Source organism: Triticum urartu, chromosome 5A (assembly GCF_056163025.1).
Source record: "Triticum urartu cultivar PI428250 chromosome 5A, HENAU_Tu73, whole genome shotgun sequence".
Classification (NCBI taxonomy): domain Eukaryota; kingdom Viridiplantae; phylum Streptophyta; class Magnoliopsida; order Poales; family Poaceae; genus Triticum; species Triticum urartu.
In genome coordinates, this window is record NC_141877.1 from 64,709,725 (window position 1) to 64,781,813 (window position 72,089).

Below are 72,089 nucleotides of genomic sequence, written 5' to 3' on the forward strand. Positions count from 1 at the left end.
CATTTGTTTTTAGCCTTTATCTTTAGGAGTTGGAGCGAAACTCAAGTGGGTCAGCTCAGGATTGCAACCATCATACAATGGAGTGTTCGAGTCTACCACCAGTTGCTCCAGCTTAGCCTCCTCTCTAGAAGCAGCTATCTCAGTACTCGTCTCCTTGCGAAGCAGTGCTTGAACATGAGGGTCCCGCACGATTGAACTTAGTACCGACGAACTCTGCTACGTGGAGTCCACGTTCTCTCCGCCGCCATGTCCGACCCCTTCTACTCCGCCATGTCCGGCCCATTCTCCGCCGCCATGTCCGGCCCCTTCTCCACCACCATGCCCGGCCTCTTCCCCGCCACCATTATCGATCATCTCTTCGTCTTGCCCCATGTCGTCATCGCCTGCCCCATCGGCGTCCTCAACATTGTCATCCTCATCTTCAATTATCCACCGAGTATAGCCATCCATGAAACTAGTCATGAGCAGGTGCGCTTCGACACGACCATCGTCATAGGGGTCGAGCCAAACTATTCCTTTGCATTTTCGACACGAACATAAAACCTCTATCCGGTTATTTTCTTTCATGTCCTGCACCGCCGACCGCAACCACCTGTCCACCATCGTTCCACTGACCATCATGAACGTCTACACAGTAATAATAAACAAATTGATTATAAAAATGTGTGCATGCATCAAAGTCATACAAAAATTCGGCATGACCTTCCCTAAAAATAGGACATATATAGATCTAGAGTTTGCTCGGAATTCGCCGAAACGGAAATAAATCGACATTTCGGCAAAACATAGGAAACTCAAAAGCACAATTTGGCGTCAACACATGCCACACACACAATTTCCATCATATTGCCCAATTATCATATCACACACACATACACATGTTTCCATTTTGCAAAAGCATGAAATTTTAATCACCTCTATCTTGAGATCGAGCACACGGTGGAGATGATGATGTAGGGAGATCAAAAGTGCACAAAGCTCTTCTTGACAAAGATAGATCTAGTTAGGGGGCAAATAGGTCACTTAACTAAATGCTACATCTACCTAGCTAGCTAATTTGGGAGGAGACAACTTCAACTAGTGGAGGGGGAAGGAAAAAGAGAAAGAAGATGCATTAATGGAGGTGGTGTAGTTAGCTAGGAGTAATGAAGAGAGAGAAAGGTAGGTATAAGAGGGAGAGTAATGGGGGGAGAAGTATTGAGGAAGAAGAAGAGTCAGAGAGGGAGGATGTGGGAGGTAGGGGAAAGGGAGGAGAGGAGATGGGGGAGGGGAGGACTGGTGGAAAAAAGGTGGTGGGGCTGCGTCTTAGCACTAGCGTGGGAGGAAAAACGCGCTACTGCTAAGAGCATAGCACCAACGCGCTTTCCTCACATGCACCATTGCTAAACGGGCCAACCGTGTGGACAATTTCAAAATTAGCAGCAACGACGTGACTAAAAAGCGCTCTACTACTATTGCATTAGCAGTAGCGCGCTTCGTGACGCCGCGCTGCTGGTAAACTTAGGTTGGTGTGTACTGTCGGTCGATTTTTGTAGCAGCGCAGTTTAGACATCACGCGCTACTGCTAAATTTACATCAGTAGCGCGGTTTTCCTAAGCTCGCTACGGCTAATTAGTAGTAGCGCCTCTTTTTGTGCCGCGCTGCTGCTAAGATTCTGTGTATAAGGTTTTCCCTAGTAGTGCAAGTGTAGTATGGATAGTAGATATAGGTTTTTGTAATCTGAAAGAATAAAAACATCAAGGTAATAAGTAGCAAACAACGAGCAAACTGGTATAGCAATGGTTAGAAACAATGTCTAGGGTTCATACTTTCACTAGTGCAATCTCTCAACATTGTGAACATAATTGAATCATATAACAATTCCGTGCGACAAAGAATCACTCCAAAGTTCTTATCAATAGCGGAGAACGTAAGATGAAAGTATTGCAGGTAGCGAACCACCTCAAAGATATCTTTCTGATCAATCTATTGAGCCATACCTATAAGTGTCACAAACAGCCCTAAAGTTCGTAATACTATAATAACAACATATGATACACATCAATCAACTCTAATTTCACCTAGATACTCCAATGTCACCACAAGTATCCATGAGCCAATTATTCAATACGCATCAAACAATTTCAGATTCATAATATTCAATCCAACACAAAGAACTTCAAAGATTACCCCAAAGTTTCTATCGAAGAAAGTAGGATGAAAACGTGCATCAATCTCTATGCCTAGATTACCCCAATGTCACCGCGGGAATTACCAAGTTGATTACCAAAACATACATCAAGTGACTCTAGAATACCCCATTGTCACCATGGGTATCCACATGCAAGACATAAATTAAGTGATCTCAAATCCAAATATTCAATCCGATAATATTGAAACCTCAAAGGACAAGACTCAATTCATCACGACAACGATAGAGATGGAAGAACACCATGTGATCCAACTATATTAACAAAGCTCATGGTACATCAAGATCGTGCCAAATCAAGAACACGAGAGAGAGATCAAACACATAGGTACTAGTATATACCCTCAACCCCGAGGGTGAACCACTCCCTCCTCGCCATGGAGATCGCCCGAATGATGAATATGGCCTCCGATGATGATTTCCTCTCTGGCAGGGTGTCGGAAAAGGTCACCAGATGAGATCACTTCGGTACAGAGGCTTACGACCGTGGTGTGAGATTTCTAGGTTTCTTTCTAGGATTTTCTATATTTATAGGAATTTTTAGAGTCGGTTTCACGTCAAGGGGGCCCACAAGGGACCAACGAGCTCATACGACACCCCTACCCCCAGGGTGCACCCCCTGAGCTCGTCACTCCCCTAGACTTTGTCTGGTCCACCTCTCAGGCTTCAGGGGTCTCCTCTTGTCCATAAAAAATCACCGAAAGTTTCAGCCCAATCCAAGAACTTCTATTTCTGCACAAATACAACACCGCGACAGTTCTGCTGAAAACATAGTCAGTCCAGGTTAGTTTCATTCAAATCATATAATAGTGCACCAAAACCATATAAAATTGTTGTAAACATGGCATGAATATTTTATAAATTATAGATACGTTGGAGACGTATCAGTATCCTCTTGAGTCATATACATGCTCACTATACCGGTCCCCTCGCTACCGCTTTTGTTCTTCTTTCTTATTGACATGTTCTAACATCCCTGTGACATAGTCAGCTATGTTTGGCCAGACAATAATAGATGCCATCACACTGAGAGGGCCCTAAGAATATATTTCCATCGTCATAGGAGCAAATTCCACTCGTGAGCTATCTAGTCCCTAACCGGTACAGTGAGGTGCTATACAAACGGTTTTAACCCCTTTCCGCGATGGCATTTTGAACCATCGCCAAGTGAGTGACTGCGATAGGAGGGTCCTTCCCACACGACCCAGAAACTGTCAGGGATAGGGAGCCTTGATGAATATAGTTGTCCCTATAAAACTGTTTCTGATATCTCGAATATCCAAAATGCTTCATCCTTGCAACTCGTTTGTGCTCCGCATTGCGATCGTAGTCGATATTCTGTGGTGCTACATTTACGATGCGTGACCCATCACTAACAGTTCATGATTATAGAATGTGTACGATAAACAGACAATCACACACATTTACTTTTCCTTGACTGTGTGCGATTCGATGTAAGAGCACATACAGTTGTCCCTATAAAACTGTATGCGAAGCTTGAATACATCCCACAAGATTCATCTGTCGTACCCGTGTCAGATGAAGACCTATCGCACGCGTTCTTGAATGACCAAACGTTTGCGATGCGCACAACATCATAAATAGTCCATAATTGCCAAGCATGTGTGATAAGGTGACTTTCGCAAACATTTAATAAGAAGGAATTGTGTGCGATGCTGTTGTTAATCGCACACATTTTTTCTTGGATGATCGTGTGTGTAGTATAGATTGATCGCACACTTAGTGGATCCGAGAAACGTGTCTGATCTCCACGTCTATCGCAGACGTTTCGCTTTCGCAAACCGTCTGCTGTGTAATCCCTACATTTAAAAATCATAGATTTTGAATTTGAAAGTAGGCAATCACTTATTTCATATCGAACCATGTTTATTACAAATATAGGTTCAACAACGAATGCATAATTCGATGCACATGTACATATACTGAAGAACTACAGAACCACCAAGTAAAGAATGATGAACCACAGTTGTACTAAAGACTGTAAAGAGAGAGGCGAAAGACATTCTAGTTGCTAGAGAAGGTAAAGCGGAATGCCCATATTGTGCCCTCCTCCATGCGTAATGCGCACACGACTCTAGGCCAACCCCTTGTGATGGTGCCCATCCATCCTTCATTGTCTTCATTAGGACTCCTCGATGGTCATTGTAGTCTAGATGAAATACTTTCACCTTCATTGTGTGTCCACCAATCATGTACTTTGCGAGGTAATCTTGAGTAAACTGCTTCGGGAACCACTACGAATGAAAAAGATTCAGACATTGTTGTCTAACAACTCATTATGGGAAGTAAAAAGAGAAGGCTGTAGAGTTTGTAGTTACCATCCTACAGCTCACTGTTGTGTTGGATAGAGTGTAAACAAATAATTTACTTGCCACCGTTCGTATCTTTTTGCTAATAATCATCAGTTTCCTCACTTGATGCTTGTTCATGAATATCTCATTGCCCCATACGCAAAAAGGGTCGATGCGTGGATCCTTGCCAAGGGCATATGTACCTACAAGCAATAAGTTAATATTGGAAGCTAACAGGTGTCCAGGCCTGGATCTATATGCACTACATTGTGAAACAATGGGGGAGTATAAGCCAAGGGATGAAACTAACCTCGACGGGAAATGGTGGCCACTCCCGTTGTTGTCCTGCATAACTAGTGGAAAGGTATGATAAGTACAGCAACCTTAACATCAAACAAATATAGCAAAGGTAGACAACATCATCTCCAAATGATAGCTTGAATGTGTTAGTTTCAGCATGTTGTTAAAGCAGATATAAAATGGAAGAGAATGTTACCTACACAGGCTTAACAACCATCAAATGTTGCAATTCAAACTGGTATTGTTGAAAATGAATAGAACGTAGGTCATGCTTAAACATCACACTGGATAAATGTGTAAAACTGAAAGGAAGGGCATGTGTTAACTACACCAGGCATAATTGGAACAAAATATAGCCGTTCAAACTGGTATTGATGCAATCGAGCGGTACAGTTATGACTTGCACAACATCACATTGTGAATGACTGAAGTAAACAAGGCATAAATGATCAATATAACAACCAAATATAGCCATTGAAAACTGGACAGAGTCTAACTGCAACCAACCTAACAAGCAAATACAGATAAATAGGGCATATGCTTGAAAACTGGACAAATGCTCACTGCAACCAACCTAACAAGCAAATACAGATAAACAAGGCATCTGCTTGAAAACTAGACAAATGCTCACTGCAACCAACCTAACAACCAAATACAGATAAACAAGGCATCTGCTTCATAACTGGACAAATGCTCACTGCAACCAACCTGACAACCAAATACAGATGAACAAGGCATCTGCTCGATAACTGGACAAATGCTCACTCCGACCAACCTAACAACCAAATACAGATAAACAAGGCATCTACTCACTATAAACAACCAAATATAGCCATTCGTGAAACTGGAGTGGACAATTCATACTTAAACATCACATAGCCCTATTGAACATTACATTTTTGCATAACTGAAATAATTAAACACGGCATAGTTAAAACATCACATGGAAAAAGCTACTACAACAAAGGGTACGGGTTGTCAAGCTAGAAAAGGTAAGATTTGCTGATAGGATGTTGCCTCACATGTCATGGATGGGATCCTTCCAATTGGAAGAGCACAGACCCATGGTGCGCTCTCTGATGTCACAGATGGGCTATTTAACCTTGGAAGAACCTTTGTGGCTGCCCTCCTCGTGGTCATGGTTGACGAGATCTGACTTGGCAATTGAGGATCCCAAGCCACCGCCGTAGAACATGTCCTTCATAAATGACAAAATGGGCTTGATGGGGTACAAGGATCGTAGATCCTTGATCGCGTGGCGGAGAAGATCAGCGGCAGGGCCGTCGAAGAGATTGATGATGGTTGAACCAGAGGGGTTGGGGATGGACCACTTAACCTGCGACATGGCCCGCGTGAAGCCATCGCTGTCGACGAGCTTGATGTCGTAGCTAGCTTTCTTGGGATACGGTAATATGCTAGCCCGCTGATGTGAAGCCTTTGGCATGGCAACATAGTCAACGTCTTTGCCGGCTTCCGCCGTGAGGTGTTGCTCCGGGATCGACAGGTCGGGGCGAACGGCGGCCACCTTGCTAACTTCCACTGGAGAGGCCATGATAAACCTCTTCTTTGCGGAACACTCCTCGTGCTCCCTAGGATACGCGGTCGGGCTGTCGGATTACTGGTTCCGGAAAACCCTTCAGGTTCGAACACTGGGGTGCGCACGAAGATCTCTCTCCCCCTAGCTCACACTCTCACCACGATCACAAAGCCTAGCTCGCCGAACCCGAGGAACAAGGGACACAAGAGTTTATACTGGTTCGGGCCACCGATGTGGTGAATACCCTACTCTAGTGTTGTGTGGTGGATTGCCTTGTAGGTCGGGGATGAACAAGTACAAGGGAAGAACAACCTCCTGAGGAGAGGTGTTCTTAAGCTCGATGAGCTTGTGTGGTTGCCTTGGTGGAATGGATCCAGCCCAAGATGATATGATCTCTCTCTCCTATGGTAATGGCTAGTCCTATTTATAGAGGCTCGGGTCCTCTTCCCAAATATTAGGCGGGAAGGGATCCCACAACGGACAATTTGAAGGGGGACAACTAGTACAAGTTATCCAGACAAAATGTGGTCTTCGCCTGCCAAAGGCTCTGGTGGTGACGCCGCCGTGGGCTCCGTGATGACCTCCGTCCTGCTGTCCTGCTGGTCTTAGTCTCGTTGCACCCATATGGAAACATTTGCCTGATGCCTCGGGACTCCTCGCTTGCACCTGCCTATTTAGCACCAAAGAGGCAACTGTTACTCTGCGCCCGCTGGCGCCCGCCTGGCCTTGGTTATCATGGCTCACGTCATGCGCACCTCGCGAGGTGCCCCTCGCCTTGATCTCCCCGCTCCTCGCAAGCCAGCCTAGTGAGGCTGCCCCTGAGGAGGTCTTGTGTCGTCCGCCTCGCGTGGCTTGGCCCCTCGCGAGGGTCTTGAACGGTTGCTAGTGGAGATGGGCCGTACCAGGACACTGGTGGAGCCACGCCCTGGGCTGCAGGCAGGCGTGTCTGGGTACCCCCGTTCCTAGGACGCCAACAGTAGCCCCCGGGCCCAAGGCGCGCTTGTACTTGGCTTCGCGGCGAAGCCAAGGGTCAAGTGCGGAGCACCGTGGGACCCAATAGCCTGCGGCCTCGATCGACATGTGGCTACTGACGGGACGTGGGCGCCTCCACTTCCCCACGCAATCTCGATTTCCGCCTGGCTAGGCAACTACTGTCGTCTTCATAGCTCCACCTCCTTTACAGGCAGCACTCTCCGCCGCTCCCTCATCTTCCGGAAGGCAGCGGATCTCTTGCCCAAGTCCAATCTGACACCAACTCCCCCCACGGCCATGGCACTAAGCCGAAAAAAGAAGGGAAAGAAGGAGTCCCGTACCTTGGCCCCTGCGATGCCGATCTTCGAGCACTCCATCGAACAGTCGGTGGTTCTCAACCAAGAGGCGATTGACAAGGTGTGCCCAATGCTTGCCACCGATTTCAATGAGTGGGGGCGAAGGTGGCCTAGCCTTCTTCCCATGGCGAAGTTGACAGGATGGCCACCGAGGTCCCCATCCATCTTCACGCCGTCTGCGCAGGCTAGATTCCCCCCTTCTCCAATTTCTTCAATGCGGTGCTCTAGCATTACCAGATCAACGCGTTGCATCTCGATCCCCAATCCATCATCTTCCTTGTTGTCTTTGCCTTCGTTTGAGAAGCCATGGTGGGCATTGCCCCTTCCGTGGCCCTGCTTCACCACTTCTTCTCACTGCACCTGACAGATCCTCTCTAGCGCTCTGGGTGTGTATCCCTTCAGGCCGGCGCAGCGACGGCCGGCTCAGGCATCGACTTTGAGCTCTCGCCGGTCGTCAGAGGCTTCAGGAAGAGGTGGGTGTTTGTGGACGTTGGCATGCGCAGCCCCTGCTCCTGCTCCCCTGGATTCCAGCTGCTCCGAGCTCCGGTTGGGGGCACGCGAAGCTCACCAATCGGCGGCTCGCCCATGTCTGGCTCCGGCTTGCCAGGCTGAAGGACCTCGGAGTGACAGCTCCCATGGTGGTGAAGGAGTTCATCCGGTGTCGCATTGCTCCGCTTCAGCACCACTCCCGGCAGATGTGGACCTTCTCCGTCTACGGGGACCGCATGAGGCTTTAGGCGCGTGACCTTCCTCCTGAGGCGCGGCACACGATGCTTGAGTTCCTAACTGGCGACCCGACACCAGCTGACCTGCTGAAGGAGGGCTTCCTCCTGTAATGCTGCTCAAACAAGGTGGAGTTTCTGGAGAAGATGCCCCTCTTCGATGAATGGGGGCTGCGCCCAGCTGGCCTTGAGGGGTCTCGCAAGAGCCTCGTCTTCGTGGCCCCCTTGCCTGCCGCTGGCGCGGTGAACTCCTCGGAAGTGGGCACAGGGGGGCGACCACCATCGGTCGCTGGCGGCGCGGCTGCTGAGGAACCGGCATCGCTCGGGGCTCCTGAAGGGTCATTCCACGGGCCCCTGAAGAGCCGTCTTGAGGAACCGGCCGAAGGGACAATGCAGCTCGATGCTCCTGAGGCTGAAGCCCCCGAGGCCCCAGCGAGCCACTGCGAGGCGGGGTCCAAGGCCTTCGCGCAGTCCAGCACCCCTGAGCTCGCCTCCTCAGGAGTCGCACCAGCCGTGCCCGGCGCTGGTGACCACACCCAGGGCCTCGGCCGGCTCCGACCGAACTTCGACGCGCTCCAGAAGAGGAAGGGATCTCCAAGCTGCAACGACGATGCCTTCCGACCATTGAAACAGAGGAAGTACATTGCCATAGACAAGTGAGTACCTTATCTCTGTAATTTATTGAGTACCGCTTCCCCTACTGACTGTGGATCCTCAGGGTTCCTTCTGCCAAGGTGATGAAGTCTCCTGAGAAGCAACCTCCTCCTGCCTCGAGTCCTCTGCTGACCTTGAGCGCCCCAAGCCAGCTTGCCGCTCGTCCTTCTTGGCCTTGCTTGGGATGCGGGAAGTGCGCCAAGGGCTCCTCCTCTGGTTATTGACCGCGACTGGGCGGCCTCGGCTCTATGCTCTCCTTCGGGTAACGAGCCTCTGCCCCTCCGCCCCCCCGATGGGGCCCGAAGGGCGACTAGAAAGGCGCCGGCCTCCAGCCCCCTTCTGGGAGGAGGCGAGCCACCTCGAACCTCTTCAACGACTCCCGGTATGGAGGACTGATACGTCTCCGTCATATCTATAATTTTTTATTGGTCCATGCCAATATTCTACAAATTTCATTTACTTTTGGCAACTTTTTATACTAGTTTTGGGACTAACATATTGATCTAGTGCCCAGTGCCAGTTCCTGTTTGTTGCATGTTTTTTGTTTCGCAGAAAATCCATATCAAATGGAGTCCAAATGGGATAAAAACTAATGGAGTTTTTTTGGAATATATGTGATTTTTGGGAAGAAGAATCAACGCGAGACGATGCCCGAGGGGACCACGAGGCAGGGGGCGCCCCCCGGGGGGTCAGGCGCTCCCTGGGCCCTCGTGGCCACCCCTTAAGGTGGTTGGTGCCCTTCTTTCTCCGCAAGAAATCTAATATCCGGATAAAAATCGTGTCCAAATTTCAGCCCAATCGGATTTACGGATCTCCAGGAATATAAGAAGCGGTGAAAGGGCAGAATCTGGAGCGCAGAAACAGAGAGACAGATCCAATCTCAGAGGGGCTCTCGCCCCTCCCATGCCATGGAGATCAAGGACCATATGGTAAACCCTTCTCCCATCTAGGGAGAAGGTCAAGGAAGAAGAAGAAGAAGGGAGGCTCTCTCCCCTCTCTCCCGGTGGCGCAGGAACGCCACCGGGGCCATCATCGCGACAACGATCTACACCAACAACTTCACCGCCGTCATCACCAACTCTTCCCCCCTCTATGCAGCGGTCTAACTCCTCTTTTACCCGCTGTAATCTCTACTTAAACATGGTGCTCAATGCTATATATTATTTCCCAATGATGTATGGCTATCCTATGATGTTTGAGTAGATCCGTTTTGTCTTATGGGTTAATTGATGATCGTGATTGGTTTGAGTTGCATGTTTTATTATTGGTGCTGTCCTATGGTGCTCTCCATATCGATCGGGTCAGGGTTCAGATCCAATTCCACCCACCCACCCAGACATAAGTGCTCTCATGAGCACAAAACAACAGTCTCGAGAAACAGTCCACCACTTCTGGGACAGTCTTTGGGACATTCACTTCAAACAATAGGCACAAAAGGGCACTCCGCGAACTCGCCGAAGTCTGCCAGATCGCAACAATAAACCCCTAGAATGACACAGCAATAACCTTTAATGCTGGCGACGAACCAAAACATAGGACAGTCCGAGCACCAGCCGCCTTGGTCCTCAGCCCAATTGTGGATGGCTTTCGGCTCACCAAGGTTCTCATGGACGGTGGCAGCGGACTAAACCTCATCTATGAGGATACAGTACGAAAGATGGAAATAGACAGGAGCCGCATTGAGCAAAGCAGCACGACCTTCCAAGGAATCATTCCCAGTCGGGAGGCACGGTGTGCAGGAAGAATCACACTCGACGTGGTATTCGGCACGCCGGAGAACTATCGGTCCGAAGAAATAACTTTCCAGGTGGCCCCCTTCAATAGCGGATATCACGCCCTCTTGAGGCGAGATGCATTCATGCGCTTTCATGCAATACCCCATTATGGGTACATGAAGCTTAAGATGTCCGGGCCCAATGGCATAATCACTCTAGTTAGTGATCCGGACATAGCACTCTGCGCTGAGAATAAAACCGCGTCCCTGGCCCTTGACGCATTATCTGAAGCCCTCGCGGCCGAAGAATTAACCACGTTGCGCTCCGTGGTGGACAGAGATGATGTGGTCCTAGATAAATGACCCAAATCCACCTCATTCAAGCCAGCAGAAGAAATAGTCAACTTCCAAGTCCACCCAACGGACCCAAAGAAGACAACATCCATAGGAGAACAACTAGACCCAACGGTTGGCGCCGCTCTACGAGAGTTCCTACGCGAGAATTGGGATATATTCTCCTGGCACCCTTCTGACATGCCAGGAATCCCACGCGAGTTAGCCGAACACAGCCTCAATATATTGAAGGGACACAAACCGGTCAAGCAAACACTACGGTGCTTCTCCGAACCCAAACGCCAAGCTATGGGGGAAGATCTTGCCAAGCTAATCGAGGCCAGATTCATTAGAGAAATAAAACATCCGGACTGGCTGGCAAATTTTGTGATGGTACCAAAGAAGTATAAATCCTGGCGCCTGTGTGTCGATTTTAAAGACCTCAACAAGGCATGCCCCAAGGATCCCTTCCCCCTCCCTCGCATCGATCAAATCATTGACGTCACTGCAGGACACGACTCACTATGTTTTCTTGATGCATATTCCGGATACCTTCAAATCAAAATGAAGGAATCCGATCAAGCTGCAATGGCATTCATCACCCCATACGGGCCATTCTGCTTCAACACTATGCCCTTCGGGCTCAAGAACGCCGGCGCCACATACCAACGCATGATTCAAACATGCCTGGAGAAACAGATCGGCAAGACAGTTGAAGCTTACGTGGACGACGTTGTCATCAAAACTAGGCATGTTGAAATACTAATAGATGATTTATGTCTCACATTCGACAACCTCCGCGTGTATGACATTAAGCTCAATCCGGAGAAGTGCATTTTCGGCGTCCCTGCCGGAAAACTGCTGGGCTTCATCGTTTCCAATAGAGGAATTGAAGCAAACCCAGCCAAAATCCGGGCTTTGTCACAATTGGCTAAGCCAACAGACCTTAAATAAGTTCAAAAGCCCGCGGGTTGCGTAGCAGCTCTAAGCCGCTTTATGTCCAGATTGGGAGAAAAGGCACTACCACTCTATCGCCTTATACGGTGAACCGACCACTTCAGGTGGACGGACGCGGCAATAGCCGGACTGGAGGAAATAAAAACCCTTCTTGCGAGCAATCCAATCCTGGCCGCACCAAACGCTGGCAAACCGATGTTATTATACATATCGGCAATACATCAGGTGGTGAGCACCGTACTCATTGTTGAACGAGAATAGGACGGACATAAATTCCCGCTTCAGAAGCCAGTATACTACGTATCTACTGTCCTTACACCATGCAAATCCCGGTACCCTCATTATCAAAAGATAGCATACGCGGTCTTCATGGCATCCCAAAAGCTCCGTCACTACTTCCAGGAGTGTTCGATCACGGTGGCCTCCTAAGTACCACTCAATGACATTATAAACAATCGGGATGCCACGGGCCGGATTGCCAAATGGGCCATCAAGCTCCTCCCATTTGACATTACATATAAGCCACGTCGAGCTATCAAATCCCAAGTATTGGCCGACTTCGTCGCCGAATGGACAGTGGCCGAACTCCCTAAAGAGTACGGCACATACTCCAATTGGGTCATGTATTTCGACGGCTCCAAAATGCTAGCAGGGTTAGGAGCGGGCGTCGTTTTAACATCCCCTACTGGAGACTCGTCCAGTACGTTCTCCAAATACTATACACAGACTCCAATAATGCAGCCGAATACGAGGCCTTATTGCATGGTCTTCGGATGGCCGTCTCCATGGGCATACAACGCCTAGAACTACGCGGGGACTCAAACCTTGCAATATCTCAAATAAATGGAGATTTCGACGCCAAAGATCCGAAGATGGCAGCGTACCGTAACGCAGTCATAAAAATGTCGGCCCGATTCAAAGGGCTCGAGTTCCATCATGTGGCTCGAGAAAGTAATAAAGCGGCGGATGTTCTTGCTCGTATCACCGCTAAGCGCGACCCCATCCCACCTAATATTTTCCTGGAAAGGCTCTTTAAGCCATCCGCGGTGTGGCAGGGGGAAAACGAAAATACTAGTCCGGATCCAAACATAACCCCAGATCCTGGAAACACCGACGTCGTCGGGGGCTCAGCCACCGAAATAACACCGCCGGCGCATCTCATCATGGCAGTCATTGCCCCATGGACCGAACCCTTCCTGGCCTACCTTAATAGGAAAGAGCTTCCTGAGGACCAGAATGAGGCCCGCTGCATTGTCCGGCGTTCAAAGGCGTACACGGTTGATGATGGAGAGCTCTATAAGAAAAGCGCCACCGGAGTCCTTCAACGATGTATATCCGAGGAAGAGGGGCGGCAACTCTTGGCTGAAATTCATGCCGGACTCGGCGGTCACCACGTCGCAGCTCGGGCCCTTGTCAGCAAGGCCTCCCGTACATGGTTTTATTGGCCGGCGGCTCGAGCAGATGCACAGGACCTTGTCCAACGCTGCGTCGGATGCCAACTCTTTGCTAATCAAAGCCATATGCCCCCCACTGCCTTACAAACAATCCCCATCACTTGGGCTTTTGCGGTTTGGGGACTCGATATGGTCGGACCCCTTAAAGGAGGAAGCCATAAGAGAAAGTATCTGCTGGTCATGGTGGATAAATTCACTAAGTGGATAGAGGCCAAACAAGTTAAAACGGCCGAAGCGGGGCCAGTAATAGATTTCATATCCGGCGTGGTACACCATTACAGTGTCCCGCACAGTATAATCACCGATAATGGCTCCAATTTTACAGTCGATGAGGTGAAAACCTGGTGCACTAATCTAGGCATTAAGCTCGATTACGCCTCTGTCTATCACCCGCAAACAAACGGTCAAGTCAAACTGGCTAATGGTCTTATTATGAGCGACATCAAACCCATACTAGTGCGGTCTTTGAAGAAATCAGATAAGCACTGGGTGGAGGAACTTGACTCCGTTCTCTGGGGGCCGTGGACCACGCCCAACCGCTCTACTGGATATACACCCTTCTTGATGGTGTACGGTGCAGAAGCAGTGTTACCCTGCGATACTATTCATGACTCACCTCGAGTGCGTATGTACGAAGAGAGAGAAGTCGAGCTTGATCGGCAGGACCACTTAGATGCCTTGGAGGAGGAGCGCGATGTCGCCAAAGCCCGTTCCGCATTTTATCAACAGTGGGCTCGCAGGTATCAAAGCAGAGAAGCGCGGGCCAAGACGTATAACGTTGGTGAACTCGTTCTACGCTTGTCGGAGAAGAAAAAGGACAAACTCAAGCCCAAGTGGGAGGGTCCCTTCATCATTGACGAAGTTCTCACCGAAGGAGTGTACCACCCACGTGATGCGTCAGATAATCACCTGGAGCCAAACCCCTGGAATGCGGCCAAACTACGACGATTTTATGACTAACACCGAACTCTGTGTTCGTTTCCTCCCTCCTGTTGTTACCATTATTTAATTTTTTTTCTCTCTTTTCGTATTTTACCTTTTTTCATTTTCTCTTTATCCTTACGGCTTTAGTGCGGTTAGACCATCCCTACCTGACGCGTACATCTCTAAATATGTACGTTCATTATACCTGGGGGCTTCTCGTACAGAAGCTTGCGACTATTCTTTGAGCATCAAGCTCAGCACATATGCGTTCCTTTTTTCCATATGTACCTTTTCTTCGCCACTATATGCATCGATATGACTTAAGTTTTGGCCAAGCTGGGTTGCTGGCTCCTGTGCTTATGCCCTACGTTCCCGTTAGGTCGGCTAGGGCATAAAGGGAGCACCTCGATGATTGTTACTGCCGGGTCATCCGGATGTGTACCTCAGACTGGGTGAAGCCGAAAGCTAGCGTTCTTAAGGGAATATTCGGTTGGCGAATTAAAGGTGTTTCCGCATTCACTCCATTGTGAACCCCAGATGTTAGTTACTCTACAATTTTATCAATCACAGTTCGGACATGCACATTAACATGCATGCAAACCTAGGGAAAGGAACCCTTAACGGAACTATTCTCTCTGGAAGATGTTTCTTGCATAATGTAATATAACATAACTAGCCGGATACACATTGTCTGTTTGAGAAATTATGACCCCTACGCCTGGTTTCCACGCATACCCCGGTATTTTCTACCGCTATGGTATTCAAAAACACTCCGAACCTTCGGGTCAAGAGGTTGAAGCGAAAAGGTCGGCGATGACAATTGTCTTTATTATCTAGCTAGAAGGAAAGTACATAGTCGCTTACGACTCAAACACTTCCTCCTCTATACCGTCCAAAAGGCGGTCTAATTTACAATCCTGTTGGGAATATTTGGCGGCCACCTCTACTTGGTCATATACTAAACTAATGGGAATTTCTTCCCCATTCGGCCCTAGCGGTCCAACACGAGCCATGTGATTAGGATCCAGCTTTGTATATCGCGTCTTCACCATGGCCCAGGCCTCTCGCGCACCCTCTTGGCAGGCTAATATATTCCACAGCCGGACACGCCGCCGCGCTCCCTTGAACAGCTCTACCAGCTTCTCCATGCTTCCTGGAGGGGAGTCAGATGGCCATAAGGCCTTGGCTACACTCCGTGTCACCTGCCGAGCTTGCTCGTGCAACTGCGACAGCCCTTGCAGAAGATCACTTGATGATCCGGACACCTCCTCTTCGGGGCGGTTTGTCAATACACCTGCAATTACAGCTATATCAGCTACCTTTACCTCCAAACAGTTATAAGATAAAAGCGGCCACATATTGAATATGTCGCCTCTGAGCTTCTTGTTCTTCTTCACAGAATCCGCTAGTCGCAGTCGGGCGTCTGAGCGACACCACATAAAGGGCTTTAAAAGAAATGCCACAGTCGGGCGTCTGAGCGACACCACATAAAGGGCTTTAAAAGAAAGGCCACAGTCGGGCGTCTGAGCGACACCACATAAAGGGCTTTAAAAGAAATGCCACAGTCGGGCGTCTGAGCGACACCACATAAAGGGCTTTAAAAGAAATGCCACAGTCGGGCGTTTGAGCGACACCACATAAAGGGCTTATAAGAGAAATTCCACAGTCGGGCGTCTGAGCGACACCACATAAAGGGCTTATAAAATAAATAATCACAATGAATATCCAGGAGGTAGAACCGTCCCAGGGATACTTGATAATAAAAATAATGCAATGGGTTAGTCCATCACAAAATAATAATCATGGGCCTCACAAGTAACCAGTCGGTATCCAAGTTTGGTTTAACAATTTCACCTCCGAAGACCGACACTAAGACCAACACTTGACCCATCCCAGACTGTAATCCTTAACCATGGACACGGCTATTCGAATAGGTTTAATCTCTACAGAGGGTGTACTCTTTACCCACGAGTAACGGATTCCTTTAGTCCATCGGGACTAATTCCGTCTACGGCCTTTTTGTTGAAAACACGCCTAACTTGCACACACCAGCTTAACTCACCGGTGTCTGGAATCACCCATGACACATGTCAAGCAAACTCTAAGTGGGGAGGCTACAACCTTGCGTAGCATGGGATCAAATTTATATCGCGCGCTCTAAGGGGTGGCCTCCCCTCTCGGTCCCAACCGGAAACACCCATGCCCCCGGACCAGGTGGCCTGCCTACCGGCTACAACCGGTATCTTCCACCATGGCCTCTCTGTACGGTGTGTGCTTGAAAGGGGTTGACGACTTACTAAACCGTACCCTACCTGCGGCAGGGACGAGTGGTAGTACGAGGAAAGTATGGGGGTTACTGGAACAAGACTCGGTCTACAGTCGACTCAGGAGGTTTATAAATTCCCTGCATGCCATGTATATCAAATATATTTCAACCGACGAAATCACCACCCATTATACCTTACTATGCCATACCGGACATAACCGTCCCGACGGGGACCGGCGACAAGCTCAGTCCTACCCAAGGCAGAGGCTTTCCCGGATTCCTTTCCGGCATGCATGCAAGGCACATGAGGATGATTACCATCACAAGTATATTCATTTCCAACAGCAAGGAAAACACTAATATGCCTTCATGCAAATGATCACATCGCCACATAAAATAACGAGTTCTCCGAAATGAGGTGGTGTTATAAACGAGTCAACTAACACACTAAAAATATTATGCCGGGGTTCAGAATGCTTGCTTTCAAGTTGTGGAGGGGTGAAGTGCTCTCCAAAACTTTTGAAAGTTTTCTTCTCTTCCAAAATCCTATTTTCAAAAATATGCAAATAACACATATTTCAAAAACAGTACAAAAAAGTTGTTTGGAAAATTTTCAAATAAATCTTAAAATAAACTAGACAGAATTTGAGAGATGTAGGAAAAAGAATCAATTCATTTGGAGTTATATTCAAAAAGTTATAGACAGTCAAAGCTGTGGTCAAAATCTGTTTTTAATAAAATCAGGAAAAAGAAAACGTTTCAGAGGGGAATACGCTTTCGGAGCGGGGGAAACATACTGGGGTGGATTACGCCTTCACTTAACCCACGTGGATAGGTACAGGGTCACTGACAGTGGGTCCAGGGGGCCCACTGGTCAGGTTTGACCAGTCGCCGCGCCTCCTTCTTCCTCCTTTGTCCGAGCGGGGCGAGGTTCCGGCGTTGCACGCGGGAGAACGGCGGCACCGTTCGAGAAACCGAAGCCATCCACGGGCTCAGGGGGTCGAGGCGGTCCCGTTGGTGGTTGCTACGGTCTCGGGGGTGGACGGAGTCGTCGGCGGTGAGCTTCGCGACGGAGGGAGCTTCGGGAGCAGAGTGATTTTGGGGCTGCGGTGGTTCCCGATCAAAATCGAGTAGGGGGATGGTTTCACGGGAGGAAGAGAGAGTTGCTGGTGAAGAGAACGGAGAGTGGGAGGCCCTGGTGGTGCCGAAATGGCCGGGGCAGTGGCGGCGGCTGCGGTTGCCGGAGGTGGGGAAGGAGACCTCCCCGGATCGATTGGCTGCCAATGGGGGTCCTCGGTAGATGGCTTGGGACTGCCTGCGTGCGGAGATGAGCTCGGGGCTCCTTAAATGGGCGAGCCAAGGCGGTTCCGCGGCGGCCGTGGATAAGGTCGCCGGTGACCGCCATTCTGTAGCTTGCAGGCAACATGGCATGGCTGGGGATGACGGCAGGAGCTAGCGGATGAGTGGGCACTGCTCCAGGGCGAGCTGGCGAGCGGGAGTGGCTCGGGCGGCGCCGACCAGTGCAGAGGCTGTCGGGCGGCTGCGGCGGCTAGCTCCTGGCCTGCCGGGGCGTGGCGAGGGGCGGCTTGGCGTGAAGCGGTGAGGAGGGACGTGCGTGGCGTGGTTCTGCAGTGGGGGCAAGCTAGGGGCGCGACGCGTTGGCTCGGGCGCGGCACGTGCAAAACGCGTGCTCTGCTCGCGCTCCGGGCGTGCACGGGACGTGCTCGACGTAATGCCAGAGGATGCTACAGAGCTTGGGTGAGGCTGGCACTTAACAGACCCAGGTTAGGAGTAACTTGAAGCCTAGCGGACAAGTTGGTTTGATCAAAGGTGCAAGCTCACAGTGCAATGTCAAAATTCATGTCAAAACAGATCATGCCCGTAAGGTGTTTGACAAAATGCTAAGGGCACTTAGGCAGGTCTTGGAGTGGCCAAAAACTCCAGATGGTGGTCTCTTTAGATAAATAAGAGGGTGGTGAGGTTAGTTTGTGAAAAGCACAAACTTGTTAGTGCAGGTTTTGCAAAACTACAATTCTGGACAGGAAATAAATGACATTATTTCATGAACCAAAAATGTTCAAATGGGTGCATGCTCCTGGACTTAGGGGTTTGGTAGGGAGGACTATAAGCAGGAGAAAGCACAAGGTCATTGGAGCAAAAATAAGTAGGGTTGCAGTAGAAATCACAAGGCTGGACCAGAATGGAAAAGAGGTTGATTCACTCAAAATTTTCAAAGAACAGCACTAGGTTTTTGCATAATGTTGAATCATATGCTACTACCAACATCCCAAAATTTTGGTGGAGGCCAGAAAGAAATATTTAAATGGGTTGTAGTGCAAAATTGCACTCTGGACTAGAGAAGGAAAATGGATGCAGAGCTCAAAATATTACATGAATAAAAGATATTTTTGTATAAAAGTGATTTAAAAACATCACATGACATCTCCAAATTTTGGTTGGAATTTTAAGTGAATTTATCAAATGGTTATAGTTCAAATATGGCCATATAACCTTGAAAAACCATTTTTCAAGAAAATAAAGATCAAGCAAATTAATTATGTAATTAGTCATACTGGTAAAAGAAAAGTTTTTCTTAAGAGGTTAAACAAGTCCAATAACATATTTGAAAGGTTTTCGCTTTAGGGAACAACTCCATGATAATAAGAAAGGAAATGTTTCAAAACAATCAAAAGGGAGTCCAAAAAAAATCAAAGTTTTAATTCCTGGCAAAGATTTTAATTTAATAAAACAAGGCCAAAATTTTGGGGTGTCACAACACTACCCCCCTTAAGAAAAATCTCGTCCTCGAGATTTGTTAAAAGCTGTTTTGAGAAAAATTATATGCAATAAAATGTGGCTACAGTGAGAGGGCAATAAGTGGTGAGAAACCACAGTGTGAATACTGGTGCTGCATGGAAAAATCTACGGTTCAGGACAAAGCGTGAGATTTCTACGCTGGATATAAATTTAGAATAACTTCTAAATTTAAATATACGCTGGTCGTACCCGAGGGTACAGTGCTCTCTCTGGCCGACAGGTGGACCCGGGGCCCACTGTCAGCCTCTTCTTCTTCCTCTGGCTCTCTCTTCTCCCTCTCTCCCACGCGCTTTTCCCGCGCTTTCTCCACCGGCGATGTCTAGCGTGTAGGGCATCTAGGCCGTACCGCGGTAGTGCGCGGCGTGCTAGCTGCCGGTGCAGCATGCACTATCCTCGCGGGCCAGCGCGCTGTCGGCACTGCTCGCGGATTCGTCTCCAAACACCGGCGATCAGCGATAAGCGGCGTTGGTGGACTTCGCCCACCGTACACCGAGCTCGAGCTATAAAACGGCCGGGGTGCCCCTTTCTTCTTCCTCGCACCTGGCCTCACTTCTCCTCCTCCTTCTTCCTCCATTACTGCTTACAAAAGCTCGGGTTAGGCTATAATGGCGGAGGCGATGCCGGACTGGTTTGCAATCCTGATATGCGGAGGGCTGGCGACACTGCTGGGGCTCTCCGTGCTCCTGTGCGCGATGATCCTCGATGATCGTCGCGACGCTGCTGCTCGGGTGTTGGCTCTCCGCGGTGGTGGTGATCACGAGGAGTAGATGGGGTGTGTCGGGTGCTAACCATTGTTAGGGGGTGATTAGCTGGATGTAACACCGTTGCAAAGTTTTGCAAACAGCGTATGAGTCCGAATGATTATGGTTGTGAGTCTGCTGCCGTGGTGCTGTGTGAAATTAATTGATCCACGTCGTGAGAAGGTGCAGATGTAGCAACTCAGGGAAAAGAAATCTCACTCCAGGATTTTGCGAGGGAAAAACAGTTAATTTAAAGGAGCATAAACCACAACAAAAACTACACACATTAGTAGAAGCCAAATAATCGACTCGTCGTACAAACTCAGGGTATCACGCATAAGTCACACACATAAGTAAATGTTGCAATAATGAACACCACAGCGACGTCTAAAATGGAAACGGTAACTGGACGGGGTCCCTAGAAAACGTCTCTGGTACTGGGATACACTCCTCTTCTATCGGGGGAAGTGGATTGACCAGTCGATGCACGTGTCTCTCCTGGTCGGGCCTTAGTGCTCTGCCGATGGCGATCTGAGGATTTAAATCTGCGAGGCTCTGGAGATAACCCATCACATGTTGGGTTAAACGCTCTTGAGCGATGACGTACTGGACAAGGTTGGCCAGGACTGGGTCTCTCTCAATGTGTCCACCGGGAAAAGATGTCACCCCTCCGGGTGCTGCACGGCTCGGGAAGTAATAATACCCTCGTTCGCTGGCATAGGGTACCGCGAATCGGAGGCGAGCAAGCGCTTCGTATGCAACAGCTTCTATGGCCATATGTGGGGTTGGCATAGATTTCCCCACGAAGGAGACCTCCGTTGGATCTTGGTTTGAGTTTACGGGAGGGATGTGTACTTCTGCCCAATATCTCGAGGTGGAAGGGGTAATTCTCGATTTGAACAGCTCGTACTGGGGTGGCTGGGTAGCGCCCATGGTACTGTAGGTAAAATCCCGCAATATCTTGACAAAACTACCCGGGGTTGCATCTGGGGTTCTCAGATAAATGCTAGGGCTCGGCATGGCTAGGAAATGGTTGTGAGGGTGGTGCACAAGGTGAGAGGTGCTTGGCAAGGTCACGCGGTGGCCTTTTTATAGCACCGGAGCTGGGTCATTTTTACCGTGGTGAATGGTAAAGAAAATTTTCAGCTCTGTCCCAAGGGTCGGGGCCAAGCCACAGATTCACACATTTCACTATAGTGATGTGTTACTGTGGGGTTGACGGGGTGATTTTTTGGTAACTGTGTCCGGGATAGAAATCTTATACTGCATACTGGCGTATCCAGGGAAGGCTACTATTAAAACAGAGGCACGACAACAGGCGGCATTTAATTACAAGGCCACACGATTACAAAGCGAGGGTACACTGGGACTCGATACGACTTGGGTGACTTAGTCTACCTCGTTTACATCCAAGCGGGCGTGCCTTGAGGATGTTGAGTCTTCTCCACGGGTCTCGCCGTCGGAATTAGCTGGAGTGGGTTGAGGGGCTGCAGGCTCGGGGTAGCGATGAGGACCATCTCGGGGATTGTGGGCCACAACCCCGTTGGAGTGTGCTCCCAATATGCGACGAAGAACTTCTGGGGTTATCGCAGCACCTTGGCCGATGGCTGGGGCAGGCCTCAGGGACTCGATCGGGTGTCCAAACAGCATGACTGGGTTGTCGGCGTTGGGCTCGTTCTCTTCTCTCGCCGGGGCTCGACGAACCAGCTCTCCACGAGCTGCGATTAGATTAATAGTGATTTGATCGCACAGTTCCTCTAGTGCACTTACATAGTGCACTAGGTGCAACAATGCAGGATCTGTCTCGTGATCTCCGTTGGCAACTTGGGGTGGTCTACCATACCCTTCACGTCTGGGGTAGTAGTGGAACGAGCGACAGTTAACTCTGGGCGACAAGTGCCGGAGATGAACTATAGCCTCTCGAGCCGCTAGTTGGATGGCTTGTGGCTCAAAGGAAGTCGTTCTTCCGGTGAACCTGTAGGGGCGTTCGGGAGCTAGACCCCTACCGTAGATGTGTACAGTGGCCCAGAATTGACGGTTCTCACCGCTCATGGGTCCTTGGTACACAACATATTCTGGGGGCTCTTCTAACGCATAGGCACGACGGGTGAGGTTTGCGAGTATGGTCACAAAGCCTCCAAGGTTGGTTGCTGTGGTCTCATTGTGCACGACAGGGCCAGGCATTGCAGCTTGGTTTGGGGTAGAGGCTGTGCTGTGCTGTGTTGGGGCTAGCGTGCCCCTTTTTATAGGAAAAAGGGAACGGAGTCTTCCTTTGCACGCTTGCGAGAAAGGACTATTTAAGATTCGATCACTGGCGCATGAGCGACAGGTTAGGTTGATAGGTTGGGCACCGACTGCCAAAAGGTGTTGGGTTACTGTGTGGCTATCTTGCACGAGAAGCTTGGCTGGGGTTTGGTTATGGTTTGGTGGGTTGGTTTGCCTAAGTTTATAGACCCGGCTAAGATAGGATTAGCCAATGGTCAGCCTGGCTCTGATACCAAGTCTGTCACGACCGGTTTTTCTGGGTATAAATTTCCAGAAAAAGACCGTCGTGCTCATCAGCCCCAGGATTACTGTTAGCTGATGAGGCTCCAACTTGATACAGAAATTCCAAGCAAAAATACAAAATATGTAGTACAAGACCATTCTGGCCTGTGAGTACAACAATTGGGTTTCTAGTGGTCGATGGCGGAAGCGGTTTGTGAGTCATCAGTGTCTATGGGACTCCATTTCCCACAGGAACAGCTGACCAGGTTAACTCCTATCTTCGCGAGGCTGCTATCTCCGTTGCTTAGTTTCCGGGGCTGTCACCGCAACGCTCCTATCCAAGCAGAAAATCTGGCCAAGACAATAGCCAGGGACAAGCCAGTGAGTACTTTGAATGTACTCGCAAACATTATGAACACTGGGATAATATAATTGATAATCATGCACTAAAAAATTCTATGATCACATCGTCAGTCATAAATAAAATCTTGATGCATGCAAGCAGGTTATTTTCATGCAACATGAATAAGCAGTAATAGAGTGGGAATAAAATGCCGCAGTCGGGCGTCTGAGCGACACCACATAAAGGGCATTAAAAGAAATGCCGCATTCGGGCGTCTGAGCGACACCACATAAAGGGCTTTAAAAGAAATGCCACAGTCGGGCGTCTGAGCGACACCACATAAAGGGCTTTAAAAGAAATGCCACAGTCGGGCGTCTGAGCGACACCACATAAAGGGCTTTAAAAGAAATGCCACAGTTGGGCGTCTGAGCGACACCACATAAAGGGCTTTAAAAGAAATGCCACAGTCGGGCGTCTGAGCGACACCACATAAAGGGCTTATAAGAGAAATGCCACAGTCGGGCGTCTGAGCGACACCACATAAAGGGCTTATAAAATAAATAATCACAATGAATATCCAGGAGGTAGAACTGTCCCAGGGATACTTGATAATACAAATAATGCAACGGGTTAGTCCATCACAAAATAATAATCATGGGCCTCACAAGTAACCAGTCGGTATCCAAGTTTGGTTTAACAATTTCACCTCCGAAGACCGACATTAAGACCAACACTTGACCCATCCCAGACTATAATCCTTAACCATGGACACGGCTATTCGAATAGGTTTAATCTCTACAGAGGGTGTACTCTTTACCCACGAGTAACGGATTCCTTTAGTCCATCGGGACTAATTCCGTCTATGTCCTTTTTGTTGAAAACACGCCTAACTTGCACACACCAGCTTAACTCACCGGTGTCTGGAATCACCCACGACACCTGTCAAGCAAACTCTAAGTGGGGAGGCTACAACCTCGCGTAGCATGGGATCAAATTTATATCGCGCGCTCTAAGGGGTGGCCTCCCCTCTCGGTCCCAACCGGAAACACCCATGCCCCCGGACCAGGTGGCCTGCCTACCGGCTACAACCGGTATCTTCCACCATGGCCTCTCTGTACGGCGTGTGCTTGAAAGGGGTTGACGACTTACTGAACCGTACCCTACCTGCGGCAGGGACGAGTGGTAGTACGAGGCAAGTATGGGGGTTACTGGAACAAGACTCGGTCTACAGTCGACTCAGGAGGTTTATAAATTCCCTGCATGCCATGTATATCAAATATATTTCAACCGACGAAATCACCACCCATTATACCTTACTATGCCATACCGGACATAACCGTCCCGACGGGGACCGGCGACAAGCTCACTCCTACCCAAGGCAGAGGCTTTCCCGGATTCCTTTCTGGCATGCATGCAAGGCACATGAGGATGATTACCATCACAAGTATATTCATTTCCAACAGCAAGGAAAACACTAATATGCCTTCATGCAAATGATCACATCGCCACATAAAATAACGAGTTCTCCGAAATGAGGTGGTGTTATAAACGAGTCAACTAACACACCAAAAATATTATGCCGGGGTTCAGAATGCTTGCTTTCAAGTTGTGGAGGGGTGAGGTGCTCTCCAAAACTTTTGAAAGTTTTCTTCTCTTCCAAAATCCTATTTTCAAAAATATGCAAATAACACATATTTCAAAAACAGTAAAAAAAGTTGTTTGGAAAATTTTCAAATAAATCTTAAAATAAACTAGACAGAATTTGAGAGATGTAGGAAAAAGAATCAATTCATTTGGAGTTATATTCAAAAAGTTATAGACAGTCAAAGCTGTGGTCAAAATCTGTTTTTAATAAAATCAGGAAAAAGAAAACGTTTCAGAGGGGAATACGCTTTCGGAGCGGGGGAAACGTACTGGGGTGGATTACGCCTTCACTTAACCCACGTGGATAGGTACAGGGTCACTGACAGTGGGTCCAGGGGGCCCACTGGTCAGGTTTGACCAGTCACCGCGCCTCCTTCTTCCTCCTTTGTCCGAGCGGGGCGAGGTTCCGGCGTTGCTCGCCGGCGAATGGCGGCAGCATTCGAGAAACCGAAGCCATCCACGGGCTCAAGGGGTCGAGGCGGTCCCGTCGGTGGTTGCTATGGTCTCGGGGGTGGACGGAGTCATCGGCGGTGAGCTTCGCGGCGGAGGGAGCTTCGGGAGCAGAGTGATTTTGGGGCTACAGTGGTTCCCGATCAAAATCGAGTAGGGGGATGGTTTCACGGGAGGAAGAGAGAGTTCCTGGTGAAGAGAACGGAGAGTGGGAGGCCCTGGTGGTGCCGAAATGGCCATGGCAGTGGCGGCGGCTGCGGTTGCCGGAGGTGGGGAAGGAGACCTCCCCGGATCGATTGGCTGCCAATGGGGGTCCTCGGGAGATGGCTTGGGACTGCCTGCGTGCGGAGATGAGCTCGGGGCTCCTTAAATGGGCGAGCCAAGGCGGTTCCGCGGCGGCCGTGGATAAGGTCGCCGGTGACCGCCATTCTGTAGCTTGCAGGCAACGTGGCGTGGCTGGGGATGACGGCAGGAGCTAGCGGACGAGTGGGCACTGCTCCAGGGGCGAGCTGGCGAGCGAGAGTGGCTCGGGCGGCGCCGACCAGTGCAGAGGCTGTCGGGCGGCTGCGGCGGCTAGCTCTTGGCCTACCGGGGCGTGGCGAGGGGCGGCTTGGTGTGAAGCCGTGAGGAGGGATGTGCGTGGCGTGGTTCTGCAGTGGGGGAAAGCTAGGGGCGCGACGCGTTGGCTCAGGCGCGGCACGTGCAAAACGCGTGCTCTGCTCGCGCTCCGGGCATGCACGGGACGTGCGCGACGTAATGCCAGAGCATGCTACAGAGCTTGGGTGAGGCTGGCACTTAACAGACCCAGGTTAGGAGTAACTGGAAGCCTAGCGGACAAGTTGGTTTGATCAAAGGTGCAAGCTCACAGTGCAATGTCAAAATTCATGTCAAAACAGATCATGCCCGTAAGGTGTTTGACAAAATGCTAAGGGCACTTAGGCAGGTCTTGGAGTGGCCAAAAACTCCAGATGGTGGTCTCTTTAGATGAATAAGAGGGTGGTGAGGTTAGTTTGTGAAAAGCACAAACTTGTTATTGCAAGTTTTGCAAAACTACAATTCTGGACAAGAAATAAATGACATTATTTCATGAACCAAAAATGTTCAAATGGGTGCATGCTCCTGGACTTAGGGGTTTGGTAGGGAGGACTATAAGCAAGAGAAAGCACAAGGTCATTGGAGCAAAAATAAATAGGGTTGCAGTAGAAATCACAAGGCTGGACCAGAATGGAAAAGAGGTTGATTCACTCAAAATTTTCAAAGAACAGCACTAGGTTTTTGCATAATGTTGAATCATATGCTACTACCAACATCCCAAAATTTTGGTGGAGGCCAGAAAGAAATATTTAAATGGGTTGTAGTGCAAAATTGCACTCTGGACCAGAGAAGGAAAATGGATGCAGAGCTCAAAATATTACATGAATAAAAGATATTTTTGTATAAAAGTGATTTAAAAACATCACATGACATCTCCAAATTTTGGTTGGAATTTTAAGTGAATTTATCAAATGGTTATAGTTCAAATATGGCCATATAACCTTGAAAAACCATTTTTCAAGAAAATAAAGATCAAGCAAATTAATTATGTAATTAGTCATACTGGTAAAAGAAAAGTTTTTCTTGAGAGGTTAAACAAGTCCAATAACATATTTGAAAGGTTTTCACTTTAGGGAACAACTCCATGATAATAAGAAAGGAAATGTTTCAAAACAATCAAAAGGGAGTCCAAAAAAAATCAAAGTTTTAATTCCTGGCAAATATTTTAATTTAATAAAACAAGGCCAAAATTTTGAGGTGTCACAATGAGCTAGCTGGGTTTTCTTCTCCGTAAGCACCTGGTTGTACATTGATCCTTAAATCAGTTGTTTCAACTCCTTTAAGTCTCGGGGGCTATTGGCATATGGTTATCATAGTCAGACAAAACAAATTTACCTGCACATCTTTCAAATGTTGCTTTGTGGCCCTATTAATTCCATCTTGAGCAGCTCGGATGTATGCATCGGCCGAGCTGAATGCGTTAAACGACTCTTCTGAAAAGCCAGGGTCTTGTAAAATGGCCCGGCGGCGCTGATGATTCATGGCACTCTCCACTTCTGAGTTGGTGACGGATACATCGTCCGAGTCCTCGGCCAGAGGACAGTCCATCGTCGCCCCCGCATCAGCCCCCGTCTTCACGGCAGGATTTGAATCCTGGCTTCGGGAAGTACGGCCGCTCGAACCTCCGAATATAGTCCAGCGCACCTTTCTCCTGACACATGGAAAACTGGAAGGTCACGGTTGGACATGACTGCTCAGGTGTATGTTGGCAAATTCGTACCTCTTCGATGAAGGTGCGGACGTGTATTAGTTTGCTTTCCTCTTGGAAGACTCGCCCGAGGTAGGGGACGCCCTCTTCGGAGGTACCGTTGGAGCGGTACGTCGCGCCGAACCCTTCCCCTTTTGAGCACAAGATAGTGCGGTGGGTAAGAAGGAAGGAGAGATTTCTTTTGAATAAGGTTTCTTCGGATCACTTATGTGTGAAGCTGGAAGGAGGCCGGGGTAATCGGCGATAATAGGTACATATGTACCGTCGTAGCTCATCTGATAGAATGTTCCCTCCTCAAGCTCCACGAATATGTCCAGATCTTCTTCATATCCGGGGTCAAGATCCTGGTTGCGTTTATCTGGCTGAGGGGCAGGGTCATGGATCCCCTCGATAGCCTTTCGCCATTCCTGTTATGAGCAGATAAGATGTTGTCTGTCAACGAATGATCCAAGGACAAGATAAATTAAGTGAACCCGAACCTTACCCAGCTGGGAGGATTGTACATGGAAAGTCCGTCTCGATGTTGGAGATGGCTGAACTCCTCCTTCTCCCCTTAATACAGCCCGGCCATGATCTTGGCTAGATCGGCGGGTGTCTTCAGGCCTTTTAGGCCATAACGTGAGGCATCGTCTTCTCCATTATAGTGCCACATGGGCAGTCCTCGGTATTGGAGTGGCTGGACCCCCCGCATTATGGAAATTGCCATCACTTTGACTATTGACAATCCGGACTAGGCAAGTGTTTTAATCTTGCCCAGTAGCAAGCTGATTTCCGCGCTATCCTCTTCCTCGAGGCTCCAAGGACGCCAGCTGTCACTACAAAAAAATACACCTCCGTGATAATACGTGTTTGTCACAGTAGGTCACGTTTTCTGTCATGCATGTACATCCATGACAAATTTATGACAGAATCAAGATAGTCATACATGTGCTGTCGTAGAAGTGTTCCATGACATTACCAAAATTATCATCACGGAAGTGTCCACTTCCATGACGATAAATCATGCGTCACAGAAGTGCTTTCGTCAAGGGTGACCGACACATGGCATCCACCGTAATGGAACGCCGTTAAGCTATCGGGTCCGGTTTTGGATCCGATAACCCGTTAACAGCCCCGACCAATGGGGATTTTCCATGTGTAAAATCATCATTGGCTGGAGGAAACACGTGTCAGCTCACTGTTGGGACAGATGTCATCCAGTCATTGGACCCAAAGCGCCTATGATACGCCGACACGTGGCACGGCCCAAGAGAGGCCCATTCCTATGAAAAGGCCGACCCGTTTGACTTGGTCAAAAGGTGGCGGGCCGGCCCACGGCAAGCCTATTAACTACCTGTTCGCATGTAGCCCATTTACAACCCGCTATCCCAGGGGCCGTTTACGGCCTATCCGAATTAGGCCCAGTAGCGTCATCTGGGCCGTCCAATATAATTCCAGCCCATTTTAACTTCCGGCCCATGTATGGCCCATGACGTCTTTCAGCCCATATAAGGCCCTTAGTAACCCTCGGCCCCTTAACGGCCCATGGTAAAACTGGCCCGTAATGAACAGTGTATCACATTATACCCATTAACGGCCCATTATTTCGTTGGGCCGTTTCCAGCCCATGATATCTTTCGGCCTTCTCAGGCCCATTTATTCTTGGGCTCATTTCCAGCATTCGGTTACTTACAGCCCGTTACTGTCATTTTCTGCTTGTGGGCCAAATTCAGCCCGTGGTTACAGTTGGCCTGTTTGTGGCCCATTAATACGTTGGGCCGTTTTCATGTCGAAAAAAACCCGTTGGGCTGTTTTCGTAGAGTTATCAAATACGGCCAATTAACGGCCCTTTATTGTCCACGAATAGTATGACCCATGATTGGCGAAATGACGATACGCCCCGTATAAGGCCCATGGATCCTACGACCCGTAAAAGGCCCATGGATCGTATGACCCGTAGAAGGCCCATGGATCCTATGACCCGTATAGAAGGCCAATGGATCCTACGTCTTGTAGAAGGCCCATGGATCATACGGCCCGCAGGAGGCCCATGGTTACAACAGTCCGTGTGTTGCCATGATTATTTTGGCCTAGTTTCCAAAAATAGGTTATTGTGGCCACTAGAAAAACACAGAAAAAGATCTACAGTGAATACAAGCAAACAACTAAACAAGACAATAAGGAAATAAATAAGCAAGCAATTAACGCTAGCCTATTACTGCTATTACACATATTACATCCACTGGGCATCAAAGTTCGCCACCAGTGCAAATATGGGGAACAAAGCAGCATATTACATACACTGACCGTCAAAATTGGCCACCAGTGCAAGTAAACGCGTCAGCAAAACAAGAGCATAACTGAAACAACTTCAGAAGAGCTCAAGAAACGTGGTATCCACCATGCTGGCAATAAGCTTAGCAAGCTTATTAGCTTTGTCTTGTTTGGCGCTAAAATCCTCCAATGCTTGCTGTTGCACCAGAATGTATGCATTTGAATGCTCCAGGGACTTCCACAGTCCTTCCGTTTCTTGTCGCAGCACAGCTGATCGATGTCTTTCAGCTTGTAGTTGAGACTCGAGAAACCGAACTGATTCAGACAGTGAGTTTGAATAGCTTGTGCAAGCGGTGGTGGCCAATAACTCCAACACTAAACCAAGACAGGACTTTGGGGTTGTCTCGCTGTCTTCGAGATAGTCTTCCTTAGCTGTTTTATCAGCTTTGTTGGAGACCAACAAGGACGTGTCACTATCCTGAACCTTATCTGCATTACTTCCTTTACCATTGCTTAGTAAGGCACTCTTCCCCAATATTCTGTCAGCATTCTAAAAGAAGAAACAAGTAGACACATAACATTTTAGCATGTACTAGTATATGAAACTCATTTCGGTGAACCGGTTCATTAGTAAGGTGGACATGATTAAACTACCAAGTCTTCTATTGCCAAGTACTAGTACATAATAAAAGCTTCAAACAAACATATATCTATGTCCTATGGTCACTGCATTGTCTTGCCAAATCAAAATAGAGACACGGTTCAAATCATATCAGTTCAAGACAAAGCAACAGTGAAAGAATACAAAGCGTGGGAAACTACACGACGCAACAAGATTTCAGATGGGTACCACGGGTCTACATGTACAACAACACTATTGGCTCTATTGTGATGCTAGTAATGTGCATGATATGAGAAGTCAACTATATACACAATTGAAATTGAAATCAACAGAGCTATTGATAAGAGCAAGCCTGTTAAAGAAACATGCGTGAACATACCTGCTGTGCCATTGAAGTTTCGATTGGATCCATCAATTTAAAAATAAGTTTGTATGAGTAAATAGAGTGATACAAGAGCAAAGCAGTATGCACGATAGCAATCATAGTTAAAAAAAAGGCGCGCCTAAGCGAGCGCTTAAGCACGCCTAGGCTCTAGGCGTTGGCGAAACGCATTGCGCATAACTACGCTTAATCTGTGCATAACTGCGCATAAGCATGCGCTTTGGTCAGTAAAGCGCAAGGTGGTGGCAAAACACACAATTAACGCCTAGCGCTTTTTTGAACTATGGTAGCAATGGAATCCTAAATTAGAACAGTTGTTCTTCAGGTTTAGGCACTTGTTCTACATGAACAGAGTACAGTAAGACGCAAGAATATAGTACATAAAAATAGAAAATGAGCTCATAGACCATACCACATTGTTGGTTCGGGACCAGTACAGAAAAAGGCGTTCCCAGTCATCGTCCAGTAAATGTGTCTCAGGAGAACGTAAGGGAATTTGATGAGTTTCTTTGCCGGTGAAGTACGTTTTCTTCAGTTAATTCCGATACTGCCACCAAGCATTCTTGAAGATAGCAGAGGTATTAGCATAGGTTACCTCATCCTGAGTTTCCAAATCGGTCCTTCTCTATAGAGAAAATTGGGGAAATTTGCTGTATTATAACCATCATGGAGGTAGGATGTATGGGACAAAGCAAAGTAATTTCCATGAATAACATTACTTACACACAACTCCTGGACAAACACCTGCAACTGGCATTTTCCTTCATCTTTAGTATAATATTTCCAAGATGGGAAGATACGCACATACGATTTAACAACATCAAATGCGATAGATGCTAAAGTACGACTAGCTGGTTGTGCTTCCTCCACAGGAATATGCGTACTAACTGGTGGAGTTGGGGTTCGCTGTGGTAGTACTGGCCCTTTGGGCACTTGAGCTGCCTTACTAACTGCTCTTGTTTGGGAGCTCTGTGGTGGAGATGGTGCTGTGTCAACAGGAACTGGGTTACTATCTGCTGGGGTGGGGGTTAGATTGGGTGAAGCTGGTTCTCTGTCGATCGCAGTAGGGGTACAATCTGCAAGAGTTTGGGTTATGTGTGGTAGGGCGGGTTCTCGTGCATGTACAACCGGGGTGCTATCTCCACCAAGAGGTAGCACTGTTTTATTTGAGGACCGTGTTTTTAGTCCGCTAGATGCTGGCATCACCCGCTCCAATTCAAATGGCTGATAAACAAGAAACATAGTTGAATGTACGGACATTGTATGAGAGGCAGATGCAATAGATAGTGTGGAAAAAAGAGGTCATGAAATAGTTGACATGTATATTGTTTAACTAAAATGGATAGCATGACATAATTTCACATATATGATGTCTATCTAAACTGGATAGCATAGCATAACATAATTCAAAGATATGATGAATAACTAAACATGATCGCATGACATAATTCAGCTACATGTTATCTAAGTAATCAGGATCGCATCATTTAATTCACATATGTGATTTATATGCTAAACGGAGGGCATTAGATATGATGTCTAAACTTAGAACATGGTGTTGAATATTGTGTATATGATGTCTAATCTATGCAATGCAAGACACCATATGCATGATATGAGCAGTATAACTGTGCCAAGTTAGAGCATACACCTCGGTGGGGGAATAGGACTGGTCATCTGTCTCTGAATCCATCTCTGAGGAGCTATCGGGACCCAACAAGAGATCTGCTTCGACAGGTAGCACTGTCTGCGCTGAAGGTCTTGTTTTCACTCTAGATTTTCAATCTCCCACCCAAATGGCTGATTCACAGGAAGAGTAATGTACAAACATTGTCGACAAATGCAAATGTAATGAAGAAAAGGAAGGGTAAGATATCATTCAAATATATGATGCCTGGTTAAACATGATGGCATTGCACATTTCACGTATATTATGGCTGGTTAAAAGACATGAGACTGCACAATTCCCATATATGATATAGAAACTAAAAAGGTGGCATTACAGAACATGTGTAAACTAAGCAGATAACATATGTGATGTCAAAAGTAGGCACTGCAAGGCAACATATGCATGATATGACTAACATCATCATGCCAAGGTAGAGCAAACACCTTGGGGGGGTAAATAGGAGTGGTCAGCAGCGTCTGAATCCACCTCAGAACAGATATCTTCCACTGGATTACAATCTGGAGAGGGGTGGGGAGGGTTTGCCATTGAACCCACCATGGAGCGATGTCTGCATGACATTGTATTGCCGCGCAAAACTCTTCTCTTTTTCTCTACATGTTCAGCATGACTATGTACAATATCTGACATGAATACGAAAAAAAATATGGTGAGATTATGTAAGGAGAGCATGCAGAAATTTAGAGTGATGGTAACAACCAGTGGATGGATCCAAAAATAATGATAGCAGGCTGATGATTGCTTTAATTTAATAAAAAGACAGATGATGATTGCTTTACTATTTGTTTCCCACCCAAGATGAACAACATAGGCATACCCTACGCGAACCAGATATTAGACAGAGATACTATTCATTACTTCCTCGATATGTGCCCCACAACTAATTTAGAACTCAAGTTTGAACATTAATTTGGACCTGACTTGGAGTCCAAGAGGTGAACAAGATGATAAAGTAGCAGGTAATTTTAAGCAATGCATAACATAAGCAGAAACAAAAAGAGTGCAACCTCTCTTGTGGACCCGTGTACTCATCAGGTTCATCTGATGAGTCGATGGTGGTGATGCTGTTGCGGTGGGTGCCGACGGCAGGGAAGGAGATCTGAGGTGGCGAAAGAAGGTCAGGAGTCATGATGTCTGGTTTGGTGAATGTTTCTGTCGATGGAGCAGCTCAGTTGAGGTGGATGACGTCACGGCAGGAGCAGGACAAACCACACAAAGTTCCCTTAGACACCTACCTGTAACTGAAGTAATTCTGTAAGGGCTCATTTGGCTTGCATGATTCTAAAAAGGAAGGGATAGGAAAAACACCGGAATAGGATAGGAATGCACATGGTAAACAGAGCATTTGTAAACACAAGATTTCTATCAACTTGAGTGTTTAGTTTACAGGAATTGGAAGAGCAGAGGAATGCAAAGAAACATGGCCAAAATAAAGTGAAACCATATGAAAGCGTGTATAGTTAGAATGTTATTCTGCCACTAATGCACTTGGTCTTGTTTTCATGCATAGGATTTTGAAAAGTAGGTCCAAGTGGATGTTTTGCTTCATTCCTTTCTACAAAATGCATGAATAATTGAATAGTAGGGTGCAATTGGAAAATTCCCTATTGCTATGTTTTTCCGTTGAACCAAAATAGCCCTAATGGATCGACATGAATGTATAGTAATAAGTGATGCAACAAGTGTACAACCTCTTTGCCATAGCCGTGTCGACCTCATCATCATTGGATTGGTCGCTGAAGCAGTTGAGGCAGCGGTGGCTGTCGGAGGTGTGGAGGAAGATCTGAGGAATCTGTAGACGGCGTCTAGGGCACTTATCTGTTGTGATGGATTGTTCTGTTGTTGGAGCAGCCCCGGTGAGCCGTAAGACGTCAAGGCTGAAGTAGCACAAGACAGACATCGTCAATCTCAAGTGGGATTCTAATAGCATCTCCAATAGATGATGTAAAATAGATGCAAAATTTACATCACCAAAAACCACCTAACTACAACAGATGAGGGAAAAACTGTTGACTCTAAACTTAAGTGTCAAAATTGAAATATACCATGGAATATGAATATTACTGTCAAAACTGAACGCAATGGTAGCAGAGAGGCACTTGACATGTAGTTTAGGGAGGGCCTGTAGTTCATCTTCAACCTGCACCCCCCTGAGCCGCCAGCCACCACCGGCCGAACCGCCAGCCCCAGCGCCGCCTCGCCACCCCGAAACAACTCCCCACCGCCGGTCCCCCGCCGCCCCGGCCAGCCCTATAGGCCCGCCGCCCCCACCCTAAACCCTAAGATAGATAGTGGGGTACCTCTCCAGAGAGCCCCCGTCCCCGCTGCGGGTGGTTCTTCCTTAACTCAGGTGAGCCCCCCCCCCACCCCCTGAAAATCGACTGACCCAAAAGTCGATTCAGTCGACTGAAGTGTAGCTAAATCGGAGCAAAGCAGCAGCACGAGCGAGGGGGAGAGCAGCAGCAGCAGCGCGAGTGAGCGAGAGCCGGAGCAGTAGCAGCTTGGCGAGCGAGCGATCGAGCGAGAGCCGGAGCAGCAGCAGCTCGGCGAGCGAGCGATCGAGCGAGAGCCGGAGCAGCAGCAGCTCGGCGAGCGAGCGATCGAGCGAGAGCCGGAGCAGCAGCAGATCCGGCTGGTATGGACGCCGCCGCCGAAGGGGCCTCGCACTAGGGGAGAGCCGCCGTGGAGATGTCGCCCGCGGCGCCGGCTTCAAGGTAGCCGCTCCATGGGGGTGCGGGATGGAGCACCGTCGGTGCCGGGAGGTCGAGCTAAGGAGAAGGTGCGATGTGATGAGTGTACAACCTCTTTGGTGGCACCGAGTAGGCTTCGGCTTCGTCCAAGGAGTCGGTAAGGATGCTGCGGTTCCGGTGGAGCAGGATAAGGCGGCGCTGTGGGTATGGAGCAGCCGCGATAGACGAGGCGATCATTGGAGCAGCTCGTTGGAGGTGGAGGACGGGGCAGCTAAACCGGCGGGACGACAAGATGGATGATGGATCCTCATCCGGGGAGGTGGACGAGGGACATCGAGCTGTTGTGATGGACGACATCGTCGGGGAAGAGGCTCCGGCTGGGCAGCGATGAGGTGGAGGATGGAGGAGGGTGGGGTTTCACGGCTGGAGCAGAGAGGTTATGGCGGCCGGGATTTCGAATGGCAAAAAGGAGGCGATGGGAGGGTGTGAACCATGACTTAGGGACGCGCTTGTCCAAAATGTAGGGTGTGTTACAAAAGTACCCCGCACCGATTTGAACTAGGGCCCTTTCGGCTCAGGGTTAGAAGGGGGATTTCACGTGTCGGGATTTGGCAGCTGGAGGGAGTTTTCGCGCGCGTTGTAATTTCGGGATAGCAAGGCGCGGGTTGTGAAGGCGCCAGTTTTAGGAGCACGATATCTGAATTTTCGGGATATAACAAGGCGCGGGTTGAATTTTAGGGACAAGCCTAACGTGTAATATTGTACTTGTTCGTACCAAATCAATTCGCACTTCCCTCAACCAAAAAGAAAACGAAAAAAATAAAACTATTCACACCACACAAAGAGAGAGTCTTGCCCCGTTTTACTATAATAATGCTATTTAAAGCTACTCATACCAACAATTTAGTGTAATTAAATGCTATTCGGTAGTATGAATCCATGTTATGTCTAATTAAATTGTTTCGCTTGCTGTATAATGCATGTAACCTAATCATACCAACATTTTAGTGCATTCCAAATGTCTATACTACCGCTGCAATTCGAACTGAATTTGAATTCATTTCTCTATTTCAATAACAATCTACAATCATGATTGTTGCCAACTTCAACCATCATTCATGTATTACCTTAATAACACACCACATGATTACTATAGAGATAGATATGAACTATGTGTACTACATGAACTCGAATTCTATTTTTTGAATACACTTGATGTTGATTCCAAATAATAGTACAATTGATGTACTAACTATATATTCATAATCTAAACCATGTTCCATACGTTTACACCGTGTTTATCACACATAGTATTGTAACACCCTCGATGCGACTATATCTCCCACGTGTCGAGGCACGACTTAGAGGCATAATCGCATTGAAGGCATATGTCGCAAGTTAGGCAATCTTCACAACATCCCATGTAATATAAATAATAAAAGGGGAGAAAACATAGTTGGCTTACACTCGCCACGTCAACCAAGTACATAAATAACATTACATCATCCAAACACTCATGGCCCGACTACGGCGCCAAAATAAAAGATAACCCAACATGCGACATGGTCCCGATCACCCCCAACAGGGCACCACTACTGATCATCAGGAAAAGAAACATAGTATCGCTGAGAGTCCTCGTCGAACTCCCACTTGAGCTCAAGCGCGCCATCTGGAGCGGAATCATCAGGCCCTGCATCTGGTGTAATAGTAATCTGTGAGCCATAGGGACTCAACAATCTCGCACCCTCGCGATCAAGACTATTTAAGCTTATAGGTAAGGCAAGGTAAAAATATATGTGGAGCTGCAGCAATAGACTAGCAAATATGGTGGCTATCCTGTTCGCAAAAGAGAGCGAGAAGAGGAGGCAAAGCGCGAGCGAGAAACTAGAGAACAACCTGCGCAAGCATTACTCCAACACCGTGTCCACCTCCCGGACTCCGCCGAGAAGGGGCCATCACGGTAACACACTCAGTTGATTCATTTTAATTAAGTTAAGGTTCAAGTTATCTACAACCGGACATTAACAAATTCCCATCTGCCCATAACCGCGGGCACGGCTTTCGAAAGTTCAAATCCCTGCAGGGGAGTCCCAACTTAGCCCATGACAAGCTCTCACAGTCAACGAAGGAATAGACCTCCTCCCGAGACGTTCCGACCAGACTCGGTATCCCGGTTCTTCAAGACAACTCCGACAATGGTAAAACAAGTCCAGCAACACCACCTGCTGTGCCGACAAATCCCGATAGGAGCTGCACATATCTCGTTCTTAGGGCACACCGGATAAGTTAAGCGTACGGGAGCCAACGTAACCCAAGTTGCCAAGGGACGGCCCCGCACGGTGCTCTAGGTTGGACCAACACTCAGCGGAGCACTGGCCCGGGGGGGGGGGGGGGTTAAAATAAGATGACCCTTGAGTCCGCGAAACCCAAGGGAAAAGGCTAGGTGGCAAATGGTAAAACCAAGGCTGGGCATTGCTGGAGGAGTTTTATTCAAGGCGGACTGTCAAGGGGTTCCCATTATAACCCAACCGCGTAAGGAACGCAAAATCCGGGAACGTAACACCGATATGACGGAAACTAGGGCGGCATGAGTGGAACAAAACACTAGGCGAGAGGACGAGCCTTCCACCCTTTACCAAGTATATAGATGCATTAAGATAACAAGATAATATAATGATATCCCAACAAGTAAATAATGTTCCAACAAGGAACGGCCTCCAATCTTCACCTGTAACTAGCAACGCTATAAGAGGGGCTGAGCAAAGCGGTAACATAGCCAATCAACGGTTTGCTAGGATATGGTGGGTTAGAGGTTTGACATGGCAATTTGGGAGGCTTGAAAGCAAGTGGTAGGCATCGTAGCATTGGCATAGCAAAAGAGCGAGCATCTAGCAAAGCAAAGATAGTAGTGATTTCGAGGGTATGATCATCTTGCCTGCAAAGTTGTCAGCGTTGACTGGATCCTCGAAAGCAAACTCAACGGGCTCTTCATTAGCGAACTCGTCTCCCGACTCTACCCAAACAAGACAAACAAGCAACAAGGACACAATCAATCACGTGCACAACTCAAACAACATGATGCAAAGATGGTATGCTATGCGGGATGCGATGCGAGATGCATATGCAAGATTTGACAAGGGATGTATGAACCTGGACTCAACTTGGGAATCCAAGTGTGCCACTGGAAAGATGAGATGAAATCGCTTGAAAACGATATAAAGAACGCCGGAATTGGAGTTACGGTTTGGAAATGGCAAGCAATTCAAATATGACCACGATCTGCGATTTACAGCAAGTAGCCATCTAAATGCAATGAGATGAACAAGCTACGGCACCCAAACATGGAAACAAAATACATGGCAGGGCTGCACTCATGATGCTTAACAAAAGTCTAGCACTGAGCTACGGCCAATTCATCCCTTAACAGGTTCAAACAAGCATGGTAAAAATGCATATGGCAAACAGATTTCAGACTTAGTGAAATTAACACTTGTCTGGGATTTCAGATCAGGTAGCACTCTTCGGAGCAAAAAAACTACATGCTACATGACCTGACCATGGCAAAGTAAAGCATGGCATGGAGCTACTCAAAGAGCTTAACAAAATTCCCTTAGTGACCTTGAGCCAAAAGGGATCAGAAAATACAATTGCAAGCATGTGAACATGGCAAAAACATAATCAGATCACAGACTTGGTGAAAACTGGAGCATGCTGAAAACAGATATTAAGTAGGCATGTTTACGAGCTCAATGCACTCACTACGGAGCAAGTCATGATAATCTAAGCATACACCCATCAAGAATACACAAAATTCAAGCTATAGATGGCAAGAACAATAGCATAGCATGCACGGATCAACTACAACATCCTCGGCAAAATCACTAACAAGTAGACAATTTGCCCAGATTCACGAAGTAGCAATAGTAGAGCTCGATTGACTCAAGCTAGGGTGCTCCATAATTGCAAACAAATACATGGATGGATAGAGCACTACAAGATTAACAAAACATCCTTACTGATCATCCTCAAAAGAGGCACAGATCACTAGAAAACAACATGAACATATGGCCATATGAGATAAACAGGTCAAGGACTTAGTGGAATTGCTAAGTCCCTGAAATCAGCATTACCAAGTGCCTCACTTTGCAAGCTCGTGCTAGTCACCACACACATAAAAAAACTACATGGGTTGCACCTCTAGAAAGATGGAAAAACCCTTAACAAAACATATGTAGAGCTCATGAGCATATCATGCACACAATAAACATGGCAAAAAAGACAAATATCTAAATGGAGTAGCAGATCTGACAATTAACTCAAGTAGCCTCCTTCTAATAGCATTTCGGGCATCAATATGAACTCAAATGGAAATGATGCAATGGAATGAAATGATGTGCTCTCTGAGACGAACATTTTGATATGCTATATGCCCAAAACGGAGTTACGGATGAGGAGTTATAGCATAATGAAATATGCAAATTATTAGGGTTTCGGGGATAAAAGTCAACCCGAGAGGAAACTGGATCTGGATCGGCGCGGATTACGAGGTTGGACTGAGAGGACATCGGCGGACTTGCCGGGGCAGTGGTGGTGCGTCGGGATGGCGCCGGGCGGTGGAGAGGCGGCGCTCGCCGGAGCTGCGCCGGCCGGTGGAGAGGCGGCGGGGCGCGGGCAGTCGCCGGAGCCGGCGTGGAGGCGAGGTCCCGGCGAGGGCGCTTGTGCCGGAGGTTGCCGGCGATGGAGTTCGCAGCGGCCGGAGCGGGGCGGCTCGGGCGTGCTCGGCCCGCGTGGGAGGAAGACGAAGGCGGGCGGCGGCGCGGTTGACTGGGCCGCGGGGGCCGGATGCGGGCTCCCCGCGGGCCGCGGTGGAGGCACGCGGTGGCGATGTGGGCGTGGGGCGCGGACCAACAGCGTGGCGACACGTGGTGGCGGGGTGGAGATTCGGACGTGTCCGTCGGTGGCGCTGTGTCCGGCGGCGCGCGATGATGATTTGGATCTAGGTTTTTTTATCCGGGGGAAGGAGAAGGAGATTTTCGAGGGTGGTCTTTAAATAGGCATAGAGGGAGCTAGGAGAGTCCAAATGAGGTGCGGTTTTCGGCCATGCGATCGTGATCGAACGCTCTAGATGATGGAGCAGGTTTTGGTGGGTTTTGGGCCAAATTGGAGGGGTGTTGGACAGCAACACACACGAGGCCTTTTCGGTCCCTCGGTTAACCGTTGGAGTAACAAACGAGGTCCAAATGGTACGAAACTTGACAGGCGGTCTACCGGTAGTAAACCAAGGCCGCTTAGCAAGTCTCGGTCCAATACAGAAATGTTTAATCTCCACAAACGAAAGAAAGGTAGAAATGACCACCGGAGGAGAACGAAGCGCCGGAATGCAAAATGGACAACGGGGAAAATGCTCGAATGCATGAGATGAACACATATGCAAATGCAATGCACATGATGACATGATATGATATGCATGACAATGACCACAACACACGGAGACGAAAACCCGAACCCGAGAAAATAAAATAACTTAAGCCGGAAACGGCAAGAGTTGGAGTACAAATTGGGAAAGTTACATCCGGGGTGTTACAACACTCCACCACTACGAAAGGATCTCGCCCCGAGATCGAGGACTGAAAGAACACCGGGTATTCAGAACGGAGGTGATCCTCGCGTTCCCAGGTAGCTTCACGGTCGGAATGGTGTGACCACTTGACTTTGAGGAATTTGATTGACTTCTTGCGAGTCTTGCGTTCAGTCTCTTCAAGAATAGCAATTGGGTGCTCACGATAGGAGAGATCTTCTTGGAGCTCAATGTCCTCGAAGTTGACGGTGCGGTCAGGAGTCTTGAAGCACTTTCGAAGCTGAGAGACATGGAACACATCATGAACATTTGCAAAGTTTGAAGGAAGCTCGAGTTGATAGGCGAGATCGCCTCTCTTGCTGACAATCTTGAAAGGTCCCACGTATCTGGGGCAAGCTTCCCTTTGATACCGAAGCGACGAGTACCATTCATAGGAGAGACGCGGAGGTAAACATGATCTCCGATCTCGAAAGCCAAATCACGGTGCTTACTATCATAGTAGCTCTTCTGGCAGGATTGGGCTGCTTTGAGGTTATCTCGAATGACTTTGCACATTTCCTCTGCCTCTGTGATTAAGTCATTTCCCAAAAGCTGACGTTCACCAGTTTCAGACCAGTTGAGAGGGGTACGGCACTTCCTGCCATACAGAATTTCAAATGGGGCCTTGCCCGAACTTGCTTGAAAACTGTTGTTATAGGAGAATTCAGCATAAGGAAGACAATCCTCCCACTTCATGCCGAAGGAGATCACACAAGCCCTGAGCATATCTTCAAGAATCTGGTTGACACGCTCGACTTGACCGCTAGTTTGAGGATGGAAAGCTGTGCTGAAGCGGATGTTGGTGCCCATGGCCTTCTGAAAAGAATCCCAAAACTTGGAGGTAAAGATGCTGCCACGGTCTGAAGAGATCACTTGAGGAATACCGTGTAGAGAGACAATCCGAGAGGTATAGAGTTCCGCCAATTGAGCTGCAGTGATTGACTCTTTGATAGGCAGAAAATGAGCCACTTTGGTGAGTTTGTCGATGACAAGGAATATATCATCATTGCCACGCTTGGACTTTGCAAACCCAGTCACGAAGTCCATTTCAATGTGGTCAAACTTCCATTCTGGAATGGAAAGAGGTTGGAGGAGACCAGCTGGCCTTTGGTGTTCTGCCTTCACTCTTCTGCAGACATCACACTCATTCACGAACTGAGCAATCTCGCGCTTCATTCGAGTCCACCAATAAGCCTGCTTGAGGTCCTGACACATCTTCGTGCTCCCAGGGTGGATGGAGAGGAGAGAATTGTGAGCCTTGTTCATGATCACTTTACGGAGGTCACCTTTGGGTACAACAATACGATCCTCAAAGAAGAGAGTGTCCTTGTCATCAAGGCGGTAGCACTTGTACTTGGGTTGACTCTTGGCAATCCCAATCTTCACCTTTTTCACCATAGCATCAAGAAGCTGGGCTTGGCGAATCTGGTCTTCCAAGGTAGGAGAGACTTGAAGGTTGGCGAGGAAACCTTGAGGAACAACTTGCAGATTAAGTTTTCGAAAGCTTCACAAAGCTTGGGTTGATAAGGCTTGAGAATAAGACTATTGCAGTAAGCCTTTCTGCTCAATGCGTCAGCAATCACATTGGCCTTGCCTGGAGTATACTCGATACTCGGATTATACTCTTGAATCATTTCGACCCATCGAGTTTGCCTGAGGTTGAGATTAGGCTGAGTGAAGATGTACTTGAGACTCTTGTGGTCAGTGAAGATGTCCACTTTTCTTCCCAATAAGAGATGTCTCCAAGTCAAAAGAGCATGCACAACTGCCGCCAACTCTAGATCATGAGTGGGGTAGTTCTTCTCATTGGGCTTCAACTGGCGAGAGGTATAAGCAACAACTTTCTTCTCTTGCATCAATACTGCGCCAAGACCTTGAGAGAGGCATCACAAAAGACCTCGTATAGTCTGGATTCATCAGGCGGAGTCAGAACTGGAGCAGTGATCAATTTCTCTTTCAAAGTGTTGAAAGCAATGTCACACTCTAGAGACCAAACGTACTTGACATGCTTCTGGACAAGATTTGAGAGAGGCTTCGCGATCTTAGAAAAGTTTTCAACGAATCTTCGACAGTAGCTTGCGAGACTGAGGAAGCTACGGAGTTGCTTCACGTTCTGAGGAGGTTCCCAATTCACCATTGCAGACACCTTCTCAGGATTTACCGCAATGCCCTTGGCGGAGATGATATAACCAAGATAAAGAACCTCATCGAGCCAAAATTCGCACTTGGAGAACTTGGCATAGAACTGATGTTCCCTCAACTTATCGAGTACCAAACGCAAGTGCTTGGCATGATCTTCCTTGTTCTTCGAGAAAACCAGAATGTCGTCGAGATAGACCAAAACGAAGTCATTGGTGTAGGCGTTGAAGATGAAGTTCATCATGCGAGAGAACGTCGGAGGAGCGTTGACGAGGCCAAAAGACATGACAGTGTATTCATATGAACCATAGCTTGTCCTGAAAGCCGTCTTGGGAATATCTTGCTCACGGATTTGAATATGATGATAACCCATACGGAGATCAAGCTTGGAGAATACTTGGGCACCTTTAGTTGTTCGAACAGCTCGTTGATGTTGGGAAGTGGGTATTTGTTCTTTATGGTCTTCTTGTTCAATGGGCGGTAGTCAACACAAAGTCGGTCTGTTCCATCCTTCTTCTTCACAAAAGAACACCACAACCCCACGGAGAAGAACTAGGCCGTATGAGACCCATTCTTTCTTGAATATCGAGCTGCTTCTTCAGCTCCTTCAACTCTTCAGGTCCGAGCTTGTAAGGACGCTTGCACACAGGTTCCGTGCCAGGCTCAAGATCAATGACGAATTCAACTGGCCGGTGTGGAGGCATTCCTGGAAGCTCTTCTGGAAAGACGTCTTGATATTCGCAAACGACTGGAATTTGCGAGATGGCATCGAGTTCACCCTTCTCATTGAGAGAAAACAGACGAATAGTATTATCCCGAGCGGCAAACACAATTACATCCTCAGACGAATGAGTCAATTGAATCTACCTAGCTGCACAATCAAGTTGAGCCTTGTGCTTAGAAAGCCAATCCATCTCGAGAATAAGATCAATATCCGAGTTGCCAAGAACCATTGGAGAAGCTAGAAACTTGAAGTCACCCAACATGATAGAAACATCCGGGACTATTGAAGTAGCCCTCATAGAATTAGCCGGAGAAACCACTCCCATAGGTTTACCCAACATTTGTGAAACGAGGTCATGGTTGGAAACAAATGATCTTGACATGAAACAAAGCGATGCACCCGTGTCAAAAAGAACTTTTGCGGGAAAAGAGTTAACTGGAAAGTTACCCATGATCACATCTGACGAATCCTCTGCCTGAGCTGCATTCATCAAGTTGACCTTGGCGTGCTTGGGGTTATGCTTGACCACAGCTGTACTTGCCGATCTGACAGGAGGAGGAGGAGGGAGGCGCCTCTGATTGAAGCATTTGTTGGCATAGTGACCCTTCTGTTGGCACTTGTTGCACGTGACCTCTGAAAGCGGACGGTGATACGGAGCACTCGATCTTGGAGCTTGAGACAAAGTCTTGTTCTGAAAGCTAGGGTTGGGTGGGTGGGAAGAACCACTGCCACCTTTGCTCTTCTACTGATACGGCTGACGGAATGGAGGAGGAGGAAGCCAAAACTTCTGCTGATTGGCCACTTGAGCAGAGGAAGGAGTAACATCTCTGACTCGCTTCTTGGAAGCATCACACCTCAGTTGAGCGGCCTCTTGCTTCAATGCCATGTTGTAGAACTCATCGTACCTCAAGGGCTCGAAGAGAACAAGAGCTAGCTGAATTTCTTCTCTGAGACCACCCCTGAACTGGTATATCATGCTCTTCTCATCAGGGACGTCCTGCTTGGCAAAGCGGGTGAGCTTCTGAAACAACTTGTTGTAGTCATAGACAGACAAAGAGCCTTGCTTCAGGTTGCGGAATTCCTCACGCTTGCTTTCAACCACGCTCTGAGGAATATGGTGAGCTCTGAAATCTTGACGGAATTCATCCCAAGTGATAACACGTCCACCTCTGGAGTCCTTGTACTGCTGGAACCATTCTGCAGCTTGATCTTTGAGTTGGAAGGATGCGAACTTGACGAAGTCCTCAGGCCTGACGTTACTGCACTTGAAATGCTTGCACAGATCCACAAGCCAATCGTCAGCATCGGTTGCCTGAACACAATTGCTGAAAGTCTTTGGCCCGTTAGCAAGGAACTGGTTGAGTGTAGCAAAGTGATTCTGACTGTTGCCTTGGTTCCCTTGGTTGCCTTGATTGCGCTCCTGAAGAATTTGCATGATCAACTGTGTGTTTGCATTGATTGCGGCCATCACAACTTGCCATGCCTCCGGAGGAGGTGGAGGTGGTGGCGGATCAGGATTCGTAGTCGTGCGTGTTGGAGGAGCCATCCTGAAGAGGTTGACATCCATTAGCACATTGATAGACAAATATTGAAGCTGAATCCAACGGAATGAAAATTGCAACATATAGACTTCACATCCGAACAAAATGAACGAATGCATTCCTCTTGAAATGGTCACATATCCATAAATTGAGAAGCCACTTAGAATTTAGGTAGAGAAATAAATCAACAAGGTACGGATCAAGAACGAATAATCGGTAAGAAATCCCAATCTCAAACCAATATCCGTGGAAGAAGAACTAGAGCTACAATAATTCCCACCTATGAAACTCCCGAACCTTTTCGGTTATGCAATCAGGTGTTGGGGATACATGGGAAGCATAATATCTCACTCAAATCTAGCAAATCCTACATCCAGCTGTATCCATCCTTCAACACATAACTGAGAAAAACTTCGGAAACCATCTACCTCAACCTTCAAAAAGCATCCATTATACAAGTTATGGCGATACTCCCGAACTCCCGCCCCAGTACTGGGTGGCGTCGAGGTTATCTCACCAATGAACTGCATAAAAGAGATTTTCGATGTCGGCGTACTAAACTCAGGTATTCCAGAACTGCAACGATAAAATTATGACGACAACACCTCAGAGCTCAACTCCCCGGGACACTTCCACAAAACCCCTGACAGGAGGCACCAAGAAAATGTTCTTATCATAAAACCATCGGAACGATTCCAAGATACCCGCGTGATCCTAAATTTTTTAGTGAAATTTGAGAAGAGAAGAGTCAAAACTCTACGTCAGGATGCCTTACCAGAGCGATGAGGAGACTGGGAAGTAAAAAGAATTCCTAAACTCTCCGATATATAATTCCTAAATGACTCAAAAACATTTTTCTAGACGCAACTTGGCTGCTAAAAACGATCAAGCAATGGGGCTCGTAAGGTCGGGGAAGGCTCTGATTACCAACTTGTAACACCCTCGATGCGACTATATCTCCCACGTGTCGAGGCACGACTTAGAGGCATAATCGCATTGAAGGCATATGTCGCAAGTTAGGCAATCTTCACAACATCCAATGTAATATAAATAATAAAAGGGGAGAAAACATAGTTGGCTTACACTCGCCACATCAACCAAGTACATAAATAACATTACACCATCCAAACACTCATGGCCCGACTACGGCGCCAAAATAAAAGATAACCCAACATGAGACACGGTCCCGATCACCCCCAACAGGGCACTGCTACTGATCATCAGGAAAAGAAACATAGTATCGCTGAGAGTCCTCGTCGAACTCCCACTTGAGCTCAAGCGCGCCATCTGGAGCGGAGTCATCAGGCCCTGCATCTGGTGTAATAGTAATCTGTGAGCCACAGGGACTCAGCAATCTCGCACCCTCGCGATCGAGACTATTTAAGCTTATAAGTAAGGCAAGGTAAAAATATATGTGGAGTTGCAGCAAGCGACTAGCAAATATGGTGGCTATCCTGTTCGCAAAAGAGAGCGAGAAGAGGAGGCAAAGCGCGAGCGAGAAACTAGAGAACAACCTGCGCAAGCATTACTCCAACACCGTGTCCACCTCCCGGACTCCGCCGAGAAGGGGCCATCATGGTAACACACTCAGTTGGTTCATTTTAATTAAGTGAAGGTTCAAGTTATCTACAACCGGACATTAACAAATTCCCATTTACCCATAACCGTGGGCACGGCTTTCGAAAGTTCAAATCCCTACAGGGGAGTCCCAACTTAGCCCATGACAAGTTCTCATGGTCAACGAAGGAATATACCTCCTCCCGAGACGTTCCGATCAGACTCGGTATCCCGGTTCTTCAAGACAACTCCGACAATGGTAAAACAAGTCCAGCAACACCACCCGCTGTGCCGACAAATCCCGATAGGAGCTGCACATATCTCGTTCTCAGGGCACACTGGATAAGCTAAGCGTACGGGAGCCAACATAACCCAAGTTGCCAAGGGACGGCCCCGCACGGTGCTCTAGGTTGGACCAACACTCAGCGAGCACTGGCCCGGGAGGGGGGGCTTAAAATAAGATGACCCTTGAGTCCGCGAAACCCAAGGGAAAAGGCTAGGTGGCAAATGGTAAAACCAAGGTTGGGCATTGCCGGAGGAGTTTTATTCAAGGCGGACTGTCAAGGGGTTCCCATTATAACCCAAGCGCGTAAGGAACGCAAAATCCGGGAACATAACACCGATATGACGGAAACTAGGGCGGCAAGAGTGGAACAAAACACTAGGCGAGAGGCCGAGCCTTCCACCCTTTACCAAGTATATAGATGCATTAATATAACAAGATAATATAATGATATCCCAACAAGTAAATAATGTTCCAACAAGGAACGGCCTCCAATCTTCACCTCCAACTAGCAATGCTATAAGAGGGGCTGAGCAAAGCGGTAACATAGCCAATCAACGGTTTGCTAGGACATGGTGGGTTAGAGGTTTGACATGGCAATTTGGGAGGCTTGAAAGCAAGCGGTAGGCATCGTAGCATTGGCATAGCAAAAGAGCAAGCATCTAGCAAAGCAAAGAGAGTAGTGATTTCGAGGGTATGATCATCTTGCCTGCAAAGTTGTCAGCGTTGACTGGATCCTCGAAAGCAAACTCAATGGGCTCTTCGTTAGCGAACTCGTCTACCGGCTCTACCCAAACAAGACCAACAAGCAACAAGGACGCAATCAACCACGTGCACAACTCAAACAACATGATGCAAAGATGGTATGCTATGCGGGATGCGATGCGAGATGCATATGCAAGATTTGACAAGGTATGCATGAACCTGGCCTCAACTTGGGAATCCAAGTGTGCCACTGGAAATATGAGATGAAATCGCTTGAAAACGATATAAAGAACGCCGGAATCGGAGTTACGGTTTGGAAATGGCAAGCAATTCAAATATGACCACGATCTGTGATTTACAGCAAGTAGCCATCTAAATGCAATGAGATGAACAAGCTACATCACCCAAACATGGAAACAAAATACATGGCAGGGATGCATTCATGATGCTTAACAGAAGTCTAGCACTGAGCTACGGCCAATTCATCCCTTAACAGGTTCAAACAAGCATGGCAAAAATGCATATGGCAAACAGATTTCAGACTTAGTGAAATTAACACTTGTCTGGGATTTCAAATCAGGCAACACTCTTCGGAGCAACAAAACTACATGCTACATGACCTGACCATGGCAAAGTAAAGCATGGCATGGAGCTACTCAAAGAGCTTAACAAAAGTCCCTTAGTGACCTTGAGCCAAATGGGATCAGAAAATACAATTGCAAGCATGTGAACATGGCAAAAACATAATCAGATCACAGACTTAGTGAAAACTGGAGCATGCTGAAAACAGATATCAAGTAGGCATGTTTACGAGCTCGACGCACTCACTACGGAGCAAGTCATGATAATCTAAGCATACACCCATCAAGAATACACAAAATGCAATCTGGACATGGCAAGAACAATACCATAGCATGCACGGATCAACTACAACATCCTCGGCAAAATCGCTAACAAGTAGACAATCTGCCCAGATTCACGAAGTAGCAAAAGTAGAGCTCGATTGACTCAAGCTAGGGTGCTCCATAATTGCAAACAAAGACATGGATGGATAGAGCACTACAAGATTAAAAAAACATCCTTACTGATCATCCTCAAAAGAGGCACGAATCACTAGGAAACAACATGAACATATGGCCAGGTCAAGGACTTGGTGGAATTGCTAAGTCCCTGAAATCAGCATTACCAAGTGCCTCACTTTGCAAGCTCGTGCTAGTCACCACACACATCACAAAAATACATGGGTTGCACCTATGGAAAGATGGCAAAACCCTTAACAAAACATATGTAGAGCTCATGGGCATATTATGCACACAATAAACATGGCAAAAAAGACAAATATCTAAATGGAGTAGCAGATCTGACAATTAACTCAAGTAGCCTCCTTATAATAGCATTTCGGGCATCAAGATGAACTCAAATGAAAATGATGCAATGGAATGAAATGATGTGCTCTCTGAGATGAATATTTTGATATGCTATATGCCCAAAACGGAGTTACGGATGAGGAGTTATAGCATAATGAAATATGCAAATTATTAAGGTTTCGGGGATAAGAGTCAACCCGAGAGGAAACTGGATCTGGATTGGCGCGGATTACGAGGCTAGCCGGAGAGGACGTCGGCGGACTTGCCGGGGCGGTGGTGGTGCGTCGGGATGGCGCCGGGCGGTGGAGAGGCGACGCTCGCCGGAGCTACGCAGGCCGGTGGAGAGGCGGCGGTGCGCGGGCGGTCGCCGGAGCCGGCGTGGAGGCGAGGTCCCGGCGAGGGCGCTTGTGCCGGAGGTTGCCGGCGATGGAGTTCGCAGCGGCCGGAGCGGGGCGGCTCGGGCGTGCTCGGCCCGCGTGGGAGGAAGACGAAGGCGGGCGGCGGCGTGGTTGACTGGGCCGCGGGGGCCGGATGCGGGCTCCCCGCGGGCCGCGGTGGAGGCGCGTGGTGGCGATGTGGGCGCGGGGCGCGGACCAACGGTGTGGCGACACGTGGCAGCGGGGGGTGGAGATTCGTACGTGTCCGTCGGTGGCGCTGTGTCCGGCGGCGCGCGATGATGATTTGGATCTAGGTTTTTTTATCCGGGGGAAGGAGAAGGAGATTTTCGGGGGTAGTCTTTAAATAGGCATAGAGGGAGCTAGGAGAGTCCAAATGAGGTGCGGTTTTCGGCCACGTGATCATGATCGAACGCTCTAGATGATGGAGCAGGTTTTGGTGGGTTTTGGGCCAAATTGGAGGGGTGTTGGGCTGCAACACACACAAGGCCTTTTCGGTCCCTCGGTTAACCGTTGGAGTAACAAACGAGGTCCAAATGGTACGAAACTTGACAGGCGGTCTACCGGTAGTAAACCAAGGCCGCTTGGCAAGTCTCGGTCCAATCCGGAAATGTTTAATCTCCACACACGAAAGAAAGGTAGAAATGACCACCGGAGGAGAACGAAGCGCCGGAATGCAAAACGGACAACGGGGAAAATGCTCGAATGCATGAGATGAACACGTATGCAAATGCAATGCACATGATGACATGCTATGAGATGCATGACAACGACCACAACACACGGAGACGAAAACCCAAACCCGAGAAAATAAAATAACTTAACGCCGGAAACGGCAAGAGTTGGAGTACAAATTGGGAAAGTTACATCCGGGGTGTTACAAGTATAGTGCCCCGCCCCCTACATTATGACAAATATTTAGACCTGAGCTGCAAAAGCCACACATTAGCCCAAATTATGATCAATGTTCTATATGTTATACGTAGTATTAGCAAGATGCCCATGCGTTCGACAGAACATCAACATGATCAAGGGGAGGCCTAATTTGCAAATATGGAGAGGGGTGTGGGTATCTTTTCTGAAAATTGCCATAGTTTCCTTCCTATCCGTCAGATATAAATCGGACGGCCTATATTGCAGGATGGCACCATCATCAACAACTCCATTTTTTATAAGAGTAGAGATAAAATATACTATATGTAGTATAACATGTTCATGACCACACCATGTGTATCATCGTTATATATATTCACACATTCGTCGGTTTAAAACACTATGATAAATTCTTCAAATATCCGAATTCGCCTTTTATAATGAAGTATGACCCTCTATTCGTCTTTTACGCCCACACAATCCTCTTATCTTTGTAGCTAGCTAGCGCTAACTTTCTCTCGTGCATGCAGACGCCCGCATCCCTCTAACCCTCCCTCAGCATTCTATAGCTCCATCGTGCAAAGTCGTCTTTTCACTTTAGGTCATTCACCCACGGTGTGTGTAGGCCCCCCCAGCTCCTTCTTTATGGCACACATCGATCGATATGCCTCTCTAGCCAGGTGTGCCTAGCACAAAACACAAGCTTTCCCTCTTATCTTATCACCGTCCATGCCTCACTCCCACCACTCTTTTCATCGATCTCGTACTCGCACACTTCTCCCCCCTCGATATAGTATGACTCTCGCACCACCTCCTAGATGCACCCCTCTCTCTCTATCCTTCTCCCCGTGCCTCATTTTCTTCCAACACACACATCCATGTATACCGACCGATCTCCCAACATATACCTAGGTCGACTATAACTATTCCCCCCCCATCGATCGACGTACCTCACAAGTTATGTCTCTCCTTTCTCTGACAAAGGACGATTGATCTTCCTATGTAGTTATGTCTGCTTACCACATCCATATCTCCCCCACTCATCATTCGTGCATGCCTCCTGGCCCGTCTCTCACACGCATGTGCACAGACAGACAGCCATCCCCTCTCTTATTGATATTGCAGGCGTGCCCTTCGGTTGTCTAGCAAGCCTATCCCACCATTTGTTAGAAGCAACTCCACTACCACCCCCTTCAACACTCTAGCTCTGTCTCTCTCCCAACCTTATTCCTCTCCTACACATATGCATGGATGCCGATCGATCTCCCTTAATACATGAGGTAGGCCTCTCTCCTCCTCCACAAATGTACCAGCCATTGTACCTCTATAGTTAATTAGGCCTCCCTCCCCCCACCACACACCGATAGTCGAGCGCTGTAGGTAGGTATCCATGCCACAGAGACAAACTGCACCTGTCCCCTCTCACGTTCTAGTAGGCCAGCCACTCTATATCTTTGACGTGGTCACACACAAATTCGATGGCACTCTTTATCGATCGCGCGCGCGCACACACACACACATCATCCCTCTCTTTGATTCTATGGACACCTCAAGCCGATGATACCTCCACTCTCTTCTCGTGGATCGCCACCTATATATATATATGATATATCCAGGACTCTATTTCACACACATTGCATATGTTACATTTTTTGATTGACCCCACCCCCCCCAAAAAACTCTCACGAACCCACACACTATATCTCTCTACGTTTGTATCTGTCTCACACAATCCCACGTAGGTGGTGTACGTATACACGAAGAGAGTAGGTGCATCGTGCATGTACTCACGCTTCGTGCCCAGCCACACCCGGGCGGGTACACGGTGGAGCTCATTTCTATTCGAAATGGCAGCCCACGTGCTAATTTGAACGCGTGTAGCGGTTGTTTACCTATAGAGGTCATGTACCATGCGTGGTTTGTCTCTCTTCATAGTATCTCACAATGGAGCCTGCCTGCCTGGTTTGTCTCTCTTCAGTGTATCTCACACAAGGCTGGGTGGCCTCTCTCTCTCACCGTTGGTCACTGATCTGGCCGCATCCCGTCCGCCAGCGGAAAGGGAGGACGTGCATCGTTTCTCTGTTCGACGGTGCCGAGGCAGCACGTCCCGATCTGCGGTACACGCCGTTCTCTCTGACCAAGCTCCGGCGTGGCAGGGCCTACACCACCTGCTCACTGCCGCAGTATGGGCAGATTCCGCCCACCGCTGCTCACCTAGTTACATCCCAATGACCTCCAGGTACCCCCTCCGGCCTTGCTCCACTGCCCGTGTTCCCATGTCGCTACATGTGGATCTTCCATAGTTCTTTGCCCAAAACTTAGCTCGTCCGACGAACTTTCCATATTGCATTCTCGTCCTCACACCGTTTTAGACAAACACAACCGTGTTGTTATCTTCCTTAGGAAAAGGAATATGCTTCTTTTTGTCGTCGCATGTGTCATCAACTGTTATTGGCCAGTAATTGTTTCCTTTCTACCTCTTTTTTTGCAAACAGGGCTATCCATTTCACCTCGTTGCTATTGCGACCTTTTGGTGAACTGCACAAATCACTTTTTTCTTAAGAGTGTTTTGTGCAGTTCTGCCAAAATGTCACATGGGCAATGTCTCTACATTTCATTGCGACTGCACAAAGGGAGATTGGTTTTGCTCTATCCTCCTCATCCAACTCCGAGCCTAATCTTCTCCAACTAGTTAGTCTTAAGAGAGACTGCAAAGTTGACTGGCTTCTATTTGTGTGTTTATTGTTTCATCAGCATTCCTCTATTATCGTAATCACACTTAATATCTTTGGAATAGGGACGCTCAGCTCTATTTTAGTGGAACTGCACAAAATGATCGGAATGTTGCATGGTCCAGACAACTACTTTTTTCCCAACATGCCTTGTTGATTTAGATAGAGCTGGGGGGGACGTTGCTACCAATGAAAGCATGGATCAATTTTAATTAAACACCTTCTCACAACTTTGTCTTCAGTTGTGATGTAAATATTAGCTCTGATTAGCAAGGAACTTAGTTTTTTATTGTTTCCGAAAGAGCATCGATGGCAAGACACACGAAACAAAAGCTGGAAGCTCACACCATTGTACAATTGCATGTCGCTGGAAAATTATTTGTATAGTACGTCAATTATGTAAACAAATACGGGAAGCTTGATAGCATTTCCAGAAGCCTCTTCGTTATCCGGGTCCATGTGCCATGCACAAAATTATACTCCTTCATTCCTAAATATTTGTCTTTTTACAAATTTCAAATGGGCATATTTTAGAGTGTAGATTCACTCATTTTGCTTCGTATGTGTACTCCCTCCATTCCCAAATATTTGTCTTTCTAGAGATTTCAACAAGTGACTACATACGGAGCAAAATGAGTGAATCTACACTCTAAAATATGTCTATATACTTCCATATGTAGAAGTCCATTTGAATCTCTAAACAGACAAATATTTGAGTAGTCACTCGTTGAAATCTCTAGAAAGACAAATACTCTGGAGTATATTTAAGAACCGAGGGGGTAGTGCACAGCCGCATGGGAGACTCAGACCGGTCGTTGCGCCGCATTAATAGTGAATAATGAGCAGTCAAACCATAAGCCCCACCTTTCCCACTGTAAGTTGCTCAGAAGAAGCAACCATCAATACACTCTTCTTTGAATCCGCTCATACTACTCCATACGTCACTGTTTATAGAGCGCACTTCAGAAAAAGAGAAAATCTCTGGGACCAAGGTGACTAGCGATCGGCCTGAAAAATAGCATTGGTAGTTATAGCACGGCGTCTATTACTAGAGGAAATAATGCATACACACATGCATGCAGTGCTTCCAGCCTGGGAACACACATGCATGCACGTACTCCACTCCGTAGTACTACATCGAGAGAAAATTTTGGTTACCACGCCCTAATTAATTGAGCATTAAACCAAACGCGTCTAAAGTCTCTCTGGTGGTGTAAATGCATTAAGAGAAATGCATCATAATGAATCACGCTTTGTAAACTGTGACAGAGGGAGGAGTAGTATGAAGGTGCAAAACCAAGTACGCGTATGGCCAGTCGATCAATGCACCTCCTCTTGGCATATCATTGACACGTGGGACCGGAGTTTGAGCAAACCGATCTCAATTGACGGCAAAATGACCAACCTGCCGTTCCTTGAGAGAGACGAGGAGCGAGAACACACAGACGGGCTAGCACGGAGGCCAAGATATATTCGAGCATGGTTGATCAATATCATCATTACATGTTGGGCTGCCGTTTTCCGCCCTTCTCCGGAATAAATGTGTACTTTATCAGAATTAAAAAAAAGAGTACAGAGGCTCCACCATGCGGTTCTAGTAGTAGTACTACTTGTAGTACTAAACCTTGCGCTTGGCTCTTTGCCTCTTCGTGAAGTTGAACAATGATGGTACTCTGCATGTTTAGTACTACAGTGTATGCCTCTGGCAATCTGACACCGAATGAACTGATGCATGTCCACCGCCTGGGCGAGGGTACGTTGCATTAGTCAAAACGCGTAAGCAAGCTTCACCTCGTTCTGCGAGTTGACACGACACACCAACAAGTAGTACTAGTCCATACTCCCTCCTTTCCGCTTAATATGGCTTAATCTTTTTTGCGGGTAAATAAGAGAGCTTTATTCGTATATAAGCATTCTTAGGACGATCAGCCAAGACAGTGGTCACTAGGAAGCGAGGTACCCCACAAAAAAAGAAGTAGGAAGCGAGGTGTTTCATCAAGCCAGCTCTCGGCCACATTCAAAGTGCAGCAAGCACGGTTCGCACAAAGATGCGCCGCAAGGTTTGCTGACCTGTTTAGATGCTGAATAACAAAAACAGAGGAAATATTACTGAGCGCTCCTATTTGTAACAGGATATGAGCCAGAATTAAGCAAGAATTGTGGCAAGTGTTCCATGCAATCAACTTCCATTATCACATGGGAGAACCCTCAAAGAGAATCAAATGTGTTGAAGATTGCTTTATCACATTTTAAAAATATAATGAGAGTGCAGACACTCCTCCATCCGGTTCCTAGTACTACCTCTATAGACTATAGTAGTAGTACTAGTACTAGTAAACTTTGCGCTTGGCTGTTCGCCTCTTCGGGAAGTGCAACAATAATAGTACTACTAGTATAGTGTATGCTTCTGGCAATCTGATACCGAATTAACTGCTGCACGTCCACCGCCTGAGCAAAGGAAAACTTGCATTAGTCAAAAGTTTCTCCTTGTCCTGCGAGCCACTGCGCGCAAGCTTCTCCCATCCTGTAAGCTTCTCCTTGTTCGGCAAGTTGACGGGACACAACAAAGTAATGCTAGTCCATACTGCCTCCTCTCCGGTTAATATGGCTTAATTTCAAATGAGATAAATACTCTGTCTTGCTACCTCTTGAGCATTGTGTTGGTTTTCCCTTGAAGAGGAAAGGGTGATGCAGCAAAGTAGCGTAAGTATTTCCCTCAGTCTTTGAGAACCAAGAGGTATCAATCCAGTAGGAGGCCACACACGAGTCCCTTGCACCTACACAAACAAATAAACTCCTCGCAACCAACACAATAAAGGGGTTGTCAATTCCTTCACGGTCACTTACAAAAGTGCGATCTGATAGATATGATAAGATAATATTTTTGGTATTTTTATGATAAAGATGCAAAGTAAAGAAAGCAAAATAAAAAGAAAAAGAAATAGCTTGTTGACGGAAGATTAATATGATGGAAAATAAACCCGGGGGCCATAGGTTTCACTAGTGGCTTCTCTCGAGAGCATAAGTATTACGGTGGGTAAACAAATTACTATTGAGCAGTTGACAGAATTGAGCATAGTTATGAGAATATCTATGTATGATCATGTATATAGGCATCACGTCCGATTCAAGTAGACCGACTCCTACCTGCATCTACTACTATTACTCCACACATCGACCGCTATCCAGCATGCATCTAGAGTATTAAGTTCAAAAGAACAGAGTAACGATTTAAGCAAGATGACATGATGTAGAGGGATAAACTCATGCAATATGAAATAAACCCCATCTTGTTATCCTCGATGGCAACAATACAATACGTGCCTTGCTGCCCCTACTGTCACTGGGAAAGGACACCGCAAGATTGAACCCAAAGCTAAGCACTTCCCGCATTGCAAGAAAGATCAATCTAGCCAGTAGGCCAAACCAAACTGATAATTCGAAGAGACTTGCAAAGATAACCAATCATACATAAAAGAATTCGGAGAAGATTCAAATATTGTTCATAGATAAACTTGATCATAAACCCATAATTCATCGGTCTCAACAAACACACCGCAAAAGAAGATTACATCGAATAGATCTCCACAAGAGAGGGGGAGAAATTTGTATTGATATCCAAAAAGAGAGAAGAAGCCATCTAGCTAATAACTATGGACCCGAAGGTCTGAAGGAAACTACTCACACTTCATCGGAGAGGCTATGGTGTTGATGTATAAGCCCTCCATGATCGATTCCCCCTCCGGCGGAGCTCCGGAAAAGGCTCAAGATGGGATCTCACGGATATAGAAAGTTACGGCGGTGAAATTAGGGTTTTGGCTCCGTATCTGGTAGTTTGGGGGTACGTAGGTATATATAGGAGGAAAAAGTACGTCGGTGGAGCAACATGGGCCCCATGAGGGTGGAGGGAATGCCCGGGGGGGGGGGGGGGTAGGCGCGCCCCCTACCTCGTGCCTTCCTGGTTCCGAAAATCACGTTCCCGAAGGTTTCATTCCGTTTGGACTCCGTTTGATATACTTTTTCTGCAAAACTCTGAAATAGGCAAAAAATAGCAATTCTGGGCTGGGCCTCCGGTTAATAGGTTAGTCCCAAAAATAATATAAAAGTGTATAACTAATCCCAATAATGTACAAAACAGGATATAATATAGCATGGAACAATCAAAAATTATAGATACGTTGGAGACGTATCAAGCATCCCCAAGCTTAATTCCTGCTCGTCCTCGAGTAGGTAAATGATAAAAACAGAATTTTTGATGTGGAATGCTACTTGGCATAATTTCAATGTAATTCTCTTAATTGCAGTATGAATATTCAGATCCGAAAGATTCAAGACAAAAGTTCAATATTGACATACAAATAATAATACTTCAAGCATACTAACTAAGCAATTATGTCTCTTTAAAATAACATGGCCAAAGAAAGTTATCCCTACAAAATCATATAGTCTGGCTATGCTCCATCTTCACCACACAAAGTATTTAAATCATGCACAACCCCGATGACAAGCCAAGCAATTGTTTCATACTTTTGGTGTTCTCAATCTTTTTTAATCTTCACGCAATACATGAGCGTGAGCCATGGACATAGCACTATATGTGGAATAGAATGGTGGTTGTGGAGAATACAAAAAGGGAGAAGATAGTCTCACATCAACTAGGCATATCAACGGGCTATGTAGATGCCCATTAATAGATATCAATGTGAGTGAGTAGGGATTGCCATGCAACGGATGCACTAGAGCTATAAGTATATGAAAGCTCAACAAAAAGAACTAAGTGGATGTGCATCGAACTCGCTTGCTTATGAAGACCTAGGGCATTTTGAGGAAGCCCATCATTGGAATATACAAGCCAAGTTATATAATGAAAAATTCCCACTAGTATATGAAAGTGATAACATAGGAGACTCTCTATCATGAAGATCGTGGTGCTACTTTAAAGCACAAGTGTGGTAAAAGGATAGTAGCATTGTCCCTTCTCTCTTTTTCTCTCATTTTTTTATTTGTGCCTTTTCTCTCTGTTTTTTCTATGGCCTCTTTTTTTTGTCCGGAGTATCATCCCGACTTGTGGGGGAATCATAGTCTCCATCATCCTATCCTCACTTGGGACAATGCTGTAATAATGATGATCATGACACTTTATTTACTTACAACTCAAGAATTACAACTCAATACTAAGAACAAGATATGACTCTATGTGAATGCTCCGGCGGTGTACCGGGATATGCAATGAATCAAGAGTGACATGTATGAAAGAATTATGAATGGTGGCTTTGCCACAAATACAATGTCAACTACATGATCATGCAAAGCAATATGACAATGATGGAGCGTGTCATTGTAAAAGGAATGGTGGAAAGTTTCATGGCAATATATCTCGGAATGGCTATGGAAATGCCATGATAGGTAGGTATGGTGGCTGTTTTGAGGAAGGTATATGGTGGGTGTATGATACCGGTGAAAGGTGCGCAGTATTAGAGAGGCTAGCAATGGTGGAAGGGTGAGAGTGCGTATAATCCATGGACTCAACATTAGTCATAAAAGAACCCACATACTTATTGCAAAAATCTATTAGTTATCGAAGCAAAGTACTATGCGCATGCTCCTAGGTGGATAGATTGGTAGGAAAAGACCATCGCTCGTCCCCGACTGCCACTCATAAGGAATACAATCAATAAATAATTCATGCTCCAACTTCTTTACTTAACGGTTCACCATACATGCATGCTACGGGAATCACAAACTTCAACACAAGCATTTCTCAAACTCACAACTACTCAACTAGCATGACTCTAATATCACCATCTCCATATCTCAAAACAATTATCAAGTATCAAACTTCTCATAGTATTCAACACACTCATAAGAATTTTTTTATTAATCTTGAATGCCTAACATAATTAAAGAAAATTACCACGCTGTTTTTTAGGACTCTCAAAATAATCTAAGTGAAGCATGAGAGAACAATAGTTTCTATAAAACAAATCCACCACCATGACCTAAAAGATATAAGTGAAGCACTAGAGCAAAAACAATATAACTCAAAAGATATAAGTGAAGCACATAGAGTATTCTAACAATTTCTGAATCATGTGTGTATCTCTCAAAAGGTGTGTACAGCAAGGACGATTGTGGAAAACTAACAAATAAAGATTCAAATAATACAAGACGCTCCAAGCAAAACACATATCATGTGGTAAATAAAAATATAGCTCCAAGTAAAGTTACCGATGGAAGTAGACGAAAGAGGGGATGCCTTCCGGGGAATCCCCAAGATTGGGCTTTTAGGTGTCCTTAGATTATATTGGGGTGCCATGGTAATCCCCAATCTTAGGCTCTTGCCACTCCTTGTTCCATAATCCATCAAATCTTTCACCCAAAACTTGAAAACTTCACAACACAAAACTTAAAGTAGAAAATCTCGTGAGCTCCGTTAGCGAAAGAAAACAAAACACCACTTCAAGGTACTGTAATGAACTGATTCTTCATTTATATTGGTGTTAAACCTACTGTATTCCAACTTCTCTATGGTTTATAAACTATTTTACTAGCCATAGATTCATCAAAATAAGCAAACAACACACGAAAAACAGAATCTGTCAAAAACAGAATAGTGTGTAGTAATCTGTACCTAACGCAAGTTCTGGAACTCCAAAAATTCTAAAATAAATTGCTGGACGTGAGGAATTTATCTATTAATCATCTTAAAAAATAATTAACTAAATAGCACTTTCCAAATAAAAATGGCAGCAATTCTCGTGAGCGCTAAAGTTTCTGTTTTTTTACAGAAGATTAAAAAGAGTTTCCCCAAGTCTTCCCAACTGTTCTACTTGGCACAAACACTAATTAAACACAAAAGCCACAACCAAAACATAGGCTAGATAAATTATTTATTACTAAACAGGAGCAAAAGGCGAGGAATAAAAATAAAATTGGGTTTCCTCCCAACAAGCGCTATCGTTTAACGCCCCTAGCTAGGCATAATATTTCAATGATGCTCACATGAAAGACAAGAATTGAAGCACAAAGAGAGCATCATAGAACACGTGACAAAGACATCTAAGTCTAACATACTTCCTATGCATAGGCATCTTATAGGCAAACAAATTATCAAGGAAAGCAAAAACTAGCATCTGCAAGAAAGCGGAAAGAAACAATAGCAATCTCAACATATTGTGAGGTAATCAAGTAACATGAAAATTTCTACAACCATATTTTCCTTCTCATAATAATTACATGTAGGATCATAAGCAAATTCAACAGTATAGCTATCACAAAACATATTCTTAACAAGATCCACATGTATGCAAGGTTGACACTCTTCCAAAATAGTGGGATTAACATTAACTAAAGTCATGACCTCTCCAACCCACTTTTATCAAAAACTTCATAAGATTGAACATTCTCCAAATATGTGGGATCTAAAGTTGACACTCTTCCAAAACAACTTTCAATAATATTGCAAACACTATTATCAATCTCATATTCATCATGGGGCTTAAATAAATTTTCAAGATCAAAAGAAGAATCACCCCAATCATGATCATTGCAACAAATAGTAGTCATAGAAAAACTAGCATCCCCAAGCTTAGGGTTTTGCATATCATTAACACAATTGACATTAAGAGAATTTATAATAACATCATTGCAATCATGCTTTTCATCGAAGGAACTATTAAATATGGGTGCAATAGCAACGATCTCATATTTAACATAAGGAACTATATCAAATTCATATTCATAAATATTGGCATCATGGCCACAAGAATAGCAAGCATCATGTTCATCAAGGGATATTTCAATCAAATCATTGGAATCATAATTATCGATAGATTCATGCATATCATTATTTTCTTCCGAAGCAACGGTCATTCTTTCAATAAATTCTTTGACATAGACATTATGAGCATAGTTTTCATAGAAATATTTAAGTATGTCAAAATTTTCAGATTCGTAGAGAGTAATATCATAGTTTTCAATCAAAGAAGCAACTTCATAAGCACCCTTAAAAGCAACAAATTCTTTAGTTCGTTCAATATCGTAGCAACTATAAACAACCTTTGCATAAGAAGATAAGATTTCAATATCATTAAAATCACATAGGTAGGGGAGGTGTTTTTTAGGGTTCTTAGAGCAACAAGTAAAATCACAAATTTCACAAAGATTCCAAGCATAACACAGTAATATGTTTATTTGATTCCATAAGAGTCTCCCTTTTTCAGACAAACGGCGATGCACAAAATGAGCATGCTCATCTAAAGATTTCCCATCAACTAGGCTAGTTGGGGTATCAGCACGAGCGCATAAGGATCGAAGATGATCTAAGTAGAACACTTTAAGTGGATCCATATCAATAGATTTTTAGCAAGCAAAGATGCAAGCAAATAGAAGGCACATGGAAACACAAACAAGGATACATACGGGAAGATGGCAAACAAAAGAAGAGGCAAATAGGGAAAGAGAAGGAGAACGAAGAGAGAGGGTGAATAAAACGGCAAGGGTGAAGTGGGGGAGAGGAAAATGAGAGGCAAATGGCAAATAATGTAATGCGGGAGATAAGGGTTTGTGATGGGTACTTGGTATGTTGATTTTTGCGTAGACTCCCCGGCAACGGTGCCAGAAATCCTTCTTGCTACCTCTTGAGCACTGTGTTGGTTTCCCTTGAAGAGGAAAGGGTGATGCAGCAAAGTAGCGTAAGTATTTCCCTCAGTTTTTGAGAACCAACGTATCGATCTAGTAGGAGGCCACGCACGAGTCCCTTGCACCTACACAAACAAATAAACTCCTCGCAACCAACGCAATAAAGGGATTGTCAATCCCTTCACAGTCACTTACGAAAGTGAGATCTGATAGATATGATAAGATACATTTTTTGGTATTTTTATGATAAAGATGCAAAGTAAAGAAAGCAAAATAAACGAAAAAATAAATAGCTTGTTGATGGAAGATTAATATGATGTAAAATAAACCCGGGGGCCATAGGTTTCACTAGTGGCTTCTCTCGAGAGCATAAGTATTACGGTGGGTAAACAAATTACTATTGAGCAATTGACAGAATTGAGCATAGTTATGAGAATATCTAGGTATGATCATGTATATAGGCATCACGTCCGAGACAAGTAGACCGACTCCTTCCTGCATCTACTACTATTACTCCACACATCGATCGCTATCCAGCATGCATCTAGAGTATTAAGTTCAAAAGAACAGAGTAACGCTTTAAGCAAGATGACATGATGTAGAGGGATAAACTCATGCAATATGAAATAAACCCCATCTTGTTATCCTCGATGGCAACAATGCAATACATGCCTTGCTGCCCCTACTGTCACTGGCAAAGGACACCGCAAGATTGAACCCAAAGCTAAGCACTTCTCCTATTGCAAGAAAGATCAATCTAGTAGGCCAAACCAAACTGATAATTCGAAGAGACTTGCGAAGATAACCAATCATACATAAAAGAATTCATAGAAGATTCAAATATTGTTCATAGATAAACTTGATCATAAACCCACAATTCATCGGTCTCAACAAACAGACCACAAAAGAAGATTACATCGAATAGATCTCCACAAGAGAGGGGGGACTTTGTATTGAGATCCAAATAGAGAGAAGAAGCCATCTAACTAATAACTATGGACCTGAAGGTCTGAAGGAAACTACTCACACATCATCGGAGATGCTATGGTGTTGATGTAGAAGCCCTCCATGATCGATGCCCCCTCCCACGGAGCTCCGGAAAAGGCCCCAAGATGGGATCTCACTGATACATAAAGTTACGGTGGTGGAATTAGGGTTTTGGCTCCGTATCTGGTAGTTTGGGGGTACGTAGGTATATATAGGAGGAAGAAGTATGTCGGTGGAGCAACGTGGGCCCCACGAGGGTGGAGGGCGCGTCTGGGGGGGGGGGGGGTTAGGCGCGCCCCCTACCTCGTGCCTTCCTGGTTGCTTTCTTGACGTAGGGTCCAAGTTCTCTGGATCACGTTCGTTCTGAAAATCACGTTCCCGAAGGTTTCATTCCGTTTGGACTTCGTTTGATATTCTTTTTCTGCGAAACTCTGGTAGGTTAGTCCCAACAATAATATAAAAATGTATAATAAAGCCCAATAATGTCCAAAACAGGATATAATATAACATGGAACAATCAAAAATTATAGATACGTTGGAGACGTATCATGTCTGTCACTATATATTTGTAAAAATATAGTCAGTGGACTTCATAATATGCTCATTGCGCTCAATATATATATTTTCCGGTGTTTATACGGTCACTAGCTCACCCTGGCTGAGTATGTGTGTGCATGCACGTGTAGGTTGAGCACTTGAGCGTGACCGTGTGTGTTCCGTCATGTGCTCGGACATGCATGCATTAGGGCATCGCGCGCGTTTTTGCGTCCATGTGTACGTGTGACTATTGCATACACGTAGGGGGAGTACGTGTAGGGCCCACTAAAGGAGCAGTCAAATCACACAGTAAGTTAGTCGGAAGAAGCAACCATCATTTCACTCTTCAATGACACGTACTTAATATAAAATGGTTGATATGGAGAGAAAAAGAAAAGCACTATATATACACTAGCAGGAGCCTAAGTGATACGGGACGCCTCGGAAATGATCTTTCACAGTGCCAAAGAACTCACAAGGAGCAGCAACAAACTCACTCGAAACTTGTTTCAACAAACATTGTTTCTCTCAAGTGGCAAGAACAAGAGGAAACACTCTTAGATAAATTGCAGCGGATAACTAGCTTGGTTTACAAGGATGCAACCCAAACCATGAAGCTTGTGAACCTATGAAGAATCACAAGAGGGAACCACAAGGATCCTATATGAATTGAGGACAAGCCCTCCAATCCACACACACGAGCTAACACTCAACGATACTAGTGCTCACAGCACAACACAACCTCACCGGCTGTCTACAAACATAAACTCAGAAATCTCATCCCCCCTTCACATGGAGCAGCTGGGGAGTATTTATACTAGAACCACCCACTAGTTAGGTGTGAAAACAACTCAAAATGAAGGGTAAATTCGTGAGCCCCAAGCTGTAGCAGGAGGAAACTTGTTGAGCCTCGCGCTGTAATAAATTCCTGGACAGCTTGCATGGAAACTTGCACAACTTTTGACTCAAGACCTCAAATGATGCACCATTTTTTTTTGAAATGAAAGTTGTAACGCCCTCGATGCGTCTATATCTCCTACGTGTCGAAGCACGACTTAGAGGCATAATCGCATTGAAAGCAATGTCGCAAGTAAGGTAATCTTCACAACATCCCATGTAAATAAATAAAAGGGGAAAGGATACATAGTTGGCTTACACTCGCCACGTCACACAAATACATGAATAACATTACAATCATCCAATACACTCATGGTTCGACTACGGTACCAAAATAAAGATCAACCCCCACATGCGACAAAGTCCCCGATCGCCCCAACTGGGCACCACTACTGATCATCTGGGAAAGACACATAGTAACGGCGAGAGTCTTCATCAAACTCCCACTTGAGCTCAAGCGCATCGTCTGGAACTATATCATCCGTCCCTGCATCTGGTTTTGGAAGTAAACTGTGAGTCACAGGGACTCAGCAATCTCGCACCCTCGCGATCAAGACTATTTAAGCTTATAGGTAAGACAAGGTATGATGTGGAGCTGCAGTAAGCGACTAGCATATATGGTGGCTAACATACGCAAATGAGAGCAAGAAGAGAAGGCAAAAGCACGGTCGAACAACTATGATCAATAAGTGATCCTAGAACAACCTACGTCAAACATTACTCCAACACCGTGTTCACTTCCCGGACTCCGCCGAGAAGAGACCATCACGGTTACACAAGCGGTTGATTCATTTTAATCAAGTTAAGCTTCAAGTTATCTACAACCGGACATTAACAAATTCCCATCTGCCCATAACTGCGGGCACGGCTTTCAAAAGTTCAAATACCTGCAGGGGAGTCCCAACTTAGCCCATCACAAGCTCTCACGGTCAACGAAGGATATTCCTTCTCCCGAGACATTCCGATCAGGCTCGGCATCCCGGTTACAAGACATCCTCGACAATGGTAAAGCAAGTCCAGCAACACCGCCCGAATGTGCCGACAATTCCCAATAGGAGCTGCACATATCTCGTTCTCAGGGCACACTCAGATGAACACTATGTACAACTAAAACCAACCCTCAATTTCCCCCGAGGTGGCGCTGCAAGTGGCTCTGTTTGGACCAACACTCAGAGGATCACTGGCCCGGGGGGGGGGGTTAAATAAAGATGACCCTCGGGCTCCGAAAACCCAAGGGAAAAAGAGGCTAGGTGGTGAATGGTAAAACCAAGGTTGGGCATTGCTGGAGGAGTTTTATTCAAGGTGAACTGTCAAGGGGTTCCCATTATAACCCAACCGCGTAAGGAACGCAAAATCCGGAAACATAACGCCCATATGACGGAAACTAGGGCGGCAAGAGTGGAACAAAACACTAGGCAAAAGGCCGAGCCTTCCACCATTTACCAAGTATATAGGTGCATTAAGATAACAAGATAATAAGGTGATATCCCAACAATAAACAATGTTCCAACAAGGAACGATCTCCAATCTTCACTTGCAACTAGCAACGCTATAAGAGGGGCTGAGCAAAGTGGTAACATAGCCAATCAACGATTTGCTAGGACATGGAGGGTTAGAGGTTTGACATGGCAATTTGGGAGGCATGATAAGCAAGTTGTAGGTATCGTAGCATAGGCATAGCAAAAGAGCGAGCATCTAGCAAGCAAAGATAGAAGTGATTTCGAGGGTATGATCATCTTGCCTGCAAAGTTGTCAGAGTTGACTTGATCCTCGTAAGCGAACTCAACGGGCTCCTTGTTCACGAACTCGTCTCCCGGCTCTACCTAAAAAAGTACAACTAGCAAAAGGAACACAATCAACCATGTGCAATGCTCAAACAAGATGATGCAAACATGGTATGATATGCGGGATGCGGTATGTGATGCATATGCAAGATTTGATAAAGAATGATTGAACCTGTCCTCAACTTGGAAATTCAAGAGTGCCACTGGAAATGTGAGGTGATTTCGGTTGAAATCGATATAAAGATCACCGGAATCGGATGCACGGTTTGGAAATGGCAAGCAAAACAAATATGGCACCGGTCTGCGATAATCAGCAAGGGACCAACTAAATGCATCAAGATAAATAAGCTACAACACTCAAACATGACAACAAAATACATGACAGGGATCCACTCATGATGCTTGACAAAAGATGAACACTGAGCTACGGCTAAATCATCCATTAACAGGATCAAACAAGCATGGCAAAAGAGCAAATGATAACAGGTTTCAGACTTAGTGAAATTAACACAAGTCTGGAATTTATCATCAGGAAGCACACTTTAGAGCATGAAAACTACATGCTACAGGAAATTAACATGGCAAAGCAAGGCATGGCATGAAGCTACTCAAATCACTTAACAAAAGTCCCTTAGTGACCTTGAGCCGAAAGGGATCAAAAAATACAATTGCAAGCATGTGAACATAGCAAAAACATAAACAGATTCAGACTTAGTGAAAAACTGGAGCATGCAAAACAGTTAACGAGTAGGCATTACAAACAAAGCATACACCCATGAAGAAGACATGGCAAGAACATCATCATAGCATGCACGGATCAATAGCAACATCCTCGGCAAAATCGCTAAACATGTCAACAATCTGCCAGGATCATTTTATAGCAAAAGTAGAGCTCGATTGACTCAAGCTAGGGTGCTCCATAATTTCAAACAAAGACATGGATGGATAGAGCACCACAATGTTAACAAAACATACTTACTGATCATACTCAAAAGAGGCACGGATCACTAGGAAACAACATGAACATATGGCATAACAACAAAATCATGACAAGGACTTGGAGAAATTCTAAGTCCCTGAAATCAGCATTACCGCTTACGCTACTTTGCAAGCTTGTGCTAGTCACCACAAATATCACAAAAATACATGGCAAGCACCTCTATAAATATGGCATGGCATATAACAAAACACATGTAGAGCTCAGGATCATAGCATGCACACATTAATCATGGCAAAAATAACAAAATGCCATTTGCTGAAACAGATCTGACAAATTCATCACATAGCCCTCTTCCAACAGCATTTCAGGCATCAAGATGAGCTCAAGTGAAAATGATGCAATGAGATGAAATGATTTACTCGCCGAGACAAACATTTTGATATGCTACACGCATGAATCGGAGCTACGGATGCAGAGTTATGGCATGATGAACATTGCAAAAAAAATACTGGGAGGAAGTAAAAGTCAATCGGATCTAGGGTTTTCCAGATCTGGCGGTACTGTAGCTACATCTAGATCGAGGATGGCTGGCTGAAGTTGCCGGAGTGTCGCCGGATTCGCCGGGGAAGAGGAAGCAGCGACCGGCAGGAGGACGGGGGTGGCACGCGGCGGTGGTCGGCGCCGGCTACGGTGCGAAAGACGGCGGTGGTCGGCGCCGGCCTTGGAGCGGCTGACGGCGGTGGTCGGCGCCGGCCTTGGGGCAGATGGTGGTGGCGGGCGGCACCGGTGTCGAGGCGCGTCGGCGGCGGAGCGTGAGGCCGGCGCGGGCGGCGCGGCTCCCTCGCGCGGGGCGCAGGCGGCGGGAAGGTGCGGGCCGGGGAGGGCCTGCCCTGGGCCGCGCGGGCCGGCGGGGAACTGGCGGCGAAGTGAGGGCGTGCGGGGACACATGGCGCACCCTGGTTGGTGGTGGCGATCTTGTCCGGCACGGGCGGACGTGTCCGCGCGCGGAGAGGGATTTTCTAGGGTTTTTGGAAGGAGGGGATCCGGGATTTCGAGAGGGGATGCCTTTTTATAGGTAGGAGGAGCTAGGAAGCTCCAAATGAGGTGTGGTTTTCATCCACGCGATCGTGATCGAACGCTCTAGATGATGGAGAGGGTTTAGGTGGGTTTTTGGGCAACTTTGGAGAGGTGTTGGGCTGCAACACACACGAGGCCTTTTTGGTCCCTCGGATAACCGTTGGAGTATCAAACGAAGTCCAAATGGCACGAAACTTGACAGGCGGTCTACCGGTAGTAAATCAAGGCCGCATGGAAAGTATCGGTCCAATCCGGAAATGTTTAACCCCCACACACGAAAAGAGGTAGAAAGGACCACCGGAGGACATAGGAGCGCCGGATGCAAAACGGACAACAGGGAAAATGCTCGAATGCATGAGACGAACACGTATGCAAATGCAATGTACATGATGACATGATATGAGATGCATGACAAAGAAAAACAACACACGGGGACAAAAACCCGACACCGAGGAAAATAAAATAACTTAGGCCGGAAACGGCAAGAGTTGGGATACAGATAAGGTAAATTACATCTGGGGTGTTACAACACTCCACCACTACGAAAGGATCTCGTCCCGAGATCTAGGACTGGAAAAACGCCGGGTACTCAGAATAGAGGTGATCCTCGCGTTCCCAGGTGGCTTCACGGTCGGAATGGTGTGACCACTTGACTTTGAGAAATTTGATTGACTTGTTGCGAGTCTTGCGCTCAGTTTCTTCAAGAATAGCAACTGGGTGCTCATGATAAGAAAGGTCTTCTTGGAGATCAATGTCTTTGAAGTTGACTGTGCGGTCAGGGGTCTTGAAGCACTTGCGGAGCTGAGAGACATGGAACACGTCGTGCACGTTTGCAAAGTTGAGGGAAGCTCAAGTTGATAGGCGAGATCGCCTCTCTTGCTGACGATCTTGAAAGGACCCACGTATCTAGGGGTAAGCTTCCCTTTGATACCGAAGCGATGAGTACCTTTCATTGGAGAGACGCGGAGGTAAACATGGTCTCCGATCTCGGAAGCCAAATCACGATGCTTACTATCATAGTAGCTCTTCTGGCGCGATTGCGTAGCTTTGAGGTTATCACGAATGACTTTACACATCTCTTCTGCCTCTGTGATCAATTCATTTCCAAGAAGTTGACGTTCACCAGTCTCTGACCAGTTAAGAGGAGTGCGGCACTTCCTGTCATAGAGAATTTCAAATGGGGCCTTGCCCGAACTCGCTTGAAAGATGTTGTTGTAGGAGAACTCGGCATATGGAAGACAATCTTCCCATTTCATACCGAAAGAGATAACGCAAGCCCTGAGCATATCTTCAAGAATTTGATTGACATGCTCGACTTGGCCGCTAGTTTGAGGATGAAAAGTTGTGCTGAAACGGATGTTGGTGCCCATGGCCTTCTGAAAAGAATCCCAAAACTTGGAGGTAAAGATGCTACCACGATCTGAAGAAATCAACTGCGGAATGCCGTGCATAGAGACAATCCGAGAGGTATAAAGCTCTGCCAATTGAGCTGCTGTGATAGACTCTTTGATAGGCAAAAAGTGAGCCACTTTGGTGAGTTTGTCGATGACACGAATATAGCATCATTGCCACGCTTGGACTTTGGAAATCCCGTCATGAAGTCCATCTCAATGTGGTCAAACTTCCATTCTGGAATGGCAAGAGGTTGGAGGAGACCAGCTGGTCGTTGGTGTTCTGCCTTCACTCTTCTGCAGACATCACATTCATTCATGAACTGAGCAATCTCATGCTTCATTCGAGTCCACCAATACGCCTGCTTGAGGTCCTGGTACATCTTCGTACACCCAGGGTGGATGGAGAGGAGTGAATTGTGGGCCTCATTCATAATGACTTTACGAAGGTCACCTTTAGGCACAACAATGCGATCCTCGAAGAAGAGAGTATCCTTGTCATCAAGGCGATAACACTTGTACTTGGTTGACTCTTGGCTATCCCAATCTTCACCTTCTTCACCATAGCATCAAGAAGTTGAGCCTCGCGAATCTGATCTTCCAAAGTAGGAGAGACTTGGAGGTTGGCGAGGAAACCTTGAGGAACAACTTGCAGATTGAGTTTGCGGAAAGCTTCACAAAGCTCGGGTTGGTAAGGCTTGAGAATCAAACTGTTGCAGTAAGCCTTTCTGCTCAATGCGTCAGCAATTACATTGGCCTTGCCTGGAGTATATTCGATGCTCGTATTATACTCTTGAATCATTTCGACCCAACGAGTCTGCCTGAGGTTGAGATTAGGCTGAGTGAATATGTACTTGAGACTCTTGTGGTCAGTGAAAATGTCCACTTTTCTTCCCAATAAGAGATGTCTCCAAGTCAAAAGAGCATGCACAACTGCCGCCAACTCTAGATCAACACTGCGCCAAGACCTTGAAGAGAGGCATCGCAGAAGACCTCAAATGGTTTGGATTCATCAGGAGGAGTCAGAACTGGAGCAGTGACTAATTTCTCTTTCAGGGTGCTGAAAGCGATGTCACATTCAGGAGACCAAACGTACTTGACGTGCTTCTGGAGGAGGTTGGAAAGAGGCTTCGCGATCTTTGAGAAGTTCTCAAGGAACCTTCGACAATAGCTTGCGAGCCCAAGGAAGCTGCGGAGTTGCTTCACGTTCTGAGGTGGTTCCCAATTCACAATTGCAGACACCTTCTCAGGGTTCACCGCTATGCCCTTGGCAGAGATGATATGCCCAAGGTAGAGAACCTCATCGAGCCAAAACTCGCACTTTGAAAACTTGGTGTAGAACTGATGTTCTCTGAGCTTATCGAGCACCAAACGCAAGTGCTTGGCATGATCTTCCTTGTTCTTGGAAAATACCAAAATGTCATCGAGGTAGACCAAGATGAAGTCATTTGTGTAGGGGTTGAAGATGAAGTTCATCATGCGAGAGAAAGTCGGCGGAGCGTTGACGAGGCCAAAAGACATGACAGTGTATTCATATGAACCATATCTTGTTCTGAATGCTGTCTTGGGGATATCTTGCTCACGAATTCAAATCTGGTGATAGCCCATAAGGAGATCAAGCTTGGAGAATACTTGAGCACCTTTGAGTTGTTCAAACAGCTCGTTGATGTTGGGAAGTGGGTACTTGTTCTTTATAGTCTTCTTGTTCAATGGACGGTAGTCAACACAAAGTCGGTCTGTTCCATCCTTCTTCTTCACAAAAAGAACTCCACAACCCCACGGAGAAGAACTAGGTCGGATGAGACCCATGCGCTCTTGTTCATCGAGTTGTTTCTTCAGCTCCTTCAACTCTTTGGGTCCTAGCTTGTAAGGACGTTTGCAAACAGGTTCCGGGCCAGGCTCAAGATCGATGACAAATTCAACTGGCCGGTGTGGAGGCATTCCTGGAAGCTCTTCTGGAAAGACATCTTGATATTCGCAAATGACTGGAATTTGAGAGATGGCATCCAGTTCACCCTTCTCATTGAGAGAAAATAGACGGATGGTATCGTCATTAGCGGCAAAGACAATTACATCCTCAGACGAATGAGTCAATTGAATCTGCCTGCAGCACAATCAAGCTGAGCCTTATGCTTAGAAAGCCAGTCCATTCCGATAATAAGATCAATATCCGAGTTACCAAGGACCACTGGATAGGATAGAAACTTATAGTCACCCAACGTGATAGTAACATCCAGGACGCAATTGTTAGATGTCATTTGCTTGCCCAGGGACACAATCTTCAATGGGAAATGAATCCTTTCAGTCACAAAATCATGCTTGGCAACAAATGGTCTTGAAATAAAAGAAAGCGATGCACCAGTGTCAAAAAGAACTTTTGCAGGAACATCGTTAATAGGAAGGTTACCCATAATCACATCTGGCGAGTCCTCTGCCTGAGCTGTGTTCAACAAGTTGACCTTGGCGTGCTTGGGGTTATGCTTGACCACTGCGGTACTTGCCAATCTCATAGGAGGAGGAGGAGGGAGACGCCTCTGATTGAAGCATTTGTTGGCATAGTGACCCTTCTGTTGGCACTTGTTGCACGTGACCTCCGAGAGCGGACGGTGATACGGAGCACTTGATCTTGGAGCTTGAGACGAAGTCTTGTTCTAAAAGCCAGGGTAGGGTGGGTGGGAAGATCCACTGCAACCTTTGCTCTTCTGCTGACAAGGCTGACGGAACGGAGGAGGAGGAAGCCAATACTTTTGCTGCTTAGCCACTTGAGTTGAGGAAGAAGGAGTTACATCTCTGACTC